Source organism: Schistocerca piceifrons, chromosome 11 (assembly GCF_021461385.2).
Source record: "Schistocerca piceifrons isolate TAMUIC-IGC-003096 chromosome 11, iqSchPice1.1, whole genome shotgun sequence".
NCBI classification, from domain to species: domain Eukaryota; kingdom Metazoa; phylum Arthropoda; class Insecta; order Orthoptera; family Acrididae; genus Schistocerca; species Schistocerca piceifrons.
The window spans coordinates 73,433,957-73,506,045 of record NC_060148.1 but is presented as its reverse complement, the minus strand read 5'-3'; the positions used below and the strand labels follow the sequence as shown (position 1 = coordinate 73,506,045).

General features: G+C 45.3%; 1 protein-coding gene across 1 annotated transcript; it reads left to right on the top strand.

Moving 5' to 3' along the window:
• Positions 1–21,293: 21,293 nt before the first annotated feature.
• On the top strand, positions 21,294–60,805 carry LOC124720503 (speckle-type POZ protein-like). The gene is made up of 3 exons (XM_047245860.1): positions 21,294–21,427; positions 55,079–55,652; positions 60,398–60,805. The coding sequence occupies exons 2-3, from the start codon at positions 55,090–55,092 to the stop codon at positions 60,783–60,785; spliced, it is 951 nt and encodes a 316-aa protein (XP_047101816.1). The 5' UTR covers positions 21,294–21,427; positions 55,079–55,089; the 3' UTR covers positions 60,786–60,805.
• Positions 60,806–72,089: the final 11,284 nt, after the last annotated feature.

The following is a 72,089-nucleotide window of genomic DNA, read 5'->3' as shown; positions in this document are numbered from 1 at the left end:
TCCAGAAATGTGGCGAAAAATCCATAGAGATTCTGGTCCTATGTTAAGAAAAAAGTGGTTCAAATGTCTCTGAGCACTATGGGACTTAACATCTGAGGTCATCAGTCCCCTAGAGCTTAGAACTACTTAAACCTAACTAACCTAAGGACATCCCAAACATCCATGCCTGAGGCAGGATTCGAACCTGCCACCATAGCGGTCGCGCGGTTCCAGACTGAAGCGCCTAGAACCGCTCGGCCACACAGGCTGGCTTAAGAAAACCAGCGGAAGGGTCAGTAAGTGCCTTTACTGCGGGTCGGCGGCGGGCGGGGAGGGGGAGGGGGAGAAGGGACCCAACCCTGCGGAACACGTAAAATCGTGGCAAATGCCCGGCGTGGCAATGTCCGCACACCAAACGACTGTCTGAACGCCTCAGTGCGAGCTCTAATTTCCCGTATCTTCGAGTCGTGATCATTGCTCGGTTTGAAAGTTGGGGGTAATAATATATGCTCTACATCCTCGGCGAACATCCGATTTTGGAATTTAGTGAGCAGCCTCTTCCGTTTAGCGCGTCGTCTATCTGCAAGTGTGTTCCAGGATTTGTAACGCTCTCGGGATGGCTAAACGTGCCAGTCACGAATCTTGCCACTCTTCTTTGGACCTTCTCTGTCTCTTGAGTAAGACCCAACTGGTAAGGCTCCCATACAGACCAAAAATACTAGACTGGACGAACTAAAGTATTGTAAGCGATTTCCTTTGTTGAAGGACTGCATCGCTTTAGGAGTCTACCAATAAACCGCAATCTAGAGTTCGCCTTACCTGTTACTTGTGTAATCTGATCCATTTGAGATCATTTCGAGTAGTCACACCCAGATGCTTGACGGATGTTACAGCATCCAAAGATTGGTCATTTATCTTGCACTGTTATATTAATGGGGATTTTCGCTTTGTTATACGCAGTAGGTTACACTTACTGATATTGAGAGATAACTGCCGTTCATTACACCACACATTTTCTGCAAATCCTCACTGATTTGTTCACAACATTCGTGTGATGCCACTTTCCTGTACACTACAGCTTCACCGGCAAACAATCGAATGCCACTGTCAATACAATCAACCAGATCGTAATTCATTTGAGTCATCTCTTTGTCTCCCTCTACGATTTTTACCCTCCACGCTGCCCTCCAATGCTAAATTTCTGATCCCTTACTGTAACAGAAAAAGAGTATTTCTGAACACTTTCATTTCTAAAATCAGTAGCAGTTATTACAACGAGTAACGCCATGTTGTTCATTGCGCCAACTGTTTTGTAAAAGGTTGACTTTTACACGCCTGTGTTCAGTACGAACTGTTCCCCTGGATTTCTGACTGGCTTTATATCTCGGCAGTAATCATGTTCTGATACCTGAGCCAGAATCGGTGATTCTGGCTCCGTTCTCGCCCGACTACAGTCCGATGATCGGTTCGCGGCTGCAGTCCAGAAACAACTGGCCGAGCGACCGCCGCTTCGATCGCGCGGACTGTGTGGCCCGCAGAAACTTATTTGTTCTTATTTAATAGAATTTTCATGTTCTTCACGAACTGAAACAGCATCTTAGCTTTTCACGCAAATTAAGGCCATGTAAGCATGGGCTTTTCATAATGTATTTCTGACCAAAAAGCTATTCTGGAAGCTGGAGTGCAGAGTTTTTCTTAATCACTCCTTTTGAGTTGCGTAGATATTTGCACAGCAACTTCCATCCTCTAACATATCTTTACATCAAACAGGGGAGCAAAATACCAATTTTCATAAATTTAGCTTTAAAATTTTTTAATGTACCGAAATATTTTATTAAAGATTTTCATGCGCTATTGGACTCTTCGGGGCTGAATTTTCAGCAGCACTGAAACACTTATTTCTTTTATTTTCTGACTGAGGATCTAGATTCCAGTTTTCGCATTTCTACCTTCAACACTTCCTTAATAGCGACGTTTTTCGAAACATCCTACATCCCTGTTTCACCCCCTTAGGGTTGAAATTTCGGGCAATACCTTCCCAGACGACGCGTACAGTGTAAGGTCCGCACCCCCTGGAGACTTCGAGTTCCTCACCTTATCTGACCTGACCCCGTCTAGCAGGGAAGAGGCCAGGAGCGTCCCACACAGCACATCCTACAGCGACTCTTGTTCACGGTCGGTGCAGCAGTGTCCGCAGTCTGTGGTTAGCGTCCCAGGTTCGATTCCCGACAGAGTCGCTAATTTCCTTCTCTCGGGGTCTGGGTGTTTGCGCCGCCCCCGTAACTTCGGGTCATCTCCACCGCCGAGCAGGTCTGCCAAGATGAAGGAAACGTTCTTCTGCCTGAAAACTTCCTGTGGCGTACACATTCTTTACGCGCCAATGTTTTCCGGTTCAGCGTGAAACATCGCTTTCAAACGATATGAAGCACACAAAATGCACCGTCATGAATGTACCTGCATAATCTTAATACGTTACAGTACTCTTTTCCAACACACTTCTCGTGTATCAAATCTAAACCTGAAGCACCAGAAAATTAGTATCGTGATGGGGCATGCAGTGTAACTAAGTAGCCACCTACAGATCCAAACCTGAGACGACTTTGCGGAATGTGGTGGTGGGTACTTTGTTCACCGAAGCCGTTCTTCGCAGCGCCGTGACGTCATTGTTGCTGCTGCTGCCACCGTCGCCCCCCTCCCCCCCCCCAACAGTGTGCTCGCAGCAGCCGGTTTCCACCAGCCTCGCCGCGTGACGTCACCCGCTGACCCTGGACTGGCGACCCGCAGTTATCTGCACTGCGCGGACGCCCGCTTCCTGCCCACAAACCGCTGTTCCGCCGTGCCAGCGCGTCTCCTCGAAGCTTCCAGGCTTGCAGCGAAATGACGACGAAGAGAAAAATCGAGAAACTGCGGCCAATAAAGACGCCTTACCGTGGATCACGCTACCCACGCGCCATTCGTGGGCGGAAGAGGAACCTAAATTTTCCCTGTCTGCTCCCTTGTGCTGCGCCGAGTAAGATGGCCGGAACTGTTATTCTGTGGCGGCTGTTTTTTGCAGTAACCCTTATATATTTGCGCTGGTCACTTTCAACAGTTCCCAGTAAGTGGCTGTTGTCTGCGCTCTGATTCGTTGATGCGGAAGAGACTGACCGGTCGCCGTATTCTGTTTTATACTACAGGAGCACTGGTGCCACATTTGGTGGCTTTGTATTGAACAAAGAGCAAGGAAAAAATCCCTCGAAATCTCTTAGTTAGAGGTACGAATTCTTACAATATAACAGCGCAAAATATCGCTGTATTACGTCATCCCCGCAAGCTTCACTTACTTTAGGTTCAAATACCAAGTTTAATATCTGACGCTTCAAACTAAGCACAGTAAGAAACTAACTACAGTAAGGTCCGCACTGTGGATCACCACACAAAAACTGTCAAGAGTTGACGCCATCGTTTTCTTTAGTCTGAAATATTTCGGTCGAGAAAAGTCACGTTAATAAATCTTTGCGTGAGTTTATAAAAACTGCACCGTTCATCATGTAATGAATATATTTTTAAAGCATCTACATAAAAGAGGCTACAAAGATGGTAGTAATTCTCTTTTAGCCAATTTAGAGACTAACCGTCCATAGATATAATTTTCATGTTTTACGTCCATCTAGGTGGTAACGATTATTCGCATATTTTTATGTAAATAAGTAAAAAGAGGAAATAATTTGTACACGCAATAAGTGTAAAGAAATATGCAATACTAATTTCTGTAAGAGACAAAAAAAAGAGAAACAGCTGTTTGAAACTGACAGATAAGGGGACTGAAATCCCTGATTTGCCCGTCGTCTTGTTTCCTTGGAGTTGGCAAAATTTACACGACAAAAGAAAGAAGGCATGAAGGTCGGGGACATATTTTGATAAACAGTAAGGAGAACGACATTTGCTATCAGCAGATTTTCCCAAGTATTAAGCATTTTAATTGTAAATAAACGAGACGGAATTATTCGTGAGTGGTAACGAAAATTCGTTGTATCAGCTGTGCAACTCAGACAAGCAAAGGTCCTGCAGTGCTTTATAGAGGACGTTACTTCACCTACTGTGGCATTTCGTAACTTGTAATCGCAATTTTACGTACGGAAAGGAACGACGCTTCAGTCATACTATAAGTGAACTAAGGGTAGGTAGGGCGTGAATTACAAGTTAATGAACAACAACACTGATAGCTCACCATACACTAGGTATTTACGCGTTAGAAAGCACTTGTGTATAAATTTCTCAGCATTATTTTGAAAGAAGAATAAAGCCATTGGTGCAGTGGTTTTCCGTACTTGGCTCTCCACATAACGAACTTCTACATCCAATTTTGGAATTCAAACACTTACACTCGACGTATTAACGATACCTGCGTCTTTGTATACGTCAGTTACACGCGGAACTGCATCGGTTACATGTACGTACATAATTAAATTGTGTACCACAGAGGAGTAATATGGGTTCAATAGAAGTAGGCATATACTGATCATTTACGTACATTATCTTTCATTGCTTACGGAAAGATTCCCGACACTAAGGTACACAGTGTATGTACTGGGATTAAAGTCAGCACGTGAAGTGTAACCATGCGCGTTCAGAAAGTACCAGATTCTGTGAATTAAAATTAGGGGCACCAGTGATTAATTGTAAGGGCACAGAAGTACTTTGATAGTTAACATTTCGCGGGTGTTCCTGGAGGCACATTATGTGTACAGATATTACGTACGTTATTGAAATAATTCGTAAATGCAATCTCGTCAACCAGACTAAGAATTTAAAGACTTCTTAGCCTTGTGTAAAATGAGCAAGGGGATCGAGATCATGAGTTGAGCTGCTCAGCACCGTACTGGTGTAGAAACGAAAGACGACGGGTAAAAGGCTAGACAGAGGGTTACCATCAACGATTCACTCGTTTCCAGAATTCGAACTTTTCCGAAGTATTAAGTGGACGAATATGATTGGATGCCATTACGAATTCAGCGCCTTGCCAAAATGCCGACAAGGCAAGACTTTTCATGTGTTGGAACATGCGAGGTATTTGACCAAATGTGGCAGCTGCAAAAAACCGTGTGAGGGTTGAGAGGGGGTTGGGGGGCTGAACGAGATTTTTGTGCGCAGTCCACACAAGTGAACAGCACGCAAAAGCCACGAACTCTGAACACCGCAGCAAAGTGTGTGGAAGACAGTCCACAGGTGAACTGCCTGTTCGTAGTGTCCAACGTGCACGCTATGAACCGAAAGTACAGCTATAGACTGTTCCATCAAGAATATATATAATAGTTGAGTTCTGCAGTGCGATTTGTAACTGATACTCTGTATTTTGGTATCGTTCTGAGCAATGACAAACACTTGTCAGAAAGGATTCTGAGGATGGCTGGTTTTACTGCAAAAATGTTTGAGTACTGGTCCTTTACGTGGGATACTGCTTCACTCTTCCAGATACCCCTTCTGAGAAAACCAACTACTTTTTTGGTAAGTGTACGGCACAGTCACTGCCTGGAGATGCACGATTATTAACAGAAGTGAAGACTAAGCCCCTAACGCCGGGAATTTTGACAACTTTTCTAGCAAGAGGATCAATTTTAGGTCAACATAATAATTCATTCATTTCTGCACTTACACATATAGAACAAAGACGAAATGGAGGGTAACATTTTCTGTCTTACTGACTACCCAACGGACTACCTTGTCCATGCGAAGACTGCACCCCGTGCAACAGCTGCGCTCTGTGGAAAGGCTGCACGCTGTGCGAAGGCTGCGGTCTGTGCAACAGCTGCACTCCTTAGAAAGGCTGCACTCCTTGCATAGGCTGCACTCCTTGCAAAGGCTGCACTAATTGCGAAGGCTGCACCTCTTGCAAAGGCTGCACTCCTTGCAAAGACTGCACTCCTTGCAAAGGCTCTAGTCTTTGCGAAGACTGCTCGCCTTGCGAAGGCTATATTCCCTGCAAAGGCTGCACTCCGTGCAAGGGCTGCACACCTTGCGAAGGCTGTATTCCGTGCGAAGGCTGCACTCTGTGCGAAGGCTGCATTCCTTCCAAATGCTGTACTCCATGCGAAGGCTGCATCCCATGCAAAGGCTGCACTCCATGCAAAGGCTGCACTCCATCCGAAGGCTGCACTTCTTGCGAAGGCTGCCCTCCATGCGAAGGCAGCTCTCCTTGTGAAGGCTGCCCTCTATGCGAAGCCTGCACGCCATGCGAAGGCAACACTCCATGCGAAGGCAGCACACCATGCGAAGGCTGCCCTCCATGCGAAGGCTGCACTCCATGCGAAGGCTGCCGTCCATGCGAAGGCTGCCCTCCATGTGAAAGCTGCCTTGCATGCGAAGGCTGCACTCCATGCAAAGGCTGCACTCCATGCAAACGCTGCACTCCATGCGAAGACTGCACTCCATGCAAAGTCTGCTCTCCATACAAAGGCTGCACTCCTTGTGAAGGCTGCGCTCCTTGCAAAGGCTGCACCCCATGCAAAGGCTGCACTGCTGCGAAGCTTACACTCCAAGCAAGGGTTGCACTCCATGTGAAGGCTGCACTCCATGCGAAGCCTGCACTCCATGCGCAGGATGCACTCCATGAGAAGGCTGCGGACTATGCGAAGGCTGCACGCCATGCGATCGCTGAACCTTGTGTGAGGGCTGCACTCCCAGCGAAGGCTGCACTCTGTGCGAAAGCTTCACTCCTTGCGAAGGCTGCACTCCTTGCAAAGGCAGCACTCCGTGCAAAGGCTGCACACCTCACAAAGAATGCACTCCTTGCAAAGGATGCACTCTGTGCAAAGGCTGCACTGTGTGCGAAGGCTGCACTCCTTGCGAAAGCTGTACTCCATGCAAAGACTGCACCCCATGTGAAGGCTGCACAACATTCGAAGGCTGCACTCCATGCGAAGGCTGCACTCCATGCGAAGGCTGCCGTCCATGCGAAGGCTGCTCTCCATTTGAAGGCTGCCCTCCATGCGAAGGCTGCCCTAGATGTGAAGGCTGCACTCCATTCGCACTCCATGCGAAGGCTGCCCTCCATGTGAAGGCTGCCCTCAATGTGAAGGCTGCCCTCCATGCGAAAACTGCACTCCATGCGAAGCCTGCAGTCCATGCGAAGTCTGCACTTCATGGGAAGACTGCACTCCATGTGAAGTCTGCACTCCATGCAAAGGCTGCATTCCTTGCAAAGCCTGCACTCCTTGCAAAGGCTGCAACAAATGCAAAGGCTGAACTCCTGTGAAGCTTACACTCCAAGCAAAGGCTGCACTCCATGTGAAGGCTGCACTCCATGCGAAGGCTGCACTCCATGCAGAGGCTCCACTCCATGCGAAGGCTGTACTCTGTGCGAAGGCTGTACCCCTTGCGAAGGCTGTAATCCATGCGGAGGCTGCACACCATGCGAAGGCTGTTTTCTTGCGAAGGTTACACTCCAAGCAAAAGCTCCACATTATGTCTAGGCAGCAATCCACGCGAAGGCTACACTCCATGCAAAGGCTGCTCTCCATGCGAAGGCTGTATTCCTTGCGAAGACTGCACTCAATGTAGAGGCTGCACTCCACGTGAAGGCTGCACACTATGCCAGGGCTGCATCGCTTGTGATGGCTGTACTCCATGCGAAGACTGCACACCCATGTGAAGGCTGCACTCTCTGGAACGGCTGCATGCTGTGCGAAGGCTGCGACCTGTGCCAATGCTGCACTCCTTGCGAAGGCTGCACTCCTTGCAAAGGCAGCACTTCTTGTGTAGGCTGCACTACTTGCAAAGGCTGCACTAATTGTGAAGGCTGCACTCCTTGCGAAGGCTGCTCTCCTTGCAAAGACTGCACTCCTTGCAAAGACTGCACTCCTTGCAAAGGCTTTACTCTTTGCGAAGGGTGCTCGCCTCGCGAAGGCTATATTCCCTGCGAAGGCTGCGCTCCGTGTGAGGTCGGCACACCTTGCGAAAGCTGTATTCCGTGTGAAGGCTGCAGTCTGTGTGAAGGCTGCACTCCTTCAGCCGTCTGTACTCTGTGCGAAGGCTGCACCCCATGTGAAGGCTGCACTCCATGCAAAGGTTGCACTCCATCTGAAGGCTGCACTTCTTGCGAAGGCTGCTCTCCATGCGAAGGCAGCTCTCCACGTGAAGCCTGCCCTCCATAAGAGGTCTGCACTCCGTGTGAAGGCTGCACTCCATGCGAAGTCAGCACTCCATGCGAAGGCTGCACTCTATGCGAAGGCTGCCCTCCATGCGAAGGCTGCGCTCCATGTGAAAGCTGCCTTGCATGCCAAGGCTGCACTCCATGCAGAGGCCGCACTCCATGCGAAGGCTGCACTCCATGCGAAGACTGTGCTCCATCCAATGTCTGCACTCCATGGAAAGGCTGCAGTCCTTGCGAAGGCTGCGCTCCTTGAAAAGGCTGGACCCCATGCAAAGGCCGCACTGGTACGAAGCTTACACTCCAAGCAAAGGCTGCACTCCATGGGAAGGCTGCACCCAATGCGAAGGCTGCACTTTATGCAAAGGCTGCACTCCATGCGAAAGCTGCACTCCATGCGAAGCCCGCACTCCGTGCAAAAGCTGCACTCCATGCGAAGCCTGCACTCCGTGTGATGGATGAACTCCATGAGAAGGCTGCAGACTATGCAAGGGCTGCACGCCATGCGATCGCTGCACTCTCTGCAAAGGCTGCACTCAGAGGGAAGGCAGCAGGCCACGTGAATGCTGCACTCCATGTGAAGGCTGCACACCATGCAAAGGGTTCACTCCGTGCGACAGCAGCACTTTGTGTGAAGGCAGCACCCCATGTGATGGCTGCACGCCAAGCCAAGGTTGCACTCCATGCGTAGGCTGCATGCCAAGGCTGCACTCCATGCGAAGGTTGCACCCCATGCGAAGGCCGCACTCCATGCGAAGGCTGCACTCCTTGCAAAGGATTCACTATTTGCGAAGGCTGCGCTCCTTGCGAAGGCTGCACTCTTTGCGAAGGATGCGCACCTTTCGAAGGCTTTACTCCATGCCAAAGCTCCCTGCTTGTGAAGGCTGCACTCCTTGCGATGGGTGCTCTCCATGCAAAACCTTCACAACAAGAGATGGCTGCACTCCTTCGAAGGCTGCACTCCATGCAAAGGCTGCACTCCATGCGAAAGATGCAACCCAATGCGCAGGCTGCTCTCCATTTGAAGACTGCCATCCATGCGAAGGCTGCACTCCATGCGAAGGTTGCATTCCATGCAAAGGCTGCACTCCTTGCAAAGGCTGCACTCCTTGGAAAGAATGCACACCTTGCGTAGGCTGCACTCAGTGCGAAGGCTGCACCCCGTGTGAAGCCTGCACTCTGTGGAAAGGCTGCACTCTGTGCAAAGGATGCACTCCTTGAAAAGACTGCACTCCTCATAAAGAATGCACTCCTTGCAAGAGCTGCACTCTGTGCAAAGGCTGAACTCTGTGCGAAGGCTGCACTCCTTGCGAAGGCTGCACCCCGTGTGAAGCCTGCACTCTGTGGAAAGGCTGCACTCTGTGCAAAGGTTGCAGTCTGTGCGACTGCTGCACTCCTTGTGAAGGCTGCTTTCCTTACTAAGGCTGCACTCCATGCGAGGGTTGCAAACCTTGCGAATGCTGCCTCCTGTGAAGGCTGCACTCCTTGCGAAGGCTGTACTACATGCGAAGCTGCACTCCATGTGAAGGCTGGAATCCATGCAAAGGCTGCACTCCATGTGAAGGCTGCACTCCATGTGAAGGCTGCCCTCCTTGCGATGGCTGCACTCCATGCGCATTCTGCACTCCATGCGAATTCTGCACCCGATGCGAAGGCTGCACTCCATGCGAAGTCTTCACTCCATGTGAAGGCTTCACTCGATGCATAGGCTGCACTCCATGCAAAGGCTCCATTCCATGCAAAGGCTGCACTCCATGCAAAGGCTGCACTCCATGTGAAGGCTGCACTCCATGTGAAGGCTGCACTCCATGCGAAGGCTGCACTCCATGCAAAGGCTGCACTCCTTGCAAATGATCTACTCTTTGCGAAGGCTTTACTCCTTGCCAAGGCAGCCGTCCTTGCAAAGGCTGCACTCCTTACGATGGGTGCACTCCATGCGATAGCTGCAACCCAATGCGAAGGCTGCTCTTCATTTAAAGACTGCCCTCCATACGAAGGCTGCACTCCATGCGAAGGTTGCATTCCATGCAAAGGCTGCACTCCTTGCGAAGGCTGCGCTCCTTGCAAAGGCTGCACTCCTTGCAATGGCTGCACTCATTGGAAAGGCTGCACTCCACGTGAAGGCTGCTCTCCATGTGAAAGCTGCACTCTATGCGAAGGCTGCACTCCTTTCGAGGGCTGCGCTCCTTGTGATGGCTGCACTCCTTACGAAGGCTGCACTCCTTCCAAATGATGCACTCATTGCAAAGGCTGCACTCCACGTGAAGGCTGCACTCCATGCGAAAGTTGTACTCCATCCAAAGGCTGCACTCCATCAGAAGCCTGCAATCCAAGTGAAGGCTGCACTTCTTGTGAAGCTGCAGTCTTTGGAAGGCTGCACTCTTTGCTGAGGCAGCTTTTGTTGCGAAGTCTGTATTCCGTGTGAAGGCTGCACTTCTTGCGAAGTCTGTATTCCGTGTGAAGGCTGCACGCCATGTGAAAGCTGCACTCAGAGCGAAGGCTGCACTCCATGTGAATGCTGCTCTCCATGTGAAGGCTGCACACCGTGCGAAGGGTTCACTCCGTGCGACAGCAGCACTTTGTGTGAAGGCAGCACCCCATGTGATAGCTGCACGCCAAGGCAAGGTTGCACTCCATGCGTAGGCTGCATGCCAAGGCTGCACTCCATACGAAGGCTGCACTCCGTGCAACAGCAACACTTCATCAAAGGCAGCACTCCATGCGAAGACTTCACTCCATGGGAAAGCTGCACTCCATGTGAAGGCTGCACTCCATGCTAAGGCTGCACTACGTGCAACAGCAACACTTCGTCAAAGGCAGCACTCCATGCGAAGGCTTCAATCCATGCAAAGGCTGCATACCATGCGAAGGCTACACTCCATGCGAAGGCTGCACTCCGAGCAAAGGCTGCACTCCGAGCGAAGATTGCACTATGAGCAAAGGTTGCACTCCGAGCGAAGGTTGCACCCCGAGTGAAGGTTGCACTCCATATGAAGACGGCACTCCATGCGAAAACTGCATTTCATGCAGAGGCTGCACCCCATGCAAAGGCTGCATTCAGTGCAAAGGCTGCACTCTGTGCAAAGGCTGCACTCCTTACCAAGGCTGGGCTATTTACGAAGGCGGCACTCCTTGCGAAGATCACACTCCCTGCAAAGGTTGTGTTCCCTGCGAAGGCTGCAATCCATGTGAAGGCTGTACTTTGTTCGAAGGCTGCACTCCCTGCAAAGTCTGCACTTGATGCGAAGGCTGTACTTCATGCGAAGACTTCACTCCGTGCGAAGGCTGCACTCCGAGTGAAGGCTGCACTTCGTGCGAAGACTGCACTCGGTGCGAAGGCTGCTCTCCGTGCGAAGGCTGCACTCTGTTCGAAGGCTACACTCTGTCGGACGGCTGCACTCCACGCGAAGGCTTCAGTCATCTCTGGAGGTATAGTTGATCCTGTTTAATCTCTTTGACAGAGAGGTTTGCGGTGCAAATGCAGTCAGTGATTCCGCAAAGTTTCGTATTTTTCGACTTTGTGCCTCTCTAGTGGAATCACTGGTTGTGTAGAATCTCTTCACAGAAGGGCTTTGTGCTGTGAATGCAGGCCACGAGGCCGCAAATTCTGGTATTTTACCTCTCTGGAAGTATAGTTGATCCTGTTTAATCTCTTTGACACAGAGGTTTGCAGTGCGAATGCAGTCAGCGAGGCAGCAAAGTTTGGTATTTTTTGACTCTGGGCCTCTCTGGTGGAATCACTGGTTGTGTAGAATCTCTTCACAGGAGGGCTTAGTGCTGTGAAAGCGGTCCACGAGGCCGCAAAGGCGTGTATTTTCGAACTTATACCTCTCTGGAGGAGTCGTTGCATCTGTTGAATCTCTTTACTAGAGAGGTTTGCGGTGCGAATGCAGTTAGGGAGGACGCAAAGTTTCGTATTTCTCGACTTTGTGCCTCTCTGGTGGAATCAATGATTGTGTAGAATCTCTTCACAGAAGGGATTAGTGCTGTGAATGCAGTCCATGAGGCCGCAAAATCGGGTATTATCGAATTTGTACCTCTCTGGAGGAATCGTACATCTGTTGAATCTCTTTACTAGAGAGGTTTGCGGTGCGAATGCAGTCAGCGAGGCCGCAAAGTTTGGTAATTTCGTCTCTGTGCCTCTCAGGTGGAATCGCTGGGTGTGTAGAATCTCTTCACAGGAGGGCTTAGTGCTGTGAATGCAGTCCACCAGGCCGCAACCTCTGCTATTTTCGCATTTGTACCTCTGTGGAGGAATCGTGCATCTGTTGAATCTCTTTACCAGAGAGGTTTTCGGTGCGAATGCAGTCAGTGAGGCCGCAAAGTATGGTATTTTGTGACTCTCTGCCTCTCTGGTGGATTCACTGGTTGTGTAGGATCTCTTTACAGGCGGGTTTAGTGCTTTGAAAGTATTCCACGAGGCCGCAAACTCGGGTATTTTCGAATATGTACCTCTGTGGAGGAATCGTTGCATCAGTTGAATCGCTTTACCAGGGAGGTTTGCGGTGCGAATGCAGTCAGCGGGGCCGCAAAGTTTGGTATATATTTGACTCTGTGCCTCTCTGGTGGAATCGCTGGTTGTGTAGAATCTCTTCACAGGAGGGCTTAGTGCTGTGAATGCAGTCCACGAGGCTGCAAACTCCGGTATTTTTGAATTAGTACCTCTCTGGAGAAATCGTTGCATCTGTGGAATCTCTTTACCAGAGAGATTTGTTGAGCGATTGCTGTCAGCGAGGCCGCAAAGTTCGGAATTTTTCGACTCTGTGCCTCTCTGGTGGATTCACTGGTTGTGTAGAGTCTCTTCACAGGAGGGCTTAGTGCTGTGAATGTAGTCCACGAGGCCGCAACTTCTGCTATTTTCGCATTTTTACCTCTCTGGAGGAATCGTTGCATGTTTTGAATCTCTTACCAAAGAGGTTTGCGATGCGAATGCAGTCAGTGAGGCCGCAAAGTTTGGTATTTTGTGACTCTGTGCCTGTCTGGTGGAATCACTGGTTGTGTAGAATCTCTTCACAGGAGGGCTTTGTGCTGTGAATGCAGTCCACGAGGCCGCAAATTCTGGTATTTGCACCTCTCTGGAGGTATATTTCATCCTGTATAATCTCTTTGACACAGAGGTTTGCGGTGCAAATGAAGTCAATGATGCCGCAAAGTTTCGTATTTTTCGACCTTGTGCCTCTCTGGTGGAATCACTGGTTGTGTAGAATATCTTCACAGGAGGAGTTTGTGCTGTGAATGCAGTCCACGAGGCGGCAAATTCTGCTATTTGTACCACTCTGGAGGTATAGTTTATCCTTTTTTAATTCCTTGACCGAGAGGTTTGGGGTGCAATTGCAGTAAGTGAGGCCGCAAAGTTTGGTATTTTTTGACATTGTGCCTGCGTGGTGGAATCACTGGTTGTGTAGAATCTCCTTACAAAATGGCTTTGTGCTGTGAATCCATTCCACTAGGCCGCAAATTGAGGTATTTGTACCTCTCTGGAGGTATAGTTGATCCTGTATAATCTCTTTGACAGAGAAGTTTGCGCTGCAAATGCAGTCAGTGGGGCCGCAAATTTGGTATTTTTCGACTCTGTGCCTCCCTGGTGGAATCACTGACTGTGTAGTATCTCTTCACAGAAGGGCTTTATGCTGTGTATGCAGTCCACGAGGCCGCAAATTCTGCTATTCGTACCCCTCTGGAGGTATAGTTGATCCTGTATAATCTCTTTGAAGAGAGGTTTGCCGTGCAAATGCAGTCAGTGAGGCCGTAAATTTGATATTCTTCGCCTCTGTGCCTCTCTGGTGGAATCACTGGTTGTGTAGAAACTCTTCACAGAAGGGGTTTGTGCTGTGAATGCAGTCCACGAGGCCGCAAATTCTGGTATTTGTACCTCGCTGGACGTATAGTTGAACCTGTATAATCTCTTTCACAGAGAGGTTTACGGTGCAAATGTAGTCAGTGAGAACGCAAATTTGGTATTTTTTGACTCTGGGCCTCTATGGTGGATCACTTGTTGTGTAGAATCTCTTCACAGAAGGGCTTTGTGCTGTGAATGCAGTTAACGAGGCCACAATTTCTGGTATTTAAACCTCTCTGGAGGAATAGTTGATCCAGCATAATCTCTTTGACAGAGAGGTTTGCGGTGCAAATGCAGTCAGTGAGGCCGTAAATTTGATATTCTTCGCCTCTGTTCCTTTCTGGTGGAATCACTGGTTGTGTAGAATCTCTTCACAGGAGGGCTTAGTGCTGTGAATGCAGTCCACAAGTTCTAGTATTTGTACCTCTCTTTAGGTATAGTTGATCCTGTTTAATCTCTTTGACAGAGAGGTTTATGGTGCAAATGCAGTCAGTGAGGCCGAAAATTTGGTATTTTGTGACTCTCTGAGTCTCCAGTGGTATCACTGGTTGTGTAGAATCTCTTCACAGAAGGGCTTTGTGCTGTGAATGCAGTCTACGAGGCCGCAGATTCTGGTATTTGTACCTTTCTGGAGGTATAGTTGATGCTGTTCAATCTCTTTGACACAGAGCTTCGCAGTGCAAAGGCAGTCAGTGAGGCCGCAAAGTTTCGTATATTTCGACTTTGTGCCTCTCTGGTGGAATCACTGGTTGTGTAGAATCTCTTCACAGGAGGGCTTAGTGCTGTGGATGCAGTCCACAAGGCCGCCAGCTCGATTATTTTCGAATTAGTACCTCTGTGGAGGAATCGTTGCATCTGTTGAACCTCTTTACCAGAGAGGTTTGCGGTGCGAATGAAGTCAGCGAGGCCGCAAAGTATGGTATTTCTCGACTCTGTGCCTCTCTGGTGGAATCACTGGTTGTGTAGAATCTCTTCACAGGATGGCTTAGTGCTGTGAATGCAGTCCACGAGGCCGCAAACTCGGGTATTTTCGAATTTGTACCTCTCTGGAGGAATCGTGCATCTGTTGAATCTCTTTACCAGAGAGGTTTTCGGTGCGAATGCAGTTAGCGAGGCCGCAAAGTTTGGAATTTTTCGTCTCTGTGCCTCTCTGGTGGAATCACTGGCTGTGTAGAATATATTCACAGGAGGGCTTAGTGCTGTGTATGCAGTCCACGAGGCCGCAAATTCTGGTATTTGTACCTCTCTAGGGGTATAGTTGACCCTGTTTAATCTCTTTGACAGAGAGGTATGCGGTGCAAATGCAGTCAGTGAGGCCGTAAAGTTTCGTATTTTACGACTTTTTGCCTCTTTGGTGGAATCACTGGTTGTGTAAAATCTCTTCACAGGAGGGCTTAGTGCTGTGAATGCAGTCCACGAGGCCGCAAACTTGGGTATTTTCGTTTTGTACCTCTCTGGAGGAATCGTTGCATCTGTTGAATCTCTTTACTAGAGAGGTTTGCGGTGCGAATGCAGTCAGCGAGGCCGCAAAGTTTGGTATTTTGTGAATCTGTGCCTCTCTGGTGGAATCACTGGTTGTGTAGAATCTTTTCACAGGAGGGCTTAGTGCAGTGAATGCAGTCCACGAGGCCGCAAACTCGGGTAAATTTGAATTTGTACCTCTGTGGAGGAATCATTGCATCTGTTGAATCCCTTTACCAGAGAGGTTTGCGGTGCGAATGCAGTCAGCGAGGCAGCTAAATTTGGTATTTTTTGACTTTGTGCCTGTGTGGTGGAATCACTGGTTGTGTAGAATCTCTTCACAGGAGGGCTTAGTGCTGTGAATGCATTCCACGAGGCCGCAAATTCAGGTATTTATACCTCTCTGGAGGTATAGTTGATCCTGTTTAATCTCTTTGACAGGGAGGTTTGCGGTGCAAATGCAGTCAGTGAGGCCGCAAAATTTGGTATTTTTCGACTCTGTGCCTCTCTGGTGGAATTACTGGTTGAGTAGAATCTCTTCACAGGAGGGCTTAGTGCTGTGAACGCAGTCCACGTGGCCGCAAATTCTGGTATTTGTACCTATCTGGAGATATAGTTGATCCTGTTTAATCTCTTTGACAGAGAGGTTTGCGGTGCGAATGCAGTCAGCGAGGCCGCAAAGTTTGGTATTTTTTGACTCTGTGCCTCACTGGTGGAATCACTGGTAGTGCAGAATCTCTTCACAGAAGGGCTTTGTGCTGTGAATGCAGTCCACGAGGCAGCATATTCTGGTATTTGTACCTCTCTGGAAGTATAGTTGATCCTGTTTAATCTCTTTGACAGAGAGGTTTGCGTTGCAAATGCAGTCAGTGAGGCCGTAAAGTCTCGTATTTTTCGACTTTGTGCCTCTCTGGTGGAATCACTGGTTGTGTAGAATCTTTTCACAGGAAGGCTTAGTGCTGTGAATGCAGTCCACCAGGCCCCAAATTCTGGTATTTGTACCTCTCTGGAGGTATCGTTGATTCTAATGAATCTCTTTGCCAGAGAGGTTTGCGGTGCGAATGCAGTCAGCGAGTCCGCAAAGTATGGTATTTCTCGACTCTGTGCCTCTCTGGTGGAATCACTGATTGTGTAGAATCTCTTCACAGGATGGCTTAGTGCTGTGAATGCAGTCCACGAGGCCGCAAACTCGGGTATTTTCGAATTTGTACCTCTCTGGAGGAATCGTTGCTTCTGTTGAATCTCTTTACCAGAGAGGTTTGCGGTGCGAATGCAGTCAGCGAGGCCGCAAAGTTTGGTATTTTGTGACTCTGTGCCTCTCTGGTGGAATCACTGGTTGTGTAAAATCTTTTCACAGGAAGGCTTAGTGCTGTGAATGCAGTCCACCAGGCCCCAAATTCTGGTATTTGTACCTCTCTGGAGGTATCGTTGATTCTAATGAAGCTCTTTGCCAGAGAGGTTTGCGGTGCGAATGCAGTCAGCGAGTCCGCAAAGTATGGTATTTCTCGACTCTGTGCCTCTCTGGTGGAATCACTGATTGTGTAGAATCTCTTCACAGGATGGCTTAGTGCTGTGAATGCAGTCCACGAGGACGCAAACTCGGGTATTTTCGAATTTGTACCTCTCTGGAGGAATCGTTGCTTCTGTTGAATCTCTTTACCAGAGAGGTTTGCGGTGCGAATGCAGTCAGCGAGGCCGCAAAGTTTGGTATTTTGTGACTGTGCCTCTCTGGTGGAATCACTGGTTGTGTAGAATCTCTTCACAGGATGGCTTAGTGCTGTGAATGCAGTCCACGAGGCCGCAAACTCGGGTATTTTCGAATTTGTACCTCTCTGGAGGAATCGTTGCTTCTGTTGAATCTCTTTACCAGAGAGGTTTGCGGTGCGAATGCAGTCAGCGAGGCCGCAAAGTTTGGTATTTTGTGACTCTGTGCCTCTCTGGTGGAATCACTGGTTGTGTAGAATCTCTTCACAGGATGGCTTAGTGCTGTGAATGCAGTCCACGAGGCCGCAAACTCGGGTATTTTCGAATTTGTACCTCTCTGGAGGAATCGTTGCTTCTGTTGAATCTCTTTACCAGAGAGGTTTGCGGTGCGAATGCAGTCAGCGAGGCCGCAAAGTTTGGTATTTTGTGACTCTGTGCCTCTCTGGTGGAATCACTGGTTGTGTAGAATCTTTTCACAGGAAGGCTTAGTGCTGTGAATGCAGTCCACCAGGCCCCAAATTCTGGTATTTGTACCTCTCTGGAGGTATCGTTGATTCTAATGAATCTCTTTGCCAGAGAGGTTTGCGGTGCGAATGCAGTCAGCGAGTCCGCAAAGTATGGTATTTCTCGACTCTGTGCCTCTCTGGTGGAATCACTGATTGTGTAGAATCTCTTCACAGGATGGCTTAGTGCTGTGAATGCAGTCCACGAGGCCGCAAACTCGGGTATTTTCGAATTTGTACCTCTCTGGAGGAATCGTTGCTTCTGTTGAATCTCTTTACCAGAGAGGTTTGCGGTGCGAATGCAGTCAGCGAGGCCGCAAAGTTTGGTATTTTGTGACTGTGTGCCTCTCTGGTGGAATCACTGGTTGTGTTGAATCTCTTGACAGGTGGTCTTAGTGCTGTGATTGCAGTCCACGAGGCCGCGAACTCGGGAATTTTCGAATTTGTACTTCTCTGGAGGAATCGTTGAATCTGTTGAATCTCTTTGCCAAAGAGGTTTGCGGTGTGAATGCAGTCAGCGAGGCCGCAAAGTTTGGTATTTTTCGACTTTGTGGGTAAAACGTCCCGAAATGTACCACTTCATTGCTCTCACGGTCCTTGAGAAATTCGAGAAAGTAAAGTGAGGTGTAATATTTTGGTTCCTGCAGAGTTTTACAGCCTTCCAGACGTTCTCTGTTGAAAAACTGTGTTACAAATGAATATAAATGATACTATTCGCATTCCTCGTATATCGCATTCAGAACTATAGCTTAGTGTCCGCTTGGAGCGCTGCTGTCAGGGGTGTATAGAGAGCGGGAAGGAGTGTCGGCAGTGTGTGTGCCGGACTGCGGCGACAGTCACCACGAGGGGAGCAGAGGCGGGGGCCGCCCCCTGCACGCGGATGAGGCGCTTCTGTCTCCAGCTCTGTCTCTCCCTCCCTTCCCCCCACTTTCCCCGTCTCTTTCCATCTGTCTGTCTATCTGTCTAGGTATCTGGAGGACGCAGCATGGTATCTGGGAAGGAGACTTACCAACAGGTGTGGGATTAGCTTGTTGCATGCACTGCTGTCCACGTCGTATGCTAATGACCTTGGAGGCAATGTTAAGAGTCAGGCCACAGTTTGTGCAGATGATACATTGTCTATAATGAAGGAGTGTCTGAAAGAAGCTGTACAATTTTTTTTATCATATCTTCACATGATTTCAAAGTAAAGCAAGATTTGACAAATTGCTTTAAGTGAGCAGAAATGTAAAATCGTGTGAAAGTGGTTCGACGAACACTCTGCCATCCACTTCAGTCTGTTTTGCAGAGAAGTTACGTTCAAAATTGTGCTCTTAAAAACACGCAAAAACGTCGTAGTCTAAGGTTGTTGTAATATTAACGAGTCACTTTTGGAATCAGTCAACTCATACAAAGACATGAGTGTGGCACAGTGAGGTGATATAAAATGGAAGTATCACATAGTCTCAGTTGTAGGTAAACTAGATGGCAGAGTGGACGAGACACTGGATGAATGCGGTGAGTCTACAAGGGAGACAGCTTACGGAACACTCGTGTGGTCCATCCTAGACTATCGCACGAGTGTGTGGGATCCATTATAAAAAGAAATAACAGGGAATATTGAACATGTACAGACAAGGGTAATGCGAATAGACAAAGTAGTGTTTGCGTGAAAGCCTGCTTACAGGAAATTCCAGAGCCAGCAGTGGGTGAGAAGGGCTCAGACGGCGTGGGGACGTGTGCCCAAGTTCTGCGAGGGCTCTCCCACATTCTCCCCCCCTCCCCCCCCCCCCCTCCCCAACCACCCAGTCCTTCCTCCAACACAGCCCACACACCTCTGTGACGTTCGAAAGAATTCTAACTTCCGTCATTAACGCAGTACCAATGCATCAGTAGACTGTTACCGCAGGGGACCTACTGTCGTTGTAGGAAAATAGTTAATTGGAGAAGAAATCTTAATAGTTATGGTTATTACTAATATGTTAATAATAAGACTGCTACGGGAATCCTTCCAATTCAATGAAATTCAAAATCAGGTAAGGTTCACAAATTTTGTTCAGGATATACGCTTCAATGTTTTCATCACTCGACTGTGCTCTGTGTTCACAAGAAATTAACTGAGTTGTAGGTTATAAACACAAAGGGTATACACAAAACATCTTTTCCTCGCTATTTGAAGAGCAAATTCATGAATAGTATCTTCAGAACTCAATTCTGGAACCACGCCGTGTTCTATTGACAACATAGCCGACATGCTGCTTCGGAAATAATTCTTGATGAGATCTGGAGAGCTTGTTTCAGCGGAGGCGACAGTTCCTGGTACGGCTAGCAAAATACTGTGGGCGATGTAAATCCCGTTAAACGGGTTTGCAGCGTCGTTCGAGTATTTCAGTATTAACGTAGGAGTTTTCACGTCATCGGGCGCCATTTCTCTGACCACATTAATTTCTGTCAAGAGAGCTGAAGCAACAATGTCTTTCGAACATTCACAATTTATGTTTACACTTAGCTCTTTCTCAAGGTTTGTAGACAGCATTTTCAATTCTTCGTCCTGTATGTATTTTAAACTGTCTAGAGAAAACAAAAAGTCGAATACTCCGGAATACTTAGCCATTTGGCGAAACCTCTCTTTCAAACTTTTTAACACTGTCTCAACGACAGGGAAGAAAAAATCGATCCTATATGTCTCCTCTGAAGGTTGAGCTCTGCAAACCAAATCGTCACCTTCATAATCAAATTGCTTCGCCTTCTTGCCAGTTCTCCTTTCTCCAAATTTTGGTCAAGCCTGCGAAGTTTCAGTTATCTCTTTCACTGTTAACTGCACATTAACGAAAACTCCTTCGCGGAAATTCCCAATAAACGTAATTAGACTTTCGAGAGATTTAGTTGCTACTTTCACGTCAACGTTTGCTGCTTTAACTGCCTTAATTGTTGCGCTAATGGCAAAGAGAAGACCATACTATACGACAACGCCTACAATAAATTCGAAGCTTTTCAAATCGTTCACAGCAAGCGAGTGAGCTTCGCTCTTTGTTTTCGATTCAACAGCGCTGTCGCTCACCTCACCTCCATACACTTTTGAATACATGAATCGTATCTTTTAAATCTGTCCCTTTCAGGAAAGGTTGGCACTTTGAAATCAACAGGACAGGGAAAAACACTGTATCTTCACACACAGTGCACCCAAAACACGTGAAGTGGGAAAGAACGGCAGGCATATGTTTCAACTGACGACAATAAAACAATCATTCTGTGGGAAACAACCTGCTGACGAGTGGGATGTAATGCTTCATTGTTATCCACAGCAATGAGTAGAAATGGCGCGGACAGGGGCTGAGAAGCAATGAACCGAATATATGCTTGGGCAACAGCCATGTGTTGACAATAAACAGTACTGTAGCGCGTCGGTATCACAAAAACACTGGTTCCCTCGACTCCGGTGCGGGCATAATTTTCTGAGAGGTACTCCAGTGGCCACAGCAGTGTCACAGAGAGCGTAGAATTGAATTAAATTACCTTAAAATTAGTTTCACAAACATGTTACTTTATTTTTTTCAATTTATCTGCAATAACAAAATTAGGGCGACAGTCTTGGTATTACATTCGCATGTTCTGCGCGGGTCCCTGGAAGCGCTGTCCCCTGTGAGGCCCCGTAGCAGACTGCAGTTGGTACCTGCCGGCCTCGCAGCTGTTGGCAGCACTGACTGCGTGCCACAGCCCAGGCGTCTGTCGCATTTGTAGCGAGTCGTGCACAGTGTGACGTTCTGCGTTGGGATTTCGTGCTGCTGTTTCTGCGCCGAGAATTTCTTCTGCTACACCCACACCCTTAATAAGGTAAGGACGACTGTTTTCATGCGTTCCCACAGTATTGAATTATTTTCTTTGTTTTCTTTTGGTTTGTTTCTGCAAAGTCACGGTAGCTGTAAGGTTTCATTTACGTTCACTATGGAGACTATCGCTTATAAAGCAAACCGCGTTCGGTTATTACGCTCTCAAAATACTAACGAATTTCGTATTACAAATCTTGTTATTTTTAAGTCCTACCGACATTCCTATTAATTCTGCTATTCTACGGACATTAGGCATGAGTGAAAAGCATAGGCTCGGACGAGATTTCTACTCGTATTCGCGCCATTTTGTTGAATTTTTTTCCCGAAATATAGGTTCGTATTTGTACACATGTGATCCATAAATTGATTATTCTGCGTGTTAGGAATAACAGAACATAATGACGGAACACTGCTTCTGCAAGTAGATAAGATGCTATGGCAACTTGGACTATTGAGGAATTAAACAATTACTTTACGTCAGGATAGTGCGTAGACCTTGGGAGAGTCTGATCCTATTCCTAATGGCTTGAAATCAAACAAAGCTAGACGCATTTTGACAGTTCGATAGTGGAGAACTGAATCCGGTATTTCCTGAAGCAGTCAGCTCCACGAAAACTGTCGAATTTAGTACAACTAATCTGTTAGCGTCTTTCCCCCAGTCCTGCATTAGCAATCGTCTGCACGTTAAGTCACGAAAATGTGTTTTAGTACACAACACTGTTCCATTTAATTTCTATACTTTCACTTTTTTAGGGTAATGTTTATAGTGACAAGGTAGTCTGTTGGGTAGTCAGTAAGACAGATAATGTTACCCTCCATTTCGTCTTTCTTCTATACGTGTAAGTGGAGAAATTAATGAATTCTTATGTTGACCCAAAATTGATCTTCTTGCTAGAAAAGTTGTCAAAATTCCCGGCGTTAGGGGCTTAGTCTTCACTTCTAATAATCGTTCATCTCCAGGCAGTGACTGTGCAGTACACTTACCAAAAAAGTAGTCGGTTTTCTGCTAAGGGGGTATCTGGATGTGTGAAGCAGTGCCCCACGTAAAGGACCAGTACTCAAACATTTTTGCAGTAAAACCAGCCATCCTCAGAATCTTTTCTGATAAGTGTTTGTTAGTGCTCAGAACGATATCAAAATACAAAGTATCAATTTCAAATCTCACTGCAGAACTCAACTGTTATATATATTCTTGATGGAACAGTCCATAGCTGTACTTTCGGTTCATAGCGTACACGCTGGACACTATGAACAGAGAGTTCCCTGTGGACTGTTTCATCAAAACATAAGTTGGGAGAAACTGAAACCAAACAGGTGCTGCTGAGTAATACTTTATTAGGACAAAGAATTATTCAACTGTTGCGGCTTTAAGAAGAACGCATTGTTACATCTGTACTTGCTTACAGTATGAAGTTTTTTGCTGTTGCGTAGAGAAAGGAATTGTTGTTGTTGTTGTGGTCTTCAGTCCTGAGACTGGTTTGATGCAGCTCTCCATGCTACTCTATCCTGTGCAAGCTTTTTCATCTCCCAGTACCTACTGCAACCTACATCCTTCTGAATCTGCTTAGTGTATTCATCTCTTGGTCTCCCTCTACGATTTTTACCCTCCACGCTGCCCTCCAATACTAAATTGGTGATCCATTGATGCCTCAGAACATGTCCTGCCAACCGATCCCTTCTTCTGGTCAAGTTGTGCCACAAACTTCTCTTCTCCCCAATCCTATTCAATACTTCCTCATTAGTTATGTGATCTACCCATCTAATCTTCAGCATTCTTCTGTAGCACCACATTTCGAAAGCTTCTATTCTCTTCTTGTCCAAACTATTTATCGTCCATGTTTCACTTCCATACATGGCTACACTCCATACGAATACTTTCAGAAATGACTTCCTGACACTTAAATCTATACTGGATGTTAACAAATTTCTCTTCTTCAGAAACGCTTTCCTTGCCATTGCCAGCCTACATTTTATATCCTCTCTACTTCGACCATCATCAGTTATTTTGCTCCCCAAATAGCAAAACTCCTTTACTACTTTAAGTGCCTCATTTCCTAATCTAATTCCCTCAGCATCACCCGACTTAATTAGACTACATTCCATTATCCTTGTTTTGCTTTTGTTGATGTTCATCCTATATCCTCCTTTCAAGACACTGTCCATTCCATTCAACTGCTCTTCCAAGTCCTTTGCTGTCTCTGACAGAATTACAATGTCATCGGCGAACCTCAAAGTTTTTATTTCTTCTCCATGAATTTTAATACCTACTCCGAATTTTTCTTTTGTTTCCTTTACTGCTTGCTCAATATACAGATTGAACAACATCGGGGAGAGGCTACAATCCTGTCTTACTCCCTTCCCAACCACTGCTTCCCTTTCATGTCCCTCGACTCTTATAACTGCCATCTGGTTTCTGTACAAATTGTAAATAGCCTTTCGCTCCCTGTATTTTACCCCTGCCACCTTTAGAATTTGAAAGAGAGTATTCCAGTCAACATTGTCAAAAGCTTTCTCTAAGTCTACAGATGCTAGAAACGTAGGTTTGCCTTTCCTTAATCTTTCTTCTAAGATAAGTCGTAAGGTCAGTATTGCCTCACGTGTTCCAGTGTTTCTACGGAATCCAAACTGATCTTCCCCGAGGTTGGCTTCTACTAGTTTTTCCATTCGTCTGTAAAGAATTCGTGTTAGTAGTAGAGAAAGGAATACACAGTTTATATCACAGCAAGCGGATCTCTTGACATTAATACGTTAAGAGTAATTTCATCGTCTTTTGTGGAAGTAAATGAAAAATAGCAATGCAGGTGGTTGTAGACAAACTTCCACAAAGAGGGGCTGATACGATAGCCACCTCCCTGAAATATGGGTTGTGTTGACAAATTGGTCTGCATCCATAGATACATACATACATTGATCCTTGTTGCATAGCGCATTAATACATTTCGTAATGATGTGGGATGTATCACTTGAACATAAGTTTTCTTTACACAAAATAGTAAATATTTTTATAGTTAATACTTCATGTCTGAAGGTTCATCTATTCAGTAGGAGTTGTCATTCAGAAATACTTTTATTTTCTTTTAAATGTTGTTTAGATATCTGCCGGATTTTTAATGCTATTTGGCAAATGACCAAATATTTTTGTGGCAGCATAATTCACACCTTTTTGTGACAATGTGAGATGTAATCCAGAGTAGTGAAGATCTTCGTTTCTTCTAATGTTGTAGCTATGCACTTTGCTGTTATTTTTGAACTGGGGTGGGTCATTGACAAATGTCATAAATGAATATATGTACATCGAAGGTACTGTGAATATCTCAAGTTCATTAAACAAATGTCCACAAGATGTTCTTCGGTAGGCTCCAGCTGTTAGCCTGATGCTATGAATACTTTTCCTCTTAGTGACGAATTGCCCCCAAATACGATACCATGTGTAAGCAGTGAATGAAAATAGGTATAGTAGGCTAATTTAATGATGTTCATCACCAATATTTTGCAATAACCCCAGTAGCATAAGTAGCTCAACCTAACCATTTCAGCAGATAATTGATGTTTCTTCAAATTCAATTTCTCATCAGTGTACACATCCAGAAATTTTGAATACCCTGCCTTAGCAACAGACTTGCGTTCATAGCCTATATTTATCAATGGTGTTACACCATTTACTGCACAGAATTGCATACACTGTTTTTTCTCAAAATTTAATGAGTGTCCATTTGCAGAGAACCACTTAATAATTTTGTCAAAGACATTATTTACAATTTCCTTGACTGTGATTACTGTACTTGTATCATTAGCAAAAAGAACTAGCTTTGCATCTTCATGAATACAGAGTGGCGAGTCATTAATATATATTGAGAACAGTAAGGGACCCAAGACTGAACTGTGTGGGACACCATTTTTGCAGACAATCTGTAGTGCTAATTTCAGCCTTCTGCATTCTTCCAGTTAAATATGAATTAAACCATTTGTGCACTGTCCCACTCATGCCACAATACTTAAGCTTGTGTAGAAGAAATTCATGATTCACACCATCAAAAGCCTTTGAGAGGTGACAAAATATCCTAATGGGTGATGTTCGGTTATTCAGTGCATTTAATATTTGATTAGTGAAAGTATATTTGTAGCATTTTCTCTTGAAAAGCCTATCTGAAAACCAAATTGACATTTGGTTAGTACTTCATTTTTACAGATACGTGATGCTACTCTTGAATACATTACTTTTTCAAGACTTTTGAATAAAGCTATCAGAAGTGGGACTGGCTGGTAGTTGTTAGCATCAGATCTATCCCCATTTTGGAAATACGGAAGCGTCCGATCCCGCCCATCTGCTTTGACGTCCCAAATATGGCGGAAACGACCATAAACCACGATTCCAATATGGCGCATATAAAGTCGTTACGTACACATTATGAGGACGAAAATACATCGAAAAACAAACACACACACTTTCCACAAAAAGCCTAATGACACTAACGGGACAAATGCGGGAAATGGGGTGTTTTTGGGTGGGGGCAAACTAAATATAAACTAATTTGGACGCCCACCCCCATACGAAACAACACAAAACGGCGAAAAAAACAGACATCACAAAACTCCCCAAATACCACTAAACACAATATGATCTGGAATCAGACACTTCCCTTGACCTATATAGCACAACAGCAGCTCCAGATCCCATAAATTAGGATCAAACCCTTTCCTTGGCCTATATAGCACGAAAAACATCTCCCGATACCAATACCAACATATGCAACCACACATTGGGATCGAACACTTCCCTTGACCTGTGCACTGTTAATTTTATCCGTCATATCCATTCCTGAACAAAAACAACCGATTAATTTTACTAAAATTACCACACGATGTACAGCGAACACTAAATTAACTTTCACACAAAATCGTTAACTCACTGAAACGAATTCCACCACAAACACAGCCGACACTCGAACAATTCTGGATAATGATCAAAAGCAAACTGAGCTCATTGCACCACACAAGCGAAACCCCTGAACATACCACCAGAGAGCACAACAAATCACAACACGACGACATCTACAAACACACCACACTCACAAACCAAACTCCGCGCCGTCGTGACGTCACACACGACACCCTTACGTCACGGGTCAAAGCCGATGCGTGGGATCGGACGCTTCTGCCGACCTCTCATTTTTACGCAGTTTTTGAACAATAACTTATTTCAGTCTATCAGGAAAAATACATATCTGGCTGAGACTCCTACTTATTTGTTGGGATCAAGATTTCAGTACTCCGTAGCACAGCGAGAGGTCTAGGTTGGTGTGGAGTAAGGTGGTATGGCTGTGAGACGGGTAAGACAATGAACGTGAATGCGAAATAAAGGGTGGAGCTACGGGGTTCGTATGTAGCATGTACTTCATCATAAGAGCAAACCAGATGTAAACAAACGCAAGCGGGATGATTGGTCAGCAGCCGTAGCTCTCTTAAACTGGTGGTGTTCCGCTCTTGGAAGTAGGTCCAACTTAAGTGTTCGATAGCTTATTACTATGTCAGTGTGGAAGAACCTTTCAGACATTCTGACGTATTAACAGCCATGAACGTCTATCTTATCGTACTTTACCTACGTAACTTTTATCTTAAATTGTGTACAGTCACAGTGTCTGTAACCAGTACTTGTGCTCTGATTGTCTCGCTGTTCATACGTACCGCGAAAATGGACGACACTGCTTCCTGCTTCGTAGTGAAACACGCGCGTGGAACACCGTTAATGGCGAGAAACAAGGAGTTAATGTTCTTCACAAGATTACAGACAAAAATCAGCTTTTGACTTTTTTCGAGTAGGACTATGTATCAGAAATAAGGGAAGTGTTAACTGTATGCGTGGCGTGATAGACAGGGTCGTAGACTGGCCATCGTGTGTGCCGGCGGGCGGTGGTTCTACGCTCCACGTGGTGCGAAACTTTCTTTGTTTGGTTTGAATACCTAAAGCATTTAAATATGAAAATCATCACATCTACATATACATCTACATGGTTTCTCTGCAATTCACACTTAAGTGCCTGGCAGAGGGTTCATTGAACCATTTTCATACTAATACTATACCATTCCACTCTCGAATGGCGCGTGGGAAAAAGGAACACCTATATCTTTCCGTTCGAGCTCTGATTTCTCTTATTTTAATATAATGATCATTTCTTCCTACGTAGTTGGGTGTCGACAAAATATTTACACATTCGGGAGAGAAAGTTGGAGATTGAAATTTCGTAAATAGGTCTCTCCTCAGTCAAGACTGCCTTTGATTCAGTGACTCTCAGCCCAACTCGGGTATCATATCAGTTACACTCTCAGCCCTGTTTCGCGATAACACGAAATGAGCTGCCCTTCCTTGAACTTTTTCGATGTCCTCCGTCAATCCTACCTGGTAAGGATCCCATACCGCGCAGCAATATTCCAGCAGAGGATGCACAAGGGTGATGTAGGCTGTCTCTTTAGTGATCTGCCAACAAAGCGCAGTCTTTGTTTCGCCTTCCCCACAATATTATCTATGTGGTCATTCCAATTTAAGTTGCTCGTAATTTTAATTCCTATGTATTTAGTCGAATTGACAGCCCTAAGATTTGTGCGATTTATCGTATACCCAAAATTACTCGGATTTCTTTTAGTACCCATGTGGATGACCTCCCACTTTTCTTTGCTTAGTGCGAATTGCCACTTTTCGCACCATACAGAAATCCTCCCTAGGTCATTTTGTAGTTGGAATTGATCGTCTGATGACTTCACTAGACTGTAAATTACAGCGTCATCTGCAAACAATCTAAGGGGGCTGCCCAGATATCTCCTAGATCATTTAGGTAAATCAGGAACAGCAGAGGGCCTGTGACACTACCTTGCGGAACGCCTTATATCACTTCTGTTCTAGTCGATGATTTACCGTCTATCGCCACGAACTGTGACCTCTCTCGGAGAGGAAATCACGAATCCAATCACACAACTGAGACGATACACCATATGCACGCAATTTGATTAATAGTCGCTTGTGAGGAATTACTCCTATTTCCTTTCTTGAATATTGGTGTGACCTTTGCTACTTTCCAGCCTTTAGGAACAGACCCTTCGTCAAGTGAGCGGTTGCATATGATTCATAAGAAAGGCGGTGTTGTCTGCATACTCTGAAAGGAACCTGATTGCTATATCATCTGGACCTGAAGACTTGCCTTAGTAAAGTGATATGAGTTGTTTCGCAACACCTATCTACTTTTGTCACTCACGCTAACAACTGTTCTGGTTTCGAATTCTGGAATATTTACTTTCGTGAAGGAATTACGGAAAACTGTATTTAGTAACTCCGCTTCAGTGGCACCACCATCAGTAACTTCTCCATCGCTATCGCGCAGTGGCGGCGTTGACTGTTTTTTGCCACTGTTTTACTTTACATACGACCAGAATCTCTTTGGGTTTTCTACCATATTTTGAGACCGTATTTCATTGTGGAAACTATTAAAATAAGTTCTGGCCATCGTACTCGGCGCAGCACAAGGACACAGACGGAAAAATTTAAGTTCCTGTTCCGCCCACGAATGGCGCGTGGGTGGGGTGATCCTCGGTAGGGCGTCTGTATTGGCCGCAGTTTCTCGATTTTTCTCGTCGTCGTCGTCGTCATTTCGCTGCAAGCCTGGAAGCTTCGAGGAGACGCGCTGGCACGGCGGAACAGCGGTTTGTGGGCAGGAAGCGGGCGTCCGCGCACTGGAGATAACTGCGAGTCGCCAGTCCAGGGTCAGCGGGTGACGTCACGAGGCGAGGCTGGTGGAAACCGACTGCTGCGAGCACAGTGAAGTGTGGGTGTGGGCGGGGGGGGGGGGGTAGGGGGAAGGGGGGCAGCAGCGAGACTGACGTCACGGCGCAGCGAAGAACGGCTTCGGTGAACAAAGTACCCACCACCACATTCCGCAAAGTCGTGTGAGGTTTGAATCTGTAGGTGGTTACTTAGTTTTACTGCATGCCCCATCACAATATAAATTTTGTGGTGCTTATGTTTAGATTTGGTTGATACTCGAGACCTGTTGGAAAAGAGCACTGTAACGTATTGCGGCTATGTACATGACGGTATACAGTTACATTCATGACGGTGCATTTTGTGTGCTTCATATCGTTTGAAAGCGATGTTTCACGCTGAGCCGGGAAACATTGGCGCGTAACAAATGTGTACGCCACAGGAAGTTTTCAGGCAGAAGAACGTTTCCTTCAACTTGGCCGAGAGAAGGAAATTAGCGACTATGCCAGGAATCGAACCTGGGACGCTAAACACAGACTGCGGACACTGCTGCACCGACCGTGAACACGAGTCTGTCTAGGATACGCTGTGTAGGGCTCACCACCTCTCTTTCCTGCTAGAAGTAGTCAGTGTTTCGAAATTCTTCCGTTCATTACCGCCTTAACAACGTCGCATTTTGTCTCTCTGGGGGGGGGGGGGGGGGATGCGAAGACGTTCTACAAAACAAAAATCTACTCGCATTTTGACCTAGAACATAGGAATTTCTTCTCAGATGGGTCTCTGATAAGAGCCGTGCTGTCCGTTCAACGGAAACAACGATTGTGTTTTGCGGCATGGAATATCCGCTGACAAACTTCGGGGTCACGTTATTCTGTTTACACTTGTTTATAAATGAAATGGCCACGCTAGTACTCCGAATTGTGTAGGAAAATTATATTACAAATCTCCTACTTTCAAAAAGAAATTCATAGCTCAGATCCTCAATAACAGAATTGCGGAATTGTATACAAAGAAAGGTTGGTTAAACGAGAAAGCTTATTAGTTGTATCTTGAAATATCGATGCACTATTCGAAGTCTTAAAATTATCGAATAGATAATGATTTCATTGGTAAACAGAAAGAAGAAATCGCTGCAAGGCATGCGAAAAAACTGTCAAATTTGTCCAACGGTGTTACCAGAGGTAACCAACAAGGATGTTCCAATAATACAGGTTTCACACACACGTTCTGTGAACGTGTTATTAATAAAACTTCTATAATGTTTTCAACAGCTAAGACCCAGTTACTGTCAAAAGCGCTGAAATTCAATATCGCACCTGCGATTAAAGAACCACACGTGGTAGACAATTTCATAGCAGGCCTTAAATTAGGTTTGGAGTGTACCAAAACGCCAAAGAATGTTCAAACGCGGTTAGGCTAAGAATTCTGTGAAATCTTGGAAAATGAATTGTCTGTCGCTCAATCAAAGCATTACGTTATAGACCGGTGAAAAGTATTAATGGTAAACTGGAGAATAATGGCGCCCTAGTTACGAAAGCCGATAAGGGGAACTCGTTAATTATAGCTTCCAAAGCGGAATACATAGAAAAAACAGGCATTTTTCGATCAAAATGGCATTACTTCCATCGAATCAGATCCTACTCAAGCGTTACAGAAAGAGATAAGAACAAGTTTGCAGAAAACCAATAAATTAATAGGAGTGTTTCTAAAGAAATGACTCCTGAATATGAACCCGAAGCCTCCAATACTAACGAGACAATTCAAAGTTCACAAAAACTTCCATCCGATACGTCCGATCGTGGACAGTGCAAATAGTACGTACCACAAGCTGGCTATCTGTTTACATTACAAAATTACGGACAACTTCGCTTTCCAGAAAAATTACTTTCAGAAACTCTGTCGAATGGTAAATGAACTGAATAATGTAATCTGGCATGCCACATCCGAGCTGGCTTCCTTTGATGTTTCCAGCCTCCGTACCAACGTACCTGTAGATCGGACTTGCGCTTCCATAAGAAATTGTCAGATATTGAAATTGATGAGCTCATGAATCTCCTGCGCATTGTTTTGAAATACAATTACTTTTCTTTTAATGACAAAATACACCCACAACCGTACGCGTTAGCATTGGGTAGTCCTCTAGCAGGGATTCTTTCCGATATATTCATGGATACGATAGAATCTCAATTTTTTGTTAATAATATATAGATGGCGGAGAAAATAAAGTTGTATGCCGAGATACGTGGATGATATTCTCTTGGTAATTGACACGTCCCAAGAAGACATAGATCAGATACTTGTACTGTTCAACGATCTCCACGAGAAAATTATTTTTACTCTTGAAAGCGAGTCACCCAGTAGGACGTTGAACTACTTATATCTTACTTTATCTATAGTAGATGATCACATTGAATATGACATAGGTTGAAAAAATGCCACACCTGCCGATTCTGCACACCCGCTGGCGCATAAAATGGCACTTTTTCATTCTAGTATGCATCCGCAGAAGCCTTCGAACACGAACTGGCAAACCCTGAAACAACATCGCGAAATAACGGTTACGAGCTTGAAATAAAGAGACGGCTCTATGACAGGAAAGTAAATAATAATAAAAGTTCCACGTTAGGTTATCATGCCAGAAGTTAGTCCCTTCATAGATAAAGTTTCATATTAAATAGGGCGTCTTCTAAAGAACCCGGGGTTACAGACAATTTTGCCTACTAATAGTAGGCTGCAGAAGAACCCGATTCACACTTTAAAAAAGCCTAAATTGTCATTATCCGGAGTTTACAAGATTGCATGTGGCAACTGTCCGAAAATTTACATCGGCAAAACAGGAAGAGCCTTACTAACGAGATACAAGGAGCCTATCCCTACCAAAGTTGCAGATGACAAGCGTGGTTCGACATACGCTTGAACTCTAGGTGCAAACGGCTCACGCACCCAACCCTCCGAATAATGCTCAGCTCTTGCATTGCGAAGTTCACGTACTACATGACAAAAAATAACCTTCTTAACGACCAGCTGCAGCTGCGAAGCAAAAACTTTTTTGAAGGTGTTCAACCGTTATTCCATCCGCCATAATCGTAGGGAGTAATCAACATGTTTTAGCACTCCCGTTTTGCCGAATAGCTGGGATTATCCGGTATTTCAAACCCGTAGTTATCCACCATGCGGTCAAGTTCGATGTTTAGCTCAAATATGCTAGGTTGGCTTAAAGTAGTAAACGCATTGGTCCCTTCACTTTTGACGTCCAACAAATTATTACAAATGTTAAGACAGTCGCTTTGTCTGTGCTCCTTACTGGACAACGTGTACGTCAATTTCGTTAGCCGCACCTGGTTGTTCATAAAATTTTAAGTTCAGTAGTACACGTTGGTACTAGTGTTAACAGACTGTCGCGCATGCGCTCTCGAGGCTGTGGACAGTACCAGTACAACGTCCGTTGCTGCCGTACTGCGGTCGCGGAGTGGGGCCGTGGCTGTTTCCCGGGTAAGTTATTACAACGTGGCGACGTATTTCTGTATTATAGTTTTTAGTTTCTGACGTTGCCCTGTATGGACAAATCGTAGTTCCTTTTATTCTGAAGATGGTTGGGTTGTCCCAACTGAAACCTAGGTAAATCTAGGTAAACATTGCAACTGAGGCTGTTGTTAATTTCAAATTAATATTTATATAGTTGCTGACAGGGCCGCGAAATGTTGAAAATGTTATAATAACCTCATCTCCTCTTCATTACTGCTCACACATAAGCAGCTTATTTTCTGGAGTTGGGCTTTAAGAGCGTCGTTGGTGGCTGCTCCACACGCCGGGCAGGGCGGCGTGAGGCGCACACAGATTGTCCCTACAGCTGAAAGCAGCGTCGTGCCGTATTCGCGGTGCGCACTAAAGGCTGCCGAAGCTGCCGACACAGACTGCCGCATATCGGCGGCCATATTTGCCTGCACGACATGCAGCCCGTCTTGTTCTCTGGAGTGCGTTAGCTTTTTTTACAAAAATGTGATACCTGGTTTTGGTAGTTATATGCGGACATCAGTTTGGAGAGGTACGGGCACAGACAAATTTCAAAATTACCGATATCGGCTGTGTTTTACGTATAAGGACGACGTCGTTTTGAGATCTCGTGATACCAGAAGACAGGAATGTGCTGCAGGAAGCTCTCGTGCCGACGTCACTCGCTGTTGCAGTTCGCTGCTGAGCTCGGAATAGAAATGAAAGAAAACTACAGGTTCCCCTAGAAACGTCCTTTCGTGCAAGAAATATAACTGCGTCTTTGCAAAAGAAAACGGAAGCTAATCCTACCGCTGATGAAGAAGAGAGCATACTTTTAAACTGGGCCAAGCCATAGCTCCAGTCTCCTACTTAGGCCGTGACAACAGTATTGTGGGAAATCGTAACCCATTAGTCTCCGTCAATGCACGATAATTCCAATTGCATATTCCAGTGTACTCAACGAGATTCTAAATCGAAATACAGTGATACGTAGTTCTGAAATGAATTCAACTCCATGTTTGCAATGTACGTGTTAATTCCATCTCCGGATCACACTTCAGTGCCCTTGAGAGATGCAGACACACTCTTCTCACGATTGCAGCTGTGGTAAACATTACCAAATGGTTTCGCATTCTACGAACCCGGATTGACGTGAGCTGTGGAAGGTTGTGCGGCATTCGGGTTAGAGTTCAGATCCGGCCCAAATTTTCGTGTTTCGCAAACAGCGGCGGTCAGTCCGGAATCGCGAAATTCTAATACAGTACCCAATAAATGTAAAACTTTCCCATCCACACGAACCTACCGTTATATATAGGGATATGTTTGTCAAGCCCTAACAACTTGTATATCGGAAAAAAAATCAGAATAAATGGCGATTTCGTAAGTTTCTCATTACTGTGTCAGATGTTACGCTTGCACATGTTCTGTATAAAGGAGATAACCTACAGTGAATCGTTGCCACTGCCGGGTTGCTTATACTATTGTAAAACTTGCTGACACTTTAGTTTTGTAAAGTACGATGGATGAAGCTTGCGTATCTAGACATGTTGAAATTTCTGCCGTAAGGCGTGGGCGGATACCTTAGCTGGCAAGAGTGAAGCTTCCACGTTAGCATCCTCATGTGGGGCGTAAACGTCTCGACAGCCTGAATACGCGGGTGTGGTTGACGCTTTGCTGATAGGCGCAGAAGCAAATACTCCGGCTGCGAGGCTGAAACACTGAGGAGGCACACAGCCACTGAGAGAGCGAGAGCGAGAGCGTGGTCTGCCACCGGGGAGCGGCCGCCCGCCGCGGCCAGCCCGGGCTCCACAGAGGCCGGGACTTCCCCGGGCAGCTGGCGCAGTGCGGCCACACCCGCGGAAAAAAAGTACCTGTTGCTGTGGGGGAGAGGAGTGTGCGGCAGCAAGGCTGACGCGGCGACGGAGCGCAGAATGGCCTTCGTGCCCCGAGTACCCTCCGCCACACACCGTAAAGTGGCCGGAAGTAGCTGTTCTTTTTATTTTTGGATCGCTCTCCAGCTCAGGACTCATTTTGTACTGCTAGATGAAGAATGTCGTGTCAGAATCAAAGTTTATCGACGAAGCGTGTTCGTCATAAACGATAGTGAAATTCAAATATAGCTGTGTCATTGCTTAAAAGAGCTATTTTTGTTTCAATTAAATCTTGCGGTCGCTTTAGTAGCTTGCTAACTGTTGACTTTGCTTTAGTGACTTCACATTTTTTCAGTAATTACAAAAATGGTTCAAATGGCTCTGTGCACTATGGGACTTAACTTCTGAGGTCATCAGTCCCCTAGAACTTAGAACTACTTAAACCTAACTAACTTAAGGACATCACACACATCCATGCCCGGGGCAGGATTCGAACTTGCGACCGTAGCGGTCGCGCGGTTCCAGACTGTAGCGCCTAGAGCCCCTCGGCCACTCCGGCCGGCTTCAGTAATTACAGTTTTTACGTAATTACAGTAATTACGTAACCCAAAACCTGAAAGACGGTAGACATTGTGCTGCACATTACTTTCTATCCATCTGGTCATTTTACACTTTGCCCATAATTCCTTCACGTCCATCATATCGAAAATAAATGATGCACATTGTCTTAAGATACTAACACCTGCTTAGCTACTCTTTGCATCGTAAATATTCTCCTAGGCTTGGTGAAGGATGTATTGGCTTAAGTAACCATCGCCCCTACGTTGAAATCGTGATCATTAATCCGTGTGTCTATAGTCTAATCAGTTCCCATTCTGTGTGGGTTCTCGAATTAGCGGTTCGAAACAGTTGTCGGAAAATGCGCAGTGGCGTTCTCTCCTGTGTGGTTCCAGTTGCTTTTCTATCACATGGTCGCATCTTTCGATATCCGCCATTCTGATATTCTTCCGATGGTTAAAGCGGAACTAGGACTAACACCGTCAGTGAAACAGTTTTCTGAGAAGACGTTGGGGCCTCTCTGTGTAATCGCCGTTTTTATACCATTGTGCTAAAATGTAATAACTCAGATTCCAAACAAAGTAGGTGCTGACAGGTTTGAATATTACCAAAATAGTATCAGTTTAATAAGTCATGGTGGCAAAATGCTGATACGTAATATCTGCAGAAGCTTGGAAAAACTGGAAGTCGTTGACCTCGGAAAAGATGAGTTTGTGCTGCAGACAATTGTACGGACGTGACAGTAGTGACCCTATGACTCCTGGTAGAAGATACAATTAAGCAAAGACAAACCTGTTTTTATAACGTTTTTAGACTTACGAACACTTGACAATGATGACTGGAATATTCTTTGAGATTGTGAAGGCAGCAGGAGTAAAGAACAGGGAACGAATGGTTCTACGCCACTTGACCAGAACCCAGACAGCGGTTACAAGACTTGGAAGGGAAGGACATGAAAGGGACGCAGTGTTTGAGAAGCGACTGAGACAAGATTATAGCTTATCCCCGATGTTATTCGGTCTTTGCACTGGACACTCGGTAAAAGAAACCAAAGAAAAATGTGGCGAAGAAATTAAAGTTCGTGGAGCAAAATGAATGTTTTGAGGACAAAACGGAATGGACAGTGTCGTGGAAGGAAGATATCATCAAGCGATGCAGTGTAGCCGAATAAAATTAGGCAATGCTGTGGAAATTAATTAGGAAACGACACTAAAAGTAGAAGGGTTTTGCTATTTATTCATAACTGATGAGGAACAAGGTAGAGAGGACATAAAATGCAACCTGGTGTGGCCAAGAAAAGTATCTCTGAAGAAGAGAGAGGTTTCAAATTCCAATATAAATTCAAGTTTTTGCAAGTCTTTTCTTGAAGGTATTCGTCTGGCACGTAGCTTTGTGTGGAAGTGAAATGTGCACGATAATGCGTTAGACAGTAAGGGAATAGTAGGTTTCGGATTGCAGTGCTGCAGAGGAATGCTGAAGAGTTGATGGGTAGATGACGTAGCTAGTAAAATACTGCAGAAAATTTGCGAGAAAAGAAATTCGAGGCACAACCTGACTAGAAGAATGCATCGGTTGATACGGCACAGAGGGATCGCCAATTTAGTAATGGAGGGAAGTATACAAGGGGTAGGGGGAGGGGGGGGCAGCTGGACAGATGGTTTCGACCTATTTGTTGACTTAAAACGGTCGACAGAATTCGACTTGTAAATTCGTTGAATGCCGCACATAAGGCTCACCGTACGCTAATTTAATTCTGCTGTGGGGCTTTGGCCGCGTTTAGTTTTGCAGTTGAGTTGTGTTGCTTTCTAACGCTGATGTGGAACCACAGCCGGTCTTCGCCCTCCCCCACTACTCTGAACGTCACACACACACACACACACACACACACACGCACACACACACGTCTGAAGCGTGTCACACAGGACTCTAGAACTTTTTCCACTGGTGTTCAACACAGCCACCTGTGATGATATTTTCATGCTGACCCCTCAGATAATCTGCCTTTCTTTGTATGCGCATTTACAGCCGTACTCAGTGACGCTGTAAGGTACAGTTACCAGTTTGATGGCTCGCTTCAGAAATTGTTGTGGAACAAAACAGTGCAGTGGTACTTCAAAGGTGATTAATCCGTCATTTATTCAGTATTCTATTTTGGCAAAGTAAATGTTGAGTATCAAGGCACGTCCCTTGGACCTCATACAACCGCTCTCTCGACGAAAGATCCGTAGGTAAAGGCTGGAAAGTCGCACAGGTCACACCAGTATTCAAGAAAGGAAATGGAAGTAATGCCATGAACTACAGACCCATATCACTGGAATTGATTTGCAGTAGAATTTTGGAAATTACACCTTCTTCGACCATGAGTTACCTCAAGGAAAAGATATATTGACACACACATATAACACGGATTGAGAAAAATTTTCTTGTAAAGCACAACTAGCTCTTTATTCACAAGAAGTAATGAGCACTGTTGATAGAGGATCTCAAATTGATCCCATATTTATAAATTTCGAGAAGGCTCTTGACGGTGGCCAAGCGACTGGTAATCAAACTGCGCACCCAGGGAGTACCTTCTCAGTTGTGCGACTGGATTCGTGGTTTCCTCTCACAAAGGTCGCAGTTCGTAGTAATTGAAGGAAAGTCGTGGAGTAAAACAGAAGGTGCATCTTTCGTGCTCCGAGCAAGTGTTCAAGGCGCTCTGCTGTTACTGATCTACGTAAATGCATTAGGAGACAATGCGAGTAACCATTTTAGATAGTATACAAATGATGCTGTCATTTACCGTCTGGTAAGGTCAGCAGAACATTGAAACCAAATGCAGAATGATTTGGAGACGATAACTTGTTGGTGAAAATTGGCAACTGCTCCTAGGTAATGAAAAGTGAGGCCAAATAGAGAACCGACTGTAATTACCATTACGAACAACTTAAATTGGGAAGAACACAAAGAAAATGTTGTGGGGAAGCCGAACCGAAGACTGTGTTTTATTCGCAGAACAGTTAGGTGCAACAGGTCTGTCCGCAGCTCGTGGTCGTGCGGTAGCGTTCTCGCTTCCCACGCCCGGGTTCGATTCCCGGCGGGGTCAGGGATTTTCTCTGCCTCGTGATGACTGGGTGTTGTGTGCTGTCCTTAGGTTAGTTAGGTTGAAGTAGTTCTAAGTTCTAGGGGACTGATGACCATAGATGTTAAGTTCGATAGTGCTCAGAGCCATTTGAACCATTTTTTTCTTGCATGTCTGCTAAAGGGACAGCCTACGCTACGCTTGTCCTGCCTCGCTGGGAGTGTTTGCTGTGCAGTAATGGATGCTGACCAGGTGCGACTGAGTGAGGACATCGAGTGTGTCCAAAGAAGGGCAGCTCGTTTTGTTTTATTGTCGAATGTGGGAGAAAGTGTCACGGATATGATACGCGAGTTGGGCTGGCAATAAGTAAAAGGCCATTTCGTTGCGGTGTCATCTCTTCACGAAATTTCAGTCACGAGGTTTGTCTCGCGAATGCGAGAATATTCTGCCGATCCTCACCTGCACGGAGAGAAATGATCAGGGTAACGAGACAAGTTGTCGTGGGTCGTTTTGAAGGGTCCGCCGTTCTCGCGCGCTGTTGGGAAGTGGAACGGGAAAGAGTTAGTCGGAGGGTAATTCGATGAACCCTCTGCCAGGCTCTTAAGAGCGAATTGCGTGGTACTCATGTAGATGGAGAAAATGTGGTGTGGCTTAAACTAGATGAATACTTCATCTGTATAACTTAGTTTTGTATTGGATGATGAAATACACGTAAGTTTTCGTTACGAAATATCTTTCTTGGTGCCACAGCGCACACAAACTGATTTCGCCATAAGACGAGAAGCGCATATACACTCCTGGAAATTGAAATAAGAACACCGTGAATTCATTGTCCCAGGAAGGGGAAACTTTATTGACACATTCCTGGGGTCAGATACATCACATGATCACACTGAAAGAACCACAGGCACATAGACACAGGCAACAGAGCATGCACAATGTCGGCACTAGTACAGTGTATATCCACCTTTCGCAGCAATGCAGGCTGCTATTCTCCCATGGAGACGATCGTAGAGATGCTGGATGTAGTCCTGTGGAACGGCTTGCCATGCCATTTCCACCTGGCGCCTCAGTTGGACCAGCGTTTGTGCTGGACGTGCAGACCGCGTGAGACGACGCTTCATCCAGTCCCAAACATGCTCAATGGGGGACAGATCCGGAGATCTTGCTGGCCAGGGTAGTTGACTTACACCTTCTAGAGCACGTTGGGTGGCACGGGATACATGCGGACGTGCATTGTCCTGTTGGAACAGCAAGTTCCCTTGCCGGTCTAGGAATGGTAGAACGATGGGTTCGATGACGGTTTGGATGTACCGTGCACTATTCAGTGTCCCCTTGACGATCACCAGTGGTGTACGGCCAGTGTAGGAGATCGCTCCCCACACCATGATGCCGGGTGTTGGCCCTGTGTGCCTCGGTCGTATGCAGTCCTGATTGTGGCGCTCACCTGCACGGCGCCAAACACGCATACGACCATCATTGGCACCAAGGCAGAAGCGACTCTCATCGCTGAAGACGACACGTCTCCATTCGTCCCTCCATTCACGCCTGTCGCGACACCACTGGAGGCGGGCTGCACGATGTTGGGGCGTGAGAGGAAGACGGCCTAACGGTGTGCGGGACCGTAGCCCAGCTTCATGGAGACGGTTGCGAATGGTCCTCGCCGATACCCCAGGAGCAACAGTGTCCCTAATTTGCTGGGAAGTGGCGGTGCGGTCCCCTATGGCACTGCGTAGGATCCTACGGTCTTGGCGTGCATCCGTGCGTCGCTGCGGTCCGGTCGCAGGTCGACGGGCACGTGCACCTTCCGCCGACCACTGGCGACAACATGGATGTACTGTGGAGACCTCACGCCCCACGTGTTGAGCAATTCGGCAGTACGTCCACCCGGCCTCCCGCATGCCCACTATACGCCCTCGCTCAAAGTCCGTCAGCTGCACATACAGTTCACGTCCACGCTGTCGCGGCATGCTACCAGTGTTAAAGACTGCGATGGAGCTCCGTATGCCACGGCAAACTGGCTGACACTGACGGCGGCGGTGCACAAATGCTGCGCAGCTAGCGCCATTCGACGGCCAACACCGCGGTTCCTGGTGTGTCCGCTGTGCCGTGCGTGTGATCATTGCTTGTACAGCCCTCTCGCAGTGTCCGGAGCAAGTATGGTGGGTCTGACACACCGGTGTCAATGTGTTCTTTTTTCCATTTCCAGGAGTGTATATGCCACAGTAGGTGATGTAACGTGCTTTTAAGCGCAGTTGGACCGCTATTACATCGCTGACTTGTACCGATAATATAATTTTTCGTTACCGCTCACGAATGATACAGTCTCTCGTTTATTTACGCTTAAAATTCTGAATACGTACGCAAATCTAGTGATAGCAAATATTGTTGTAGTTACAGTTTATCAAAGTATGGCGCCGATCTTCACGCCTTCTTTCTTTTGTCGTGTAAATAAAACTGCAAACAGACAAGTTAACTGGCAAGTCAGACGCATAATTTGTCTCCTTATTTAAGTTTCAAAAAGCTATTTCTCTTTATCTTTTCCTACTATGAAAATTAGTATTGAATATTTCTTTACACCTATCGCGTGTACAAATTATTTCCTCTTTTTACTTCTCTGCGTAAAAACATCCAAATGATCATTACCGCCTAGGTAGACGTGAATTATGCAAATTGTATCTGTGGACGGTTACTCTCCAATGAGGCCAAAAGAGAATTACTATCATCTTTTTTCTGTGTGGCTCAAGATTAATAATGGAGGAATCCTAAGTACTTAAATGAGAATGAGTCAGCTTACTTATTAATCACATGCTTATTTGATGTTTATTATAGTCACAGCAGTTTATCGTCGCCTATTAACGAGTATCAGGAAAGCTGAATACTCGGACCAACAGCGATGGTGAATAATCACGAAAAGTGCGAGGAGAAACCCGGCGCAGTGCAGTCAGGACTCAGCAGCCGACACGGCGGTCACGTACTGTCCCAAAACGTGTGCAGTCGTCACCCAGGAGCTCTCGAAAGAAGTATAAAAGTGGGTGTGGCAGTGTCCGTTCTCACAGTATGAGATGCAATAGCCAGTCTTTACGTGACGAATGGCGCTGTTTTCATAAGTACATGCAAAACTTTACGATCGTATCCCGTCTACAAGTAATTCCTGTATTGTCCGGAAAAGAGGTGGACGGTGCAAAGCACAGTTTGCAGTTACCCTGCAAAGCAGGGCCTCCGGTGTTAAAACAGGCGCTTACGATCTCAGTCGTGTCGTTACTGAACGGGGCTGAGCGGAGGTAGGCGCAAGCAGAGGACGGAGTTGTTTATTCGGAACGCGGCGTTCTGTCGCGGGAAGCGTTGCGTGTGCTCGCTACGTGGAACAAAATAAGACTACACGAAGCGCGAAGGTCACGGCTTGCAGTGTTCGTTGCTGGTGGTAGGGTCAGGGTGAGGGGGGTCACGTGACGTCAGAGCGGCTGCCCCGCCCCGCCACTCGCTTTCCTACGGCTGGCCGGGGGGGTGGGGGGGCGCGGGGGGGGGGAGCAGCAGGCGGGAGGGAGCCTCCCTCTGTCCTGGAGACAGGGGGCTGGACTGGACTGGAGTGGGACAAAGGAGCAAGTTTTCGTAAGGCGCTTCGCAAAAATCGAAAAGTTTGCAGTGAAAAATAGGGCTCGCTATGATTTTATGTTTGGTGCGTATGAAATGTTCCTCGGTATGAAATTTAGATGGAAGTGAAACATGCGCGATAACTAGTTTGGACAAGAGAATAGAAGCTTTCGAAATGTGGTGTTACAGAAAAATGCTGAAGATAGATGGGTAGATCATATAACTGATGAGGTATTGAATAGGATTGGGGAGAAGTTTGTGGCCCAACTTGACTAGAAGAAGGGATCGGTTGGTGGGACATGTTCTGAGGCATCAAGGGATCACAAATTTAGTATTGGAGGGCAGTGTGGAGGGTAAAAATCGTAGAGGGAGACCAAGAGATGAATACACTAAGCAGATTCAGAAGGATGTAGGTTGCAGTAGGTACTGGAAGATGAAGCAGCTTGCACAGGATAGAGTAGCATGGAGAGCTGCATCAAACCAGTCTTAGGACTGAAGACAACAACAACAACAATGAAATTTAGTTAACAATTTGAATCTTTGTTTAGACTTGTTAGGCGGTCTCGATCTCGAGAAAATGGATCCTGCGTAGCGCGTTCGTTCCCTATCTCTCGCGTGCAGGAATGAAATATTTAGAACGTGCCTCATATCTCATAAACCGCTACAGACACGGAAACGAAGTATTGGCGAATGATCGCACACAAGGAGATTACTTTACCTTTACCGGTTCGTAAACATATCGAACTTTCTTATCTGTGGCGATTCATCTGAAGTTGTGCTTTCTATTTTAGTTAATAGATTCCAACGACTGTAAATCTGTGCGAGTTATCGCAGCTAGCGAAACAAGACATTCCTAGTATGAAAATAAACAGGAAATTTCTTCTCTTATGCTAAAGTGCGCGTCATTTACGATGGCGGCCGAGTTTAGGTTCGTTCTGCGCTTCTGACGTCACAAAACAAGTCAGCCAATTAACAGAGAATGACGCTGCCAGAGTTCGACTGCAGTGCAGAGCACGGACGAGTGTCTTCAGTTTTAGAAACGTTCAGTCATTAATAAAGTAATGGAACAGAAGCAATGTCTTGATAGCAGACTTTCTATAAAATAGTTTGGAAAAAGCATTCTTTATACCAATTGCTTCATATTCTATTGATTAATTACACCAAATAAGCAATAAACCTCCTAATTCAGGCAATAGCAAGGAAATTCTCGCTAACCGCTTTTTCACAATAAAGAACAGCAGTAATTGTTTATTTCCTATTGTTCAAAATGGTTCAAATGGCTCTGAGCACTATGGGTCTTAACTTCTGAGGTCATCAGTCCCCTAGAACTTAGAACTACTTAAACCTAACTAACCTAGGGACATCACACACATCCATGCCTGAGGCAGGATTCGAACCTGCGACCGTAGCGGTCACGCGGTTCCAGGCTGTAGTGCCTATAACCGCTCGGCCACCACGGCCGGCTATTTCCTATTGTACTTCCACGAAACGTGAATAATTCATAGTCATACCAACAGTGTTTGTCTGTATTTTGCGTGATACTTTAAAGTCCTCCAGGAATTATGTTGAATGACGAGCTGCGTTAGCGTAATGGTGAAGGTGCTTGGCTGCTAAGCAAAAGGTTCTGAGTTCAAACCTTGTGCGGTGTTCAATGTTTTCTTTATTTAAAAACAATATCGAAGTGTCTTCATGAATTTCATTCGTTTGAATGTAATTATTTGAAATTTCTAGTGGCAACTAAAATCGACTATACGGAAAGTATGCGCTGTGGACTTTTGCCTCTGCAAACACTTCAAAATTTCGTGCAATGATTTACTACACTTAATCTGCGCAATAACTGCGTTGAACATCGAAACAAAATAGTCAGTTATGGGGGGAAGTTATCAGTGAAGATGTGTTAAAATCAAATTTTTGGGCCAGATAGTTCATGTGAAATCGAATAAGTGTGTCAAAGCAGTGCGAACACCATGTCTGCACAGGCGAGCAGTGCAGTGATGACAAAATCGCGCACAGCGCGGAATGCGGGGAGCACGTGTCTGCAGCAGCGAAAGGGTTAATGCGGCCGTGGCGGCTTTACTTCATAAACTGCGCGCTCCTCCCTAAACGTAAGTTTGCGAACTATACTATACTATGGCGCTGCTTCTCTTGGCGCGTGCAACTGGCAACGAAGCAATCTCCCGCGTCTGGGCGGGCATGCGCGAGCCGCCAAGATAAAAGAATTGAACTATACCACAAGTAGACACAATGAGGTTCTTCGTAAGCTATTGAGCTCTCTGGTCGCCAAATACTTGTTTAATGAGACACTTTCAGAATTCTTTCACAGTAGGTGTTCCAAAAATGAATGTTAAAATTATAGTGTGTCTTGGCAAGAAGTACAATTAAACCGATCAACAAGAGGAATATGACAGTTACTCACAAAATAGTGATGCTTCTTCGAATTAGGAAAGGTTAGCAATTGACACAAAAATAAACCGCCAATGCTGTTGGAATTGTGATTGAATCCCATAACCCATCGTATTTTTAACACTGAGCGACTGGAATGGAAACTTTACAAAGTATTTTATTCCTTTTCTTCATCTGAGTAGTACTAAAATAATGACGAGCGTAGCCGTCGGGCAATACGAGACGCACATGCTATATACTGCTTACTGACTTAACGGCTTGCAAACTGACAATGCGATTCGCGAATGAAACGGTTGTTGCTGAGAAAAGTAAACAGTTGATAGGTGACAACACATTGCTCAGTGAGCTGAGAATAATGCGCGCGACAGGAATACGGCAGCTGGCCGTTTGTGCTTTGTGAGAGGAAGAGATCACGTCGTTCGAAAGACATCGCCATGTAATTAGATCTGCCTTCATTGGCAATACAGTTCAACAAGTTAAATACATCAAATCACCACAGACTTTCACGATACTCGTACTTTCGAAATAATACCGACCACTACTTCATTTGTGTAGACTGTTGTATAATTAGTTTATTAATGCTGTGTGTGTGTGTGTGTGTGTGTGTGTGTGTGTGTGTGTGTGTGTGTGTGAGAGAGAGAGAGAGAGAGAGAGAGAGAGAGAGAGAGAGAGCAGAAGCATAAATGGTCGTGAGTAAGCTATCGTTAAAAGAAATATGTCGTATGTCATAGTCCCGCTTTCCTGTTTGACGATGGCAATTACCTTTTATTTGTTTTTCCTAGTTCTTACGCTTGGAATTGTCGTAATGCATGCGATCTAATGCGTAGGATTTGGGTCTAAGAATGTAGTCGCTGTCATGTTGACGCCAGGTACACTCAGCTGTGTAATGTCCCTGAGCTGTCGAAGTCATTTCTAAAGCTGAAGACAGCGTCGTGTTTTATTTCGAGGCTCGTCTAAATGCGCTCGGACCTGCAGGCACAGAACATCGCCCATCCAGTGACATACCTACTGTTCTATGAAGTGAGTAAGCTTTACTTTGCAGTTGTTGCCGGTAGTAATACCTTGAATTCAGTATAAAGAGCGGCAAAGTAGAGACTACTATTACAATTACATAGCCGCCCAGAACAAGGTTGTAACAGACAAAACTAAATTCCTTTTTCAGGAAGAAGGAAACATTCTGTTGCACACAGGTTTATACCGCGAATGACAAAGTTACAATGAAACAAGTGTACTGACCTCGTTATTTGACTAACAAGCACTTGTAAGGGTCACATGTAGATTAAAAAACAAGTACTTGAAAAATAATCTTGCTCTACATACCTCATCTGGTGATTCTGCCACTATTAACACCTTCTTTGATACCTCTGTACACTACTGGCCATTAAAATTGCTACACCACGAAGATGACGTGCTACAGACGCGAAATTTGACAGGAAGAAGATGCTGTAAAATGCAAATGATAAGCTTTCCAGAGCATTCACACAAGGTTGGCGCCGGTGGCTGACATGAAGAAAGTTTCCAACCGATTTCTCATACACAAACAGCAGTTGACCGGCGTTGCCTGGTGAAACGTTGTTCTGATGCCTCGTGTAAGGAGAAGAAATGCGTACCATCACGTTTCCGACTTTGATAAAGGTCGGATTGTAGCCTGTCACGATTGCGGTTTATCGTATCGCAACATTGCTGCTCGCTTTCGTCGAGATCCAATGACTTTTATCAGAATAGGGAATCGGTGGGTTCAGGAGGGTAATACGGAACGCCGTGCTGGATCCCAACGGCCTCGTATCACTAGCAGTCGAGATGACAGGCATCTTATCCGCATGGCTGTAGCGGATCGTGCAGCCACGTCTCGATCCCTGAGTCAACAGATGGGGACGTTTGCAAGACAACAACCATCTGCACGAACAGTTCGACGACGTTTGCAGCAGCACGGATTATCAGCTCGGAGACTGTGGCTGCGGTTACCCTTGACGCTGCATCCGCAGACAGGAGCGCCTGCGATGGTGTACTCAACGACGAACCTGGGTGCACGAATGGCAAAACGTCATTTGTCGGATGAATCCAGGTTCTGTTTCAGCATCACGATGGTCGCATCCATGTTTGGCGACATCGCGGTGAACGCACATTGGAAGCGTGTATTGGTCATCGCCGTACTGTCGTATCACCCGGCGTGATGGTATGGGGTGGCATTTGTTACAGGTCTCTGTCACCTCTTGTTCGCATTGACGGCACTCTGAACAGTGGACGTCACATTTCAGATGTGTTACGACACGTGGCTCTTCCCTTCATTCGATCCATGTGAAACCCTACATTTCAGCAGGATACTCCACGACCCCATGTTCCAGGTCCTGTACGGGCCTTTCTGCATCCAGAAAATGTTCACTGCTGCCCTGGCCAGCACATTCTCCAGATCTGTCACCGACTGAAAATGTCTGGTCAATGGTGGCCGAGCAACTGGCTCGTCACAATGCGCCAGTCACTACTCTTGATGAACTGTGGTATCGTGTTGAAGCTGCACGGGCAGCTGTACCTGTACACGCCATCCAAGCTTTGTTTGACTCAATGCGCAAGCGTATCAAGGCCGTTATTACGGCCGCAGGCGGTTGTTCTGGGTACTGATTTCTCAGGATCTATGCACTCAAATTGCGTGAAAACATAATCACATGTCAGTTCTAGTATAATATATTTGTCCAATGAATACCCTTTTATCATCTGCATTTCTTCTTTGTGTAGCAATTTTAATGGCCAGTAGTGTACTGTTTTCCAGCAGCCGTGAGTCGTTTACGCTTCACGTAACGCCACCCACACACACGTTGTTTACACTGTTTGCCTCTGTTCGTGTGTTCCTCACAGTCATCTCTGTACTTCCTCCATGTTGAACTTCAGCTGTCAGGTCGTGACAGCCGTAGGTGCTCGTATTTCGATTCTTGCCAAACTGCAACATGACTGCTAGGAAATGTCACTAGAACACGAAAAGAAAATACTTCCGGAGTCGGCTCCCACATCAGGCTATTACATCACATGTTGACATCAAGTTCAAAACAAGAAATGGGTCTGCAATTCTTTATCACGTACGGACCGATGGAAATATGTTTGCCGAACTACAACATGGCGGACGATGCAAAGCACATGAATCGGCAGACACGCTACAGTTCCATACTCAAGAGACCAGACCTCCACAGTCATGTTGTACAGAGGTGACCGGTTTTTGAGTACTGACCGTAATAAGTGTACCGGTACTTGCTGTGTCCGCCATCTTGCGTATGGATACACCCTCGTTCTGTGCAACGCAAACTTGGCAATCTGACGCCAACACAAGAGTTGGTAGACAGTTCCGGTATCCCTACCTTGCGCCAATTACTGTTAGGAACCTTATTCCATGTAAAACCCAACTTCTGTAAAAATGAGGGTTGCAACCTTGTTCTGGGCAACTATTCTATGTGCTCAGTTTAATCTCAGAACGAACGAGTTTTCTCGTTGTTTCGGTGATACCACGAGGCAGCGACATGCAGCTTTGACCTTTATACAGGTCATGTAGGTAGGATAGATTCAGCTTGCTATTAAGTGGCAAAACAGAAACGAGAGAGAAATACGGGTTCCCCCAGGAATGCTTTTTTACGAAACAGATGTTATTGTACGTTAAGAAGTCGAACTATGACAGTGTTGACGATGAAATAGGTAACACAGTTTGGAGTACGTGCTGACTAAAATACCCTCGAATTTCTGGTCCTGCCCTAGAATGCAGCCGATGTAATACTGTAACAATTACCAACGGAGGGGGGACCCTGTCGGTTTCTGATAGTATCACAGCGGACATTAGTGGCAACTAAGATACTGATCTCGACAACATTTCTCTTGATATTATCTTTTCACTCCAGTTACGCTAGCGAATGGCGCGTGGGTAGGGTGATCCTCGGTAAGGCGTCTGTATTGGCCGCAGTTTCTCGATTTTTCTCGTCGTCGCCATTTCGCTGCAAGCCTGGAAGCTTCGAGGAGACGCGCTGGCGCTGCGGAACAGCGGTTTGTGGGCAGGAAGCGGGCGTCCGCGCAGTGCAGACAACTGCGGGTCGCCAGTCCAGGGTCAGCGGGTGACGTCACGCGGCGAGGCTGGTGGAAACCGGCTGCTGCGTGCACAGTGAAGAGGTGTCCGCATCTCGCGGTCTTGCGGTAGCGTTCTCGTTTCCCGCGCACGGGGTCCCGGGTTCGATTCCCAGCGGGAATGTGTTTGTTAGGTGCAGTAGCTGCTGTTAATTTTTTCCAGAGGAAATCAGTTTCTACCATGTAGAACACTCCAGAATGATTGCAGCTTGCCGTACTTCAGACATTTGGTGGGTGATGTGATAAATATAATCGATACCTCTTGACTAGCTTTTTCCACTCAACTGATAAGTCATTCGACGGCTCTTCACTGTTGAGGGATCTGACTTTGAGCCACGAATAGGTTTTAAGCAGTCCTTTAAGGACTGCATGGTTTTCGGAGGTTGGTGGTTTGAGTGGGGAAGCAGAGCCACTTTGCCGGAGGACAGGAGAATCTCGCGCGTGTCTTTTTCAGGAAGGCCGTCCTGGTTTTTAGCCGGGCGACGTGTCTCATATGTTACCTACAATGCAATAGTGTTGCACAATCGCAGTTCCCCGACTAAGTGCATAATGAAACTCATCGTATGTGTCAGTATGGGCACTGACTCTGTTGTCAGTAATTCTGCCCATTGATCACTTTACGATGTCTGCATACAGGGGGAAAAAAAACAAATGACGAAAACTGACGTTTGGTAGACACACAGCCGTCCATTTATGTAGCCTCACAGTTGCATTTGTGTGCGGTGATGACGTGATGACGTTCAGAGGGAGCACATGGCCGTAATAAGGACTGAAAACGCCACACACTATGGGTTTCTTCCAGTATTTAACGACCGTTAAGTTGTAAATGTTCCTTTCAGCTCTGCAGGAAGTTTCAGTACAGTAATGCAAAGTCTATAGTTACCGCAGATGGATGATGTATTGCTCATAATTACGGACTCGTTATGTATTACCCGAGTTGTTTACGTGTGAGAGCAGCAAGGCTCTTATATTTACTGGAGAAACCAATCAGTTACAGTCTTTTAAAAGGTAGTGTGATTCTTCCTCCTCCCAAACTGAGTCTCACTTACCTACACCCTTGAAATGACTGAAGTGCATGGCAGTGGGTACATCCATCGTATCACTTACTAGGAGTTCCTCATGGTCCATTCACGTTCAGGGGTGTGTGAAGAATCATTAAAGTGCCTCTGTGTGTGCAGTAATCAGTCTAAACTTGTCTTCGTGATCTGTGCGAGAGCAATACGAATGGAGTTGTGATGTATACGCAGAGTCAGGATTTGACGTAGAGGTTTGTCTCCTCCAGAAATAACCAGTACTCAGTGCAGTCCTTAGCTCCTCGAAAAGCATGCAGAATGGCAATGTTCTGAGCTGATTTAACAATTGCGGCAATCACTCACCCAGACGCAGTATAGAAACATTCCTATAATGCATATAATGTCTCGTAATCTGCACGAAACACGGCGCGCAATGTTTGTGTACGAAATAAAATGTTCACATGCGAATATCTCCTAAAATAAATCACTCACAAATCTCAGGCTTTCACAAAATATTCAGTACTGTAGTCGCTCTTTGTCAATGGCAACAGAAGCAATAAAACGCGCAAATTTCTTTATTTTGGAATAAATTTGATCAGCGCGATTTAACACAGGCGTTTACCAGAAGATGGTTCCCGAACAACTTAATCGGCTCCTAGATCGGAGGCACAAAGCCATACTCGTACGCACGGGATATGCTTAATTCCTATTGGCTAATATGTTAAACAGCCAATCAGATCATTTCGAGCGCTTGTATACTTCAGGTATTTTTAATGTCAGCCAATCAGATTACTGCAGGTAATTTAGACGAGAAATCACGTAATTCCGAAACTAAATAAAATTTAATGAAGACAAAATTAGATTCCATTCCACAACATAAATTACTTACAAATTTAATACTCAACGCCCCTTCTGGCTGCCTTTTACAAAATCAACCCAAGTCGGGCATACGCCAATAATTCTACTGTTGTACAAGAAACTCTCTCACACATACATTTACTTAATTCCCATAAAATTTCAACGTATGTCCTCAGACCCTGCAAAACACTTAAATAACCAAAACACGATGAAATAATTATTTTCCAAAGTACTTTTTATTTAGTCAGAAATCTGCGGTAATGAAAAGAAAGAAAATTCCAGACAATTAGATCTTGTGGACCTGTACTTCTGGTTGTAGTTTCAGTTGACGCTATACATGAATCCATCACAGTCGTCCCTTAGGTAAAAATTTATATCTTCGAAAGTACTCAAGTTGTTCACTTGAAATCAGCTGTGTCAGCTTGAGAACCAAAATTGTGCTCTCCTCCCAGCTCCGCTTTCGATGTAAGATGACAATTCGTAATAATTAGCTACATTGAAAACCGAGAGTGTGGTTGAAAAAGTGTTCATATAGCTGACATGGCCAGTTTCATCTGGTTGTTTCATTCAACTGACAAAACTGACCGAGTGAATAAACAGTTGATCAGCCACTCACGTCTTGCTACATAAGTGACCTGCCCATCATCCGTGTACTGCTTGCCGTGGAGTGCATCCTTCGTTGGACCAAACAGACGGAAGTCGGAAGCTGCGAGATGCGGGTTGTTCAGCTCTGAGTGATCCACCGGTCACCCTGAATGAGAGCACGTCCCCACATCGCAGGAGTCACAGCCGTCTGCAGCTGACCGACACGTGGAGGTCGGCCAGATATGCACAACCTTGCTGCGACGATGGCGCTGCTAGGCCAGGCGTGGATCACCAGTAAGCTCTTCTGACGCTGACAGACACCTCGCACTACGACTCACGGTGCTTCTGTTCACTGCCAAATCTCCTCATACATTCTGCAAGCGGGTATGAACATCTCCGATGCTCTGGTTTTCATCCGAAAGAAACTGTGACAGCTCTCTGCTTGGGTCGCACCTCCTTTACGGACGCCATTTTGGAGGCTACATACAGTGCTGTCAGCTGATGGAATTCCATGAAGGTGTAGGGGCTGAAGCAGAAATGTTCCTCGATGTCTCACAAAATTTCGCATTTTTCCAACTGAAATTGGCCGAGAAAAAAGTGTAGCGTTGCAGATCGAACGCCCCCGTAGTTTTATGATTAGTTTATAATTAGCTCAGTTGGACGATGATTATGCTTATGTATTTTAATCTGGGTCCTTGATCTTGATGTGGCTAGATTCTTCACAAAGCCTGTCTTCCTCTCAGCATCTGGTAGCAAGAAATGCATGTGTTTGAGAATAGCTCCACTTTAGATTTCTCCCTGAGGTCACTGGAAATGTGTTTAATATCGTTCTCGGCCGAAAACACTAACATGTTATTGCTATCTGAGCTGCACAGTAAGTCGCTACCACAGCCAGGACAGACACACAGCCAAACCAGTTACAGAACTACTGGCCTGCACGTCAACTGGTTCCGAAAATGACGAAGAGATTAAGGAAATGCTATTTGAGAGAAAAGAAATTGGTCAGATCGCTAAGCGAGATGAAAACTTGTGATGGGGCACTCGAAATCGATAGTCGGAATACGAAGTGGAAGAAAAGTTGGAGGAAAAAGAACTGAAGTAAGGGAATGAAAGGAGAAGCTGCCTGGCAGAATTTTGCACAGAGCACAATTTAACCACTGCTAACAGTTTGTTTGAATCATGAAAGACAATTGTGTAAATGTTAGGAGTCAGAATGCACCTCACTATTTGAGACATACTACATAGTCCTAATATTTACTATTATTTGACAAATAAAAATAATGTGCTCGGATGGAACCCTGCTTCTCTCATAATGACTCTGGAAGTTGCTAATGTCCATTCCAATCAGCTGGATATTTATTTCCTGAACCAGATACTACGAGTTGCAATTTTCATTTTAATCAACGACGTGGAAAGAAGTCCCCTCTTAAGAAAAACTAAGAAAGACATTGTTATCTAACAATCTATACAGAGTACGATATATTGTCCTACAAACATTGGATCATGGTTGGTTGTCTATTCAGAAAATACTGTCTGAAAAACTAGTGTTTCGTCGATTATTTGACTATTTCTGGACCAGTTGTTGGTTGATGAAGGCCAGATGCCATCAGATATGTGGAATTGCAGTGGAAAGCCCCATCACATCGAAAACGCCTCTGAGGGGTGGAAGAAAGTGATACATTAATAACAAAAGCTCAGCCAAATTAATATCAAAAGCTCAGCCAAATGTTTACTCATTAATAAAAAACCTTCGAGAGGGCGTCGAGTGCTTTCGCTGATTAATTTCTAATTTGGATGGAAAAAGAATAAAGAAGTCTGCAATTCATACTGATTAGGCGACTGTAAAGATTCCAAATTGATTGCACCGTGAAATCGTTTCTGACTTGTGTGACCCACACACGGAAATTACACTGTAGAAGGAAACATCACCACCATTGGAAATTATGTAAACATTGAAAAGTAGTTTAATGCACGTTGTACTCATTGGAAAGCTAGTAAACAACTTTAATGATGGACGAAATCAGACCACTTCCTCACGGTTTTCCTGGGAAACGACACACCGACAGCTAAATACCTGTTGCAATTTGTGGAACATTCGGTAATGAAGACCGGTAGGGCTACCTTAAAGGTCATGCCTTTCCTAGGGCACCATCACGGCACTCCTATTGAGAGAGACTCTACGAAGAAAAACCTGTGTGGGTGGACAGCAAACAGAAAACCGGTGCAGAAGACACAAATGACAAGCAGCCACATCCACTCATTCGTCCTTCGTCTGCAGACCTGCTGCAGACCACTGCACGGTGTGTGGTCGAACCACTGTTCTCCCGAATGTGAGTCCAGAGTGTCTCACCGCCGCGCCCTGCATATCCAGTCCACTACTTGCATTTCACGCACGTTGCTCTGCCGGTTACATGGCGCAGACACGTACAAAGATAGTGTCTCCAAAATATGCTGAAGGTGATCGGGACCATGGCTCTCTGTCTATACTAATAACTCAGACGCGATCCCGCTCAGTATCTTGGCAAATTTGTGATTACCTAGAAAACCGTTTGAGTGAAAGAATCTGTGAAATCTCAGTGTAAACTACAGTCGCGTTGCGAGTGTCACAATGAAGTAGAATACTACACCACTGATCTCGGGATACATTAAAGATTTATAAGACAATGACGTCTGTTTCTTAGACGAGGAACATGTCGATGTTCGAAGACTGTATGGAAACGTAAACGGCTTTACAGCTTTTACCACTTCGTTTGACATGCAGCAGCACTTCGATGTAGGAAAATACGGTAACAATACCTGTAAACAACAGTAAAAAGTCGTTCATTATGCGATTACAACGCCAGTGTCAAAAGTTTTGAGCCTGTAACATTGAGTGCATAAAAAACGACAAAGCTATATAAAACGGAAACAAGTGTACAACTAACTAATGAGGGATGGGAAAGGAAGACTTGGGTTGGTCGGGTGGCTTCCAGAAGCCTGCAGTGTACGTGTTGGCCTGCGACCCTGCGCTGACCTCCCGCGCTACGCTCTGTACAGCACTGCCTCGGCGTCTCCATCCACGTCGAGCTGGCGTGACAGAAGCCTTGGGACGAATTCTTAGGCCCTCTCCTGGCATCGTAACGGTCCGGCAGGCGTCTTACGCTGGTGGAATGGAGATGCTGATTCGGCACGATTCGAAAAAAGTGGACGCCGTTCTCGCGAAACCCACTTGTCTGAATTTCGGAAACCAGTTTACACTGTAGGGTGTGGAACTATTTCACTGACTCCGTCGTTTGCCCCCTCATACGACCAGGAGAGTAAAGAGTGATGTCGGAGCTGTGATAGAGCTTACATCAGGTTAGCCATGATGTATCTGTCATCTAATAAGTATCCGAACGTTCTGTGGGGCAAAGATGCTATACAAACACGTCCACGCCAAAAGGAGATACAAATATATATTTGTGCGAAAGTTCCACAACACACGTTCTGGAAATGGAGGCAACGAGTTTAATTCCTAAACTGCTCAACCTGGAAATACCTGGGTACACCATAGCTTGCAACAGTAGGATAAAATGGCGACATGATTTATGATTGTATTATGCCGCATTGTTTACCACGGAGGTGGGTGCTGAATCTTTTTCTTAAGAAAGAAGACACAGATATCAGTCTGTTAGAAGAGTTAAACATACTAATGAATTTAGACTCTTACAGTGGTTCAGAACGGTTCAAATGGCTCTGAGCACTATGGGACTTAACATCGGAGGTCATCAGTCCAATAGAACCTAGAACTACTTAAACCTAACTAACCTAACGACATCACACACACCCATGCCGGAGGCAGGATTCTAACCTGCGACCGTAGCAGGCACACGGTTCCGGATTGAAGCGAGTAGAACCGCTCGGCCTCCATGGCCGGTCAAGTTTAATCGTGCCTACCCTGAGACATTCACCGAGGAAACTGATTTCTGCATTACATGTACACTGCTTCTGATGAGGTGTCTCGGATCTGAGGAACCTAAGATAAGGAGGAAGAAAATTTTTCTCAGAGGTGCCATGAGCTTGGATTTAAATATAAGTCCTGTAACTTTAGTGCTGAAAGAAGTTTGTTGCTTTGCCATTATTTTGCTATGACATAAATAAACCATCTTTTGACTGAGAACGCTAACATTTTTAGAAGGTGAAAGCAGTCTATCATAGTACCACGCTGGTAGTTACAAACCTTAGGTGATCACGAAGCAGTACGGACCCTTGTCATTTTAAGGAAACTCGTGACGTTGCAATTGATTTAGGGTGGACAACACTTTCACAGCTGCTGTTTCATACAGGTATGCATGCGCCTCGTACAAGTGTTGAGGGTCTAGTGTGAGGGCTGCTCAGTGGTACTGTGTTTCAGGACCACCCACCATGTCGGCAGTTCCGGAGGTTCAGAACACCACAACCGAGGCCCTGGCCGCCCTGCTAGACGGGGGTGAAGGCTCCCTGGTGACGCTGGTGGCGGGCGAGACGAGGGTGGCGGCTCACAGGGCCGTGTTGGCGGCCGCGAGCCCCGTGTTCGCAGCGATGTTCGCGCACGACATGCTGGAGGCCAGCTGCGGCCAGGTGAGCGTCGACGACGTGGAGGGCCCGGTGCTGAGGCTCCTGGTCGCCTACACGTATACCCTGCAGGCCCCCCAGCTGCCCGACACGGCCGCCCAGCTGCTCTCGGCGGCCGACAAATACGGCTTGTCGGCCCTGAAGGCTGCCTGCGAGCGGCAGCTGATCTCTCAGTTGGCCGTCGAGACCGCAGCGGCGACGGCCGTCAGGGCAGTGAGGCACTCGTGCCCGGACGCCACCAGGGCTGCCGTCGCCTTCATAAAGGACCACCTGCAGGTGATGGCCACGCGGGGCTGGGTGGACGCTGTGCTCGAGTATCCACAAGAAGTCAACGAAGTCATCCGTCAACTCCGTGAGCCACCAGCAGAAGCCAGGTAAGCACGAATCCCTTTTTGGCAGTGCTAGTGTGAATTTGACGTCGTCCTTGCTTTGTTTGTCATGGGTTTCTTTGCTGCCTACGTTGCGTAACACCTTAACTTGATCTACTTACTGATCATCAGTCACGATGCTAAGTCTCTCGCTGTTTTCACTTCTGCTTCTTATCAATTTCGCCTTTCTCTGATTAGACTGTTCATTCCATTCAGCAAACCCTGTAATTCTTCTTCACTGTCACTGAGGGAATCAGTCATCAGCAAATCTTATCATTTCACCCTGACGATTAATTCCACTTCAATCTTTCCATTATTTCCGTCATCGCTTCTTCGGTATATAGATTGAACAGTAGAGGCGAAAGATTACATCCCTGTCTGACACCCTTTTTAACCCGAGTGCTTCGTTCTTGGTCTTCCACTCTTACTTTACCTTCTTGCCTCTTGTACATATTGCAAATTACTCGACTTCTCCTCTGGCTTACCCGTATTTTTCTCAGAATTTCAAACATCTTGCAACATTTGATATTGCGAACGCTTTCGCCAGGACCACAAATCCTCTGAACGTTACGGAACGTCAATTTTCTTTTCCGTTCTCCTGTGTATTATCCTTCTTAGCAACTGGGATGCTTGAGCTGTTAAGCTGATTGTCCGATAATTCTCACACTTCTCTGCTCTTGCGGTCTTCCAATTCGTGCAGATTATATTTCTCTCAAAGTCAGATTGTATATTGCCAGACTCATACATTCTACACACCAGTGAGAATAGACGTTTTGCCACCTCCTCCAATGATTTTAGAACTTGTGATTGAATGTTGTCTATACCTTTGCCTTCTTTTCTTCCATTTTCACGAGAACATCTATACTCATCCGTTCACAGTATCTCACTTTCTGCCATGCCTTTCTATTGATACTGAATCCTACTCCTGTTATCTGCTGCTGTTGCTACTACCCTATTCTCATGTGATCAGAAATCCTTTCCTTTACTTTACTTTACTTTACTTTCCTTTTCTTTCCTTTCCGCGTCACTGACACCCACTACAGCTAGATACGTCCTCAGCATTTCCCTTTTCTTATTTTCTAGCTTCCCAACCACATACAAATTCCTTACTTTCCACATGACGACTCGTAGAATGTTATCCTTTTTTGATTACTCAACTTTTTTCTCATGGTCACCTCCCCCTTGTGCCTCCTCGCCTGGAGGTTTGAATGGGGGACTAGTCTTGCCAATGGAGAGTCTGTACAGCACAGACTTACTGAATCACATGCCTCATTGACGGACGTTATGTATCTTTAAGCAGTGGTTTACATTGCCTTGTGCATTCTCATGTTGTTGATCATTGCCAATTCTTCCTCATTTAGGACCAGTTTCTGACCTCAAGATAAAGTGTGCCCTGAACCTCTGTCGGCCCCTCCGCCCTCTGTGGAAAGGCTGTTGGCTGAAAGAGGGTGACACCTGATGCTGGAAGTCTTCAGACACCAATGCTGATGATTTGTATTAAAAATTCAAGTGATGGTGAGGTTCAAACCTGGGACTGAGGACTTTCCTGATTACTAAAAAAGACGCTACCCCTGGGTGACTGGCCCCAAAGAGCAGGGTATGACTCCCTGAGATATCCAGTAAAGCAGGAGCTATGAGCACTGGGGCTAGTCGTGCACACTGGGGGCAAACAAGAAGAGAATACTCCAGCCAGCACAATAATATTGTCACACTCAAGGCTGTGCCTTACAATCACATTTCCTTCTCGTCTCTGTTCAGCTATCGCCCTGAATATTTTCCGTGCATTCCCTTTAACAAAGCAGACAGGAAATCTCTGCCCCCCTGTCTTTTTTGAAGTTCCCTGTGGCGTTACCAGAGGTTGTCCACGGAATCCTATGAGGTTTCCTGCTACTGGGATACAGCAGATTATATTCGCTGTCCACCTACAGGTGTACGACATATCTCCCACAACGTCAGTATTGATGTGACGTTTTCATCCAGCTATCATTTGTTGCCTCTGTCTCTCGGATACATATGCTTCATACAAGTCTATTTTGTTTCCTTTTCAATTAAAAAAAAATCCATATTCAGTAGACTACAGGTTACTTAACAAGTTGTAAACGTTGTCCATCAGATAAAATTGCATACACTGCGTAACCCATTTTTTTTCTTTTAATGGTGGCCTCTACTGCAAACTGCTCAACACGAAAATTATTGTTTAAGAAACACATCACCACTGCTGTCTTTTCAATGAATCAAATTGTGGAGACATTAAATGCATATATACAGTTCTATTTCCTTTACTCAAATGCAGATTTTGAATATACTCTTGATAACTTTTATAGCATAGCTCTTGTAATTCTTGTCCATCTTCTTCATTCCCTCGGGCTTGTCGATCACCTCTGAATAACATATTCGTACATGTCCACAGAGCATTTCACACGGTGGATTACTGTCGACTGTTGAAGCAGATAGAAACGTGTGGAATAGGTTCCCATGTATGTGAGTGGACCTCAGCTCTTAAGTGACAGAACCCAGTATGTTGTCTTCAGTGGCGAGTGTTCGCCAGAGGCAGGAGTGCTCCACAAAAGGGTGGTGGGACCGCTGTTACTGTCTGTATACATAAATGGTCCGGTGGACAGGTATCTGCAGCTGTTTGGTGATTGTCCCCTGGTGTACAGTAAGATGTCGTCGTTGAGTGAGTGTAGAAGGACACAAGGCGAGTTGGACAAAATTTGTAGTTGGTGTGACGAATGGCAGCCATCTGAAAATGTAGAGAAACGTAAGTTGATGCAGGTGAGTAGGAAAAACAGACATGTAATGTTGAGGTACAGCAGTAGAGGTGTTGCGCTAGACACAGAGGCGTCGCTTAAATGTCTGAGCGAAAGTTCGCAAAGTGATACGAAATGGAACGAGCGTGAGAGGACTGCGGTAGGGAAGGCGGGAGGTCAACTTTAGTTTGTTGGGAGAATTTTAGGAAAGTGTGGTTGGCCTGTAGATGAGGCTGCATGTAGGCCGCTGGTGCGACCTATTCTCGAGTACTGCTAGAGTGTTTGGTGTTCGCAACAGGTATAATTAAAGGAAGACAGCTATAGGACTGAGAGCTGAGCTGATAGATTTGCTACCGGTAGTTTCGAGTGATGCAGAGGTATTGTGCAGAAGCTTCAGGAACTCGAATCGGAATCACTGGAGGGGAGGCGACGTTCTTTTCGAGGAACTCTGTTGAGAAAATTTAGAGAACTGTTTTTTGACGCTGACTGCAGAACAATTCTAGTTCTGGCAATGTACACTTGAGACAAGGCGTGTGAAGATAGGGTGAGAGGCGTTGTCGCTCGTACAGAGGTATACAGGCAGTCGTTTCTCCCTCGCTCTACTTGGGAGCGGAACGGAAAAAGCAGTTGAGAACTTTTTATATGTACCAGTTACTACTATTGTTTCATATGGTTGCTGCTCCACCTACATTGATTATTTTGTTCTGAATGCAGCAGTTTTATTACGTCTGTAGTTTCTAGCTGGTATTTCACTTGTCTTTGGAGCTTCTTACTGGCTCTCTCGCTTGGGATTAGCCTTTAACTTGCATGAGCTGTGGAGAGAGGTTCCCGCGACATTGGTTAAAGTTCAGCAATGCCAGATCTATACAAGTATTTTGATGTTTGTAAGTGAAGATGCGATAATGAATCAACACTGTCTGTTTGTATTTCATACAGACACCTGACTTCTTTGTGCCATGATCTAAATTTATGCACAGCATTAGATACAGGAAATCAGTACTTTTTTGAGACTGGTCTAAAGTTACGGTTTAAGTGTTTCTACTACTACTGAAACAGAAATTTTACTCGAGATCAACATAGTTGGGATACGTTTACAGTTCCGAAGACCTTTTTAACTATAAATGTAAAGTGTTACGCTGCCTGTAGCAGTGTGTAACTTGGTTTGTGTACAGAATTTTCAAAAATTGCAAAAAGTTACACAAAGTTAACATGACTGAGTGTAGCAGTTGTGCAGGATACTGCCTATCACAGACCATATGGTGGCTTTCAAAGTGTGTAAGTAAATGGAAATGAGTGGTTTGAGTGGATGTGTCTTGTGTTGTATGTATGGTTATATGAGCACATGTGACGATTAGTATGCAGCGTGTGTGTGTGTGTGTGTGTGTGTGTGTGTGTGTGTGTGTGTGTGTGTGTGTGTGTGTATCAGGGAGAGTCGTGCTGGTGCCCTTGTTGTATTTCAGACATGTCGACCAACTTATTGTGTACGAAGCAGTGACTTTTATATTTTTTGTCGGTATGTCAGGAAATTTCCATGTTACTGGTCTGAATCACTTAGCTGTCTGGTGAGGAAATTGCATTACAGATACGTTTAGTTTCTAGTGTTTTCTTCCTAAGTGACAGAAGGAATTGGTACCCAGAGAAGGTAGTTTTAGGGGTGTGTTTGAATGTAGATGAAGGATTGGGTGGCAACTGCATGCCGAGGTGAAAGGAGGCGGATCTGTGGAGTGAATTATGAGGAAAACCAAATGAATTTGTTAGGAGATGGAGTGCACCTATTTTTAATGGGAGATGGGTGAAGTTTTTGATTATGGGCTAGTGGTGTGGATCTGTCTGTAATACGCTGGTTAACCCGTATCGCAGAAGCGAGATTTCTAGATTTGTGACTTGTCGCTCGGAAGAAGTGAATTCCGAATTGTTGGCAGTTTTGCGGCTGTGACAGTTTCTTTCATTTGGTGTGTGTGTCTCGATAGTAGAGAGTAAGTGTGTCGATGTTTTGTGCAGGAGCCTTTCTGATGAAGAGCGAGGCAGGAGGCTGATGAGGGCGGCTGAGGAGGGGGCGGTGAAGGAGGTGCGGGCGTTGCTCGCGGCTGGGGCGGACGTGGGGGCGAGGGACGGGGGCGGGTGGACCGCTCTGCACTGCGCTGCACTGAGAGGCCACGCGGCTGTGGTGCGGCTGCTGCTCTCTGCGGCGTCCGACCCCAACGCCAGGACTCAGGGGGGGCTGACGCCGCTGCACTGGGCGGCATACAATGGCAACACAGAAGCGGCGGCTGCGTTGCTGCAGGCCGGAGCCGACAGGGGGGTGAGGGCTGATGACGGGGACACCGCCCTGGACTTAGCCAGGCAGCGAAACCGGCAGCAGCTCGTCAAGATGCTAACACAGCATTAATACGTGCCAGTAGTACTTCATTGTATAGGATATTAAAATAAAAAATTGAAAAAAAAAGATCGCTTTCTCTATTCATTTCTACCTTTTGCAGTCCACACAATTACTCCAGTAACACCACAACTACTGCAACAACAGGAGATATCTGTAAACCAACGTGACAAACCTTCCTTTTCAGAATTCACTCTGTAAAACATTTCACAACCAATTTCTGCAAAAGCTCAGCAACAATTGACAAATACTCCATCATTCATAAACTCCACTTCTCTCTCCCTCTCTTGTGTTTCTCGTCTCACATACAATATTCAAACAGCTTACAAGAATACAGCCGACCTCTCTCACAACCGCCTGTATTTCGAAATGTAAACACCCAGTCTCTTCCAAGAGACAAATGCGAGAATACCGGTTGTTGTGCGTTAATGTTAGTTCTTTGCACCAGTCTCCTACATTACCTAATTACTGCAAACTATTTGCTAGCAGTGTCTATGTTGCTACATCACATCACTGCGAACTGCACCATACTCATATTACTGCCATATAAGCTGTTCAGTTAGAATGTATCTTCACTTGCGACCTCACACTGAATTCACTTCTGTGCGTGCATTGCACAAGTACTTTTCGTGTTTAATTGTAATGTCACATTTGTAGCAGTGCTCACACCACATCATGCTCACACCATCTGCAGGCTTCTTGCCAGCTCACCTTCAAATAAAGAGAATTGAAGAACCACCTAAAATCATTAGACTCCTAAACACCTCCCTTGCTGCTCTTACAGAACAAACTACCATCTCTCAAGGAATTATACTCAATCGCGTGAGACATGCAGCCATCACTGGAATTATCCGGCAGTTTCCCAAAGTACACTTTTGCGTCTCTGTACACGCTTTGGAAGCAGACCACACTTGGAACATTCATTCCCCTGTCTGCTGTGATACAGTTAGACTTGGCGTCCCCGTGCGTGCATGTGTGACCAAAGCGGCAGACTGCATTCTGAACAAGAGCTTCTGTGGCCCTCATGTGGCGGCGTTACACACGGAAGCTCCTCAACATTCTCTGTGAGGAAGCAGCGGCGCCAGGAGACAGTACTGGCTTGGTGAGTGACCTCCACGGCATTGATGAATACTTCAGGCTCTGCCAGTTGATCCTCAACATAAATAAATGTAATATACTGTGCATACACAGGAAAAGGAATCCACTACTGTACAATTACACTGCTGATCACAAATTGCTGGAAACAGTAAGTCACCTACCGTAAAATATCTAGCAGTAACTATCCAGAGCCACCTTGCGTGCAATGACCAAAAATACCAATTGGTAACAAACTGCAGTACATCTTTTCTCAGCGATTCCATAATCACATGTTTTGGGCTCCTAAATCCAAATTTCGTGCTTCCTGCCCTGTAGTATGTGGAGTTCACAACGAAAGCCTCAAAATTTTCCGACTTTTCTCAGATTTTCATTTATTTCACAAAGACTACGTGTTTCTCAAAGTTGAAACCCCAACACAAAATTAAATTGGACAAACTCTTCTACAACATGCAGCAATCAGCAGTGATTTTCTGACGGCGAGTACTGACCGCGCTAGAGCGTCCTAAAAAAACGCTGACTCCCCAAAATTCAGATCGCGCCTAACGCCATTCACCTGTTGCACTCTGCTATTACGGCACTTTGGAACGGTATGGCACACTTCAGTAGACGGAGAACAGCCCAGAACTCCACCTGTGTTCTTCGCATCGTCAAACACAATAGCACTCACGGCAGACATCTGCTGTCCAAACAGACGTCATATATTTTGAAACGTGTTCGCATTTATTTAAACTAGTGCTTGTAAGTGTGTGGTTGGTATCTGAGAAATGGCTAAAATTTATTTTGTTATCGAAATACGTAAATCTCAGTCCAGTGCGACAGAAATGTGTAAAAATTAAATTTTGAACGGAAGTATGCGAAGCACATGTTACACGATGCGAAATCCAGGCTAGCCCGTACAGTGACCAATTCGCCTGCGAGAGCGCAGGTGGTTTTCAATGTAATTTATACATACCATTTGTTTGCAAAACAGATAACTGAAATTAAAATATTGGTCCTGAATACTGTGAATCCTTATCTTCAAACTTGTAAACAATAACTGCAACAGATCTGAAGTCGTGTCTATTGTGCAAATGAAGATAAAATGTAACGCATCCCGCATTGTGTCAAAACTGCTCCAAAATTCACAAGATAACGCCTTTCCGAGATAATTTACCGATCTGGAAAGTCTGAAATGATAATTTCACAGATACATTCTGGTGTGAGGCGGAGGACAGTTTGAGTACCACAGCTTTTCCGGCCTTTTCCTGTTGCAGTAGCGATGCTAGAAATATCTTTGAACTACTCGTCTATTAAGAGCTCTGAATGGAAAGTAAGAAACCCGGAGAACATCTGGCGTGCATTTCCTCGCCATGTTACAGTTTTAGGTGGAACCTTTAACCTGCCACCTCTGCAGTGGGCGACATAGGTGGCTGAGAGCGACGGCAGGGCCAGGGAATCGTGAGAAACTGATCCAAGTGCTTTACTCAAAAACTACCTCGGGCCATTAATCTGAGAAACGAGTCGTGAAGACAGCATCTTAGACTTGCAAGTGACAAATAGACCCGAACTTTTAGAATCTGTTAGGGTAGAACGGGGAATCAGCTATGCCAAGACCGTTACGGTGTTACTGAATACGACCGTAAACATAAATAGAAAATAAGTAGGGAATATTATTGTGCTTAGCAAGAGCGACGAGAAACAGGCTTCAGGTTACCTTTCCTTCCTCTGCAGCACCAACAGCGCGGGTATCAGTGGAAGAAGTTGAAGAGCATTGTGAAATACGCTTCAGACAGATGTGTACCGACCAAATGCGTTTCAAGCCCGGTTTCACAGCGATGAGTTTACAGCACTTGTTTTCGTTTAAGTGCGCGTCTGCGCACGCCAGATCACGAGACAACAAAGAAATTTCCGAGATCCGAATTTCATCGATGAAAATGACGCCAAAGAAACGGTTGTTTCTGGAAAGAGCACCATATCTGTAACATGTTGCATTACTCTCTACGTAACGAAAGCCCGTGTAAACATTCGGTCTTGTCTGTAAGGCAGAAACGCTTACGACACTGTTATTCACGTGCAAACAGCAACAGGTGGCGTCAGACTGCCCGCGCAAACGGCCGGCGCAGTCGCCGAGGGGAAACTCGCAGGTGGGGGAGCGACGCAGAATGCGGGCAGCGAATCCGGCAGAGGGCCGCGCATGCGCAGATGATGTGGCGGGGCGGGAGCAGGCGGTAGGGGCGGTCCGACCACGGCGGCGGAGAAAAGACCGGCCACACGACAGGGGGGCCGAAACTAAGTCAGGACGATCACTTCCCACATAAAATCTGTAATACTGTTTAGCGATTACTGCTCCAGTTGTACTCAACAATTTCAAAGTCGGTGATGATCGCAGACACCGGTGTCCGGCTGCCATTTAATGTCCCAGTATTACAAAGATATTTTCTCTCGCCCTCCCAGCAGTTTCGTAGTTATGTCACAGCACGCTACATCTGTCTAATGGCAATCTACTATGTACTAACACTAAACATTATTTCGATAACAACCTCTGTTAAAATTAGTGCTCTGGATGATTTAATACATGTAATGTTTTATTTTTGCAGCAAGTCTCAATGATAGGTATAGGTACATCCGCTGACTTTCAAGCTGTCATTACTATCGATCCAGAAATCAACAGCGCAACGGCAGTTCTTTTAAGGGATGGGTTTACACCTGAAAACGTCCAACTTTATCCCAGCAGACGTGCAGTTGCATGTTCTGTCGCTGAGACATTCCGCTTAAATATTTACGCGCCATCCGGGACTGACGTTACACATGCACGATCGGACTATTTTTTTTAATCAGGATGTCACACGTCTTTTGGTAAATGTGTGTATGCGAAGCACACGCTACACGATGCGAATTAGAGGCTACTCAGTATATCGAACAATTCGCCTGCGAGAGAGCAGGGCGATTTCAATCTAATTTGTATATGTCATTTGTCTGCAAAACAAATTACTCTGATTAAAATGTTGGCCCTGAATATTGTTCATCTTCATGTTTAGACATCATTTACCTGTTTGAAACATCTAAAATGATATATTTTCACGGATACATTGTGACAGTCACTGTACCTTGCGGTGGACGTGAACATTGATGGTAATTAAATTTGTTGGCCTAGCTGTCCGAACGGAACGCTCCTCTGTTCTGGAACCAGTTACTATTAAGAGAGTGATGGAACTGTCAAAAACGTACGGTACAGGTCCAGCGCGACAGCCGTCTGGAGGCAGAAAGGGTGCCAGCATCACAGAACCAGCAGACGGATTCGATACGCCCGCGCATGCGCAGAAGTACGCCTTCTGCTTCTCGCTCGGGTGGCCACCGGCCAAGTGCAGAGTTTCGTAATGCACACACTTCACGACATCTTTCATTACGCCACCCAGCTCTACAGTTTCAGCACACAGTGCCTCTTGGTGAATAAAACAATGAAGAGTCAAAATGTCTTTCCCGAATTCATCCCTGAGCTTATTTTTCAAACGAGAAGCAAAACCTTGGTGACGCCCGATCATTTGTGGTGCACCGTCTGTCGCTACACAATGGAGCTTATCCCACGGCAAATTCATATTGTCCACTGATTCACAAACAGCTTCAAAAATGTCACGTCCTGTTGCGGTGCAATCGAGTGCTACCACATCCAAGAGTTCTTCAGTTACTTGCAGCTCCATGTCGACACCACGCACAAAGACTGCAAGCTGAGCACAGTCCGATATGCCGGTGCTCTCGTCAAGCGGTAGCGAAAATGCAACAAAGCTCTCCGCCTTTTTCCTGAGCTGTGTCTCTAAATCCGCCGCCATGTCCAGGATTCGACGAGACATTGTTTGCTTCGACAGGCAAACCCCTTCAATTGCCTGCACCTCCATTGGAAACAAACATTCTGCAACTGCTACCATGCACGATTTTACGAGAGGTCCCACCGAAAACGGTTTGCCACTCGTCGCAGTGATGTGAGCGACCCTGTAGCTTGCTCGAATTGCAGATTCAGTAGTGTTTTCTCCGCTCTCATTCACCTGAAAATCATAAACGCATTACAGAACACGAACTATGTTGCATGTTTTGATACCCTCCGTATTACGAATCCGTTTTTAAACATACGTCTACTGGTATGTCGTTCTTAAGCCTGGCTACCAGGTCTCTGCGTGCAACGCCTTCTACCTGACTGTATTTAATTCTGTATATTGTACCTCTTCGCAGAATTAAATACATACAAAACACAGCGGTCGACCATCCCTCTCAATGGATAGAAAGGTATCCTCCAGCAGAGGTACAGGGCTGCCGCGGGTAGTCATGGCTGTCATTGAGCACGGGTTATTACGGCTGCATGCGGCCAGGGGGCAGTGGGTTCGCTTTCCCCCTCCACGCGGGCTCCGAGCTGCCGCAGTGAGCGCTCCGGAGCGCTCCGGCTCCCTGGAGCTCGGTTGGAACAGCCTGGTGTAAAGTGTCTGGTAGCAAAGCTAGAAAAGCAACTGGAGTGTGGGAAAGGAAAGAAACAACACACTGTTGTCCAGCGTGTGATGTTGCGCTGTGCATGCCAGAATGCTTTGAACCATTTCACACGAAAGCCAATTACGTATACAAATTATTTGTAAAAAAATAGTAATTTAATTTAGTTGTGTATTAAGATATTTTCTAGTAAATGTCTTTCAGTTTGTTTGTTTCCAGACTTCAAAGTGTTGATTTGTTGTTCCGGTGAGAGGCAACAAGGCCAGGCTCACTCGATTGCGGGGCCAGCGTGTGTGGCGGTGGTGTTGTGACGTCACCACAGTGTGTCGGCAAGAGGCGCCTGCCGCGGCCTCCAGTTGATGACAGACTGAGGCAGAGAAACTGCAGACACACTCACTGAGGTCTTGGTGACGCGACACAAAATTACAACGTTTTTCTCTTCCATTATCGTCAAGAGAACTAACATTTTCAATATGTGGAAAGTAGTATTGAAAGTCTAAACCAGATGTAATCACTGACCAAATGAAAGGAGGTGGTACTGATTTCTGTACGTTTCATAGCGTGCTTTTGGGCAGGGCATCTCCACTTTGCAAATAAAACACAGTTGTTGACAGAGGAAATGGTGGCAGCCAAAACACATTCATAACATGCTGGAAAAGAACAGTGCTATTACTACAATTCATGTGGGGCTCTGTAGAAAACATTTGAGGCAGCAGAATGTAATGTTTAAAACGTTAACCAGATGTAATTTGTTATAAAAAAGATGTTCTCAAAAAGAGTGTTCGAGTAGGGCATCTTCCATTTGCAGATAAAATGCAGTCATCGGCAGAGTACACTAAATGCTGATAAAGAACAGCAGAATACCCCCCGTTACCACATTCCAAATAGGAAGGTGTAGACAGTAGCCTTTGACGTTGCAGAGAGTAATATCAAAACATGTTAACCACATGTAATTACTTACCCAGTGCTGGAAGGAAGTACTTATTTCTCTTCATTTAAAACCCTCCTTTCGAGCAGGGCAGGGCATCTTTCCTTGGCAAAAAAAAAAAATAATAATAAAATGCAGTCGATATCAGAATAAATGGCGGCAGCGACGTGGCGCTCATTAACCTGCTGGTAAGGAACAGGAGACAGCATTTGAGGCAGCAGGGTCCCGTATGAACAGTGTCTAACCAGGTCTGTTTACCTACCAAGCGGAAGAAGGGAGGAGCAGCTGCGTCGCTGGAAGGTGTCCACGTGTTTGTCGTCGCTGCTGGGGAGAGAGAGGGGCGCTGGAGTTCCAGCGTCAGGGGGGTAGTTGTGAGTTGAGACGCCGAGCAGGGGACTCTGGGCAGTGCAGGCGTAAAGTTAAGAGCACCTGCGTTTAAGTAAAGTGGTTTGTGTTTGAATGCTGTGAAACAGAGGAGAGAGATACGATTAACGGTTCAGAATGAAATGAGGTGTAAGGGTATCAGAAAAGAATATGAAGAGCAATGAAGGTAACATTTTTTTATTTCGTGGCACTGCAGTCGCGCTAGTTACATTAGTTTCATTGTTGAATTAGGCAGCCATATCAAGGAAATTGAGATTTTTCATTAAAGAATGTTTAATTTTCACTCTGAGGGTTTTTTCATGTCTGTCAATAATTTCACTGACGTTTGTGAGAGTAAGATTTTGGTATCGGTGTCTTCCTTTGACAGTGTTAATGTTGTAATATGAAGTGCATACAGGTATTAATATATCTGATAATGTAAAAACATTTTGCTAAAGGCATATTTCACGACATCCTCGGTCCAAGCCATTTTTATTCAAAGCAGTCTCTCACTCAGTGGTGTGTGTAAAACAGTTTGCTCGCTGTCTGGAGCATTGCACTGGGCTCTCAGCAACTGGAGTCAGAAATTTGCAACTGGAGCGCAGAGAGCAGCCAAGCACTGTGTTTCCAAGCAATTACATTACGAGGTGAGATGTTTCCATTTCAGGATCTGTTTGCTACGAAAATTATCAACTGACAGGCACCATTTCACGAACAGCATTACTTGCAGACCATTAACACACGGGGACTACTTTGCTTTTATTAATGAGATTAATAGTAAAGTTCAGGATTTAATCAGTTTACAGTTTTTACGGTATCAGTACAGTAAGACAACATATTATCACGTCGGAAGACACAAGAGACACGTAATTGCAGGGAAAAGAACAGCCACAAAAGAATGTGCATCATGCGATTAGAAGCATACCAACTGACTTACATAATTTCACCACACTGACTGACTATGGATCTCCAGTTACATCGATTAGTGATGCAGCGGGCAATAAACACAATGCGAATAATTCTTGCTCTACAATCCCATTACAAAAGACGAAAGTTAGAGGAGCAGTTTCAGGAAAAAGAGTAGATGTAAAAACCACTCACACACACTTAAAATTTGCTGTTCACAGCCACACAATTTATGCAGATTTTTGGATGGTCCAACTTTTTAAAAACTGAAGCTAAGCTGCGTATGGGTTTTTTAACAGAATATGATGCCATTTCGGACTATGAAGGTGCATTACACTTTAAGCAGAGCATTTCAATACACGAATGGGAAATTAACAGATTAGAGCTTTCTTCATACACAAAAAATAACCAATGGTACACATCATTTTTAACTGACACGAATTTTGCCACAGTCAATGCGGATGAAGGATTAAATTTCGACGTTTCGCAGACAATCAAAGCCAAGGAAGACAGTCGTGAAGCAGCAACAGATGAACCAAACAACACACTCCATTGGACAGATTTTTCAGATCACCACTAATTCTGTCCCTACTGATGCAACTTCGCTCTCGCCACATTTAATTTTGAAGGATAAAAATCAGCCAGACAAAGTAAAAGAACTTGTGTCTCTCCCCAAGTCACAGCGTCTACGTCATCGTAAACTGACACACTGCAAAGTTAATACAAAAGAGGCAGCTGAGAAGAGGAAAACCTTACAACAGAAGGTAAGTCACACTAAAAAATTTCAAGTTGGACAGTAATTTTTTGGTTAAACACGCCCATTGTCTTAGTAAAGCAAAGAACAGGTGTCACAAATTTGCATTGCCTTATAACGGACCATTTCGGAATCGACGAATCCCACTTCGGAACGTAGGACATCTTGAAACACTCAGAACGAAAGCTTCGACAGGTCTTCATCACATCACCAATACAAAACCGTTCACTGTGTAATTGTTTGACTTTGTACACCTCATGAAGACAACACCATACCGATATACTACACTTCGTTTCCCTATGACGCCAACCGTTTGTACGTAGTTTCATTGACATGTATGTGTGCATGACAATAACATTTTTATCTCATACAGCACAAGCCATTTCGGATGTTTATTTTCTCTGTTTCATGATTGTTACAGAGTATATATATCATTCCGTGTTCTAACATCTGACCCCGATCGTTACAGTACATCATTTTAAAAACAAAGGTTACGTAAAAGAAGACAAACATTCTTTCGCCAAAGACAAAGGCATCACAAAAGATAAAAGCAACGTGAGAAACAATAACATCGAATTTTGCGCGTCATAATGCATTTTCTCTTACAGGCTAACGTACAGAAGTATGCGGTAACGGATTCCAGATAGTACTGATAAAACAGGTAGAGTATGAATATTTGCACAGGTTCGACACGTACTGTCAACTATCGGAGAAGATATTTAATTTCTTCGTCTTCCACTGGGATACTCTAATCCTGAGCTATAACCAGGGTTTCTTCATTGACTGTAAGAATTTTACTCTGCGTCGTATGTGAAGACTTAAGGATTAATTATAGATGGAGCATGTGCAGCAATGACTTATGGATTTTTACAACAATGATATGGTGAGACAACAGGAAGTGAGGATAGCGAACTTTTATGATTATTATGCTGATGTTTATGATTTATAATATGAAGTGTGGCACACTGATGTTTGGGAGTATTAGGTATTGCGTGATGATTTAACGTTTGGAGCATGCTTTGTTGATTGTGTTTTGGTGTGTTTCTCTGATGAATAGAATTTCTAATGAAACTCCCCAGCAGATAAAAACTGCGTGCCTGACCGAGACTCGAACTCGGTACCTTTGCCTTTCGCAGGAGAGCTTCTGTGAAGTTTGGAAAGTAGGAGACGAGGTACTGGCGGAAGTGAAGCTGTGAGGACGGGGCGTGAGTCGTGCTTGGGCAGCTCAGATGGTAGAGCACTTGCACGCGAAAGGCAGAGGTCCCGAGTTGGAGTCTCGGTCTGGCACACAGTTTTACTCTGCCAGGAAGTTTGATATCGGCGCACACTCCGCTGCACAGTGAAACTCTCATTCTAGAATGTCTAATGGTTTGCGATAAGGTGTTACAAAGCGGTAAGACAAAACTGTGAATTTACAGCAAGATAAACACTTTCTTTCAAACATTTACATGTTTTTCTTTGGGAATAACAACCTGAAGGATTGAAGACGCTTATTACGATTTACTTGCTTTGATGAAATTTGTGACTTTGCTTCCACTAATCGATTTTCTTCTCATTCACAGAATAATATCATTTATCATTACTTTTCACCCACATTTAATCGACTTCATCGGAAAAAGAATTTCTTAATTATTTTCATTCTGCACGTTGACTTTAGTTGTTCATAGATATTAAGTACTCTCCTTGATAACACTTAAATTTTGCATTTGGGGTAATTATAAGTAACTGGCACGTGCATAGGTTAAGGTTTTGTGGACACATTTTCATTTGCTTTATCTTTTTTTTTTGTGACTGACAGACAACAGAGAATGCAGCAACACATTGTTCCTTTCCTTTAGCCTGTATACTTCGGCGCATTTACTTGAGTACATAGAAACACGCACTCTGCAGAAATCACTATTGTACTCTTGCATAACAACACAATGTTTACCTATTGATATTTTCGTAATGCATTATACATGTAATGATTACTGTATTTTAATGTTTCTTTTCTAGCACAGTAAAACAAATTTCGATTATGATTTTTCTGTTTGACATGTTACTACGGACACATCTGTCTAAATTGCAATGTCGATATTCGTGACAAATGTTTGTTAGTCTTTGTCATTTAATCCGAGAATCTACCATACGTAGTTTTAGATAAACGTCTTGGCTTTATTTTCTTTCACTGTATTGTAACAGAATATACGTACTTTGTCAAAGCAGCACATTGATAGACTTGAGTAGAGTTATTCTCTGCACTGTGAGAAAGTTGAACGTATTATGAAAGTTTTCTTTTTATCACGACATGCCAAATCGATTACCGTGATTTTAGATGACTTAACAGACATTTTGTTAAAGTAACAAGGAGGTACCTTTTGTGAGCGGTCTGGCTCTGAGTTGTCACTGGGTTTGTCACGGACACGTACGGAGTGCACCAAGTCTACTCTCAGCCGCCTCCCAGACAATCACGATACGACGCTTTCACTTGGAGAGGTGTTACAACGTCACGAGTGCTGGAAGACACTCCAACATGTGCTACATAGCGTGCTGGGTACACCAACAGCATCGTGTATGAAAAGCAGAAAAAGACATTGCTTCGACGTAATCACAATAAGTCTCACGAGATTTTGTGCAGAACAACGATAAAAAATAAAGCAATGAATGTAATTATTTCCCTCAATTGATGACTTTATAGCTAGTTGACAATAATGGAGTAGACCATTTTCTCAACTTGCGCACACTTCTTTCAAACGAAATGTAACGTATTCTGAGTACACCTGAGCACCAATGTAAACAACATTTGTAACTTGACTTGGCGTTCGCCTGAGCACGA

Excerpts from the sequence above, each read along its gene's own strand:
- LOC124720503 (XM_047245860.1), top strand. The coding sequence starts at position 55,090 with ATGTCGGCAGTTCCGGAGGTTCAGAACACCACAACCGAGGCCCTGGCC. Across the intron at positions 55,653-60,397 it reads GAGCCACCAGCAGAAGCCAG|GAGCCTTTCTGATGAAGAGC; the intron begins GTAAGCACGAAT and ends TGTTTTGTGCAG.